A 71,743-nucleotide genomic window follows, 5' to 3' on the forward strand; every position below is an offset into this window, starting at 1 on the left:
CCAGTCCATAAATGGCCATCAACTCTCACACATGATGCAACGTCTTGAATAAGTTGACTCACTCAAACAAGGCTCGCGCCACCACTTTGGAAAGCCTTACAGTATTTCTTTGAAACATATATATGAGCCAGAAATCTCATGCCCACATTGGTGGAACATGTAAACTCCACACAAAAAGGTTTTTTTTTTTTTTTGGTATACGAGTGTAAATCACTGTACAGCATGACTACGATCAGCACGTTCACTCACTAAAACCTAATGTAAGGGTGTCAGTCTTGATAACAATTAGGGGTTATGATTTTAACAGCAAATGCAGACAATAAAGATAAATTATGCTACACAATAGGTATTGTTTTTGTTTTAAGAAAGAAAGTTGATGGGAACAAAAAAAAAAGGATGTCAATAAAACATGAAGAGCCAGTGATTTACATAGCAACAGACCGGTCTGTTTCGTCTCAGTGATAAAACAAAACAAAACCAGATTGAGACATTATGTGATTTTGAAACAAAATATGTTCAAAAATAGAAAATGCTCTTTGATACATTAAACCTAATGGCAAAGTATCAGGATGCCGAGAGAGGACAATTCAGGACAACTACAAATCAGTTTAAAAGACCAACGACAAAACTTTACTGCTTCGGAATTCAGGGTTTTTTGTCGAGAATCCTTTTCTCCTCATTTGTTGCTTCTATGGGTTTTCTTTATTATTTGTGTTTTCTAATAAATCCCACACAATCTGTCGAGGTTAAAGTTAGAAATAACCTGTGCTCCAGCCGGCTCTGGGCGTTTTTGTGCTGTGGTTTCAGCCCCCCCTCCACACCCCCCCCCCCCCCCCCCCCCCCCTCCCCCCCAGCTGTGTTGCTTTTGCTCTCCAGCTGTACATGTCTGATTGCAAACAGAGTCGGAGGATATTTTCTGCTCCCGAGAGGCTGATGCAACCCACCAGGCACGTGACAGCAGCCTCACCTTTCACACACTAACCCAGTGGTGCCTAAAAACACTGTCTGCTCGCAAACCCCCGCCTCCCTGCAATCTCATGTACTGGACATGTGCAGAGCTGATGGGACATGTTGCGTTGCCGCGATCCGCACAGTTTCAGTGAGTCAGAAACAAGTCTGCTGCCTTAATATTTGAAGACAACAAAATACTTTAATTGGTTGTTGTCCTCCAGTGCCGTATACTTTTAAAGATACAGTCTGAACAACACACTTACAACTTTTTTTCTGTTTGTATGGTCTGCACACAGAAATCAACAGTCATTATAGAAAAATGATGCTATATGGAAAGTCAACAAGAACCAATCTGAGGGGGAAATTTGCAGGATGCCCTCAAATGAAATGCATTCCATCGTGGCTAGGCCATACACGTGATGTATTAGAATAACACGTCTGCTGTATGTTTGTGGTTTATCTCACTTGTTCTTCATATGGTTATCTCTTAATAAATCCATTTATCTTTTGTGGGAAACTCAAACATCCATAATGCATCTTCTGTCAAACACAGTGATGTAACTTCAGCTAAACCTAACGACTGATAGCTCAGCTGTAAGTATCACAGCAACGTTAAATAAAATGGCCAAACAGTTACACAAAGTGACACATTAGAGTAAGGCAAGAGTAACATTTGCAAAAACTGTAACTGGTGAAGTAAAGCCACTTCTTTGTAAAAACAACAAGCGTGTCTTTCGGGCCTTTCTGCTGGTAGTTTGCATGTTCTCCCTGTATTAAGCTAAAGCTAATTTGAAGTCTTTCACTTTCCCCCTACATAAAAGACATGCTTTTGAGGTTAGTCTGTGACTTTAAATCGCCCGTAGGCGTGAATATGAGCGTGCCTGTGTTTGTCTGTCTGTCCCTTTGCGGCCCTCGCCAAAAGATAGCTGGGATAAACCGAAGCGCCCTGCGACCCTGAACTGGTTAAAGCAGCACGGAAGATGTATGGTAAACATGGATGTACACATGAGACTCCAACCTGCATTCAAAGCTCGGTATAATGTTTGTAATGGACAACTTAAAATCTCACATGAAGTTTTAGCCCAGAACCAGAACCAAAGGGGTGTTGGCGACAACCCTTATTGTCTTTGTAAACAGGCCAATCACATATTGAAAAGTAAAATAAAAGAGCAGGAAAATATTTTTTTTTATGTTAATGTTTTCATCAGTTTGAGATTTTTTCATCATTTATTTACATTAAAACATTTGTATTGAAGAGCAACTGAATTTCACAGCAGTCTGAATTACAAATCCCCCAAATGGCTTACAAACATTCAATGTAAACATAACTGCACTTTATTTTGAAATTAGACACCTATTCATGACGACATCCTGGCCTGAAGTTCAGTTTCAAGACTCAGATGTAAGAAAATGTTCCACTCCAGGTTTTATCAACTTGTCCAGTCCTGCAGCTCTCTGCATCATAATCTCGCTGTCACGTTCCACACGAGCCCAGCTGTGGGTGCAAGGGAGTCCCTGCACGGAGCTGCTGATGTGTCCGCGCACTTCCCTAGTCTGCAGCCCGGACACGGTGTCCGTCACGGCTGAAGAGTCCCGCACGTAGCAACAATGCCCGGGGCCTCTCGGCGGCTCGCAGGATACGTGCACGGCTGCAGCCTGCAGCAGAGGTACGTGCACTGGGTCAGCAGACATGTTCCCGCCTCGTGCTGCGAGGACAAAAAGAAAGAAAGGAAAAAAAAAAAAAAAAAACAGTGATTCAGGGAAGAGCCCAGTCCTGGTGTGGATACCAGGAAAAATATCTGAACGAACGGCTGGAGTTATTTTTAGGAAGTCAGTTCAAATCAGATGTCCGTGTCCCTGAAAAGTGTCAATATGTTTGCAGTAGCTGTGACACATAGGTTTACTGTCAGCTCAGGTGTTTCTGCTTGTTTTCTGGTCAATAATCAAGTCTGGCTTCACCATTCGAGTCAGAGATCATAAAAAGACCATACTAATATATATTATAACACAGTAGTACCAGAATAAGCTAAAAATAAGCACAGGGAGACACTAAAGACTAAAACCATCAGTGTTCCCTAACATACTTCCAGATAAACCAAACATGTTAAAATCAGAACAAATGGGACCCTAAAAACAACCACTGCAGAATCTCAATAGTGTTTACGAGAAAATACAAATGACCAAAAAATCTGTTATTCCTGATAAGATATTAGATGTACAGCTCAAAAAAGATACTAAATGACCTAGTGATGTGAAATAAGAAAACAATTAAGGACAATAAGAAACACCGAAAGTACTGCAAAACAGCACCAAAGAGATACCAAATGACCAAAATGTAATTGTGAATGAGCAAAATGGGACACAGTATCCATGAAAGTGCAGGAAAGATACAGGGAAAACACATAAAAGAACATGTTTGTACACAGAGAGATTGTGGTTCCCGAAAGAGTTATGTAAGATGTAAACAGACAAACAACAATAAAAGAAAATGAGGAATACCATGCATGAAATGCAGTGGTAGAGATTGAAAATAATATGAGCTGACAATGGTAACAGTTAAAAGATCAGAAAAATGTGATTGAGCTTTGATAACTATTAATCAAAAAATTATAAAAGAGGACAGAATTAATCATAGAACACGATGCAGATAAACAATATATCATCAAAAGTTAACCATGCTGTGTCAATTCTGGAAGTGAAGACAAAACACCAAAAAACAGGTATTTTCTTGCCTGAAGAGTCAATTATAGTCAATAATGTGTATTGTGAAATTGTGTATTTTTATGCCTCAGTCACATAAATAAAATGGACAAAGGTACAAGCCAAAGTCCTGTGAGCCATCATGCAGGGTGAGTGTGTTCTGGTGTGTGTCAGACCACGTGCCTTGTTTCTGCCTGCGTGCCTACGTGTGTGATTGTAGGATTTTGTCATCAGGAATGAGTGAGTAAAACAGCCTGAGGGCTGAACTTTCCCCTACTTCTCACACTGACTCCTCCGACCCTGAATGTTCTCCCACATTCCTGATTCTGGAACCCTTTGGCTTCAATCTCCAGATAAACTGTCAAAATAAAAAATGTATCCATCTTTGTTTTGTCGTCAAAGAAATAAAAAAGTAAATAAATAAATGAAAAATACTGAGGAGCTGCAACCTGGCAGCTATCAATGTAAGTGATCTCTCACTACTGTCTAGCAACCCAGTTTATGATGAAAAAAAACCGATCTTTTAAGGACAAGAAATGAGTCGAAAAACATTAGATGCCGAAGTCTGATCCTCAGTGTGTATTAGATTCATCGATCATTCAGTGAGGTTGTATTTTAAGCCAAATGACCACAGAAAGGTGAGATTAAAGCTGCAACAATCAAATATGTGGTTCTCGACCTGGAGCCCAGGACTATGTTTGGGGTTTGGTGATAATATTTGATCAAACATGAAGGAAAACCACCATAAGAAGGTTTCTAGAATGTAAGGTCGACATAGGTTCTGTTTATTTTGAACATTCCTGTTTTTGTATGTTGGTGTCTTCTACCATTTGTCTTTAGTTTAATGTTTTTAAGAACTGAAGATTAGAGGGGATGTCCAGATCTTCAATTAAAAAAAAACAAAAAATAGTCTCCTCTCAAAAAAAAAAAAAATACTAATAATAAAAAAAAAGAAATCGCGTCACATTCCTGCATTGTCGAGGGTGTAACCTGTAATTGAAAGCTTCCATTGCAGCATGGTGGTGTTCCTTACAGTGAACACTTCCCCCGCCTCCACCCCTCCCTCCCCTCCTCTCCTCTCCCTCCCCTCCCTCCTCCACCTTCCAGCAGCCAATCAGAGGAGGCCTGCGCTGCGGCACTGAGCTATAAGAGCCTCACAATGCCTCCAGCAGCACATAGCAGAGACAGCGAAGCAAGAGGACACTCAGCAGCAACACAGCCACTGATCGATCAAACACTCAGCAGACACACAAAGATGAAGACGCCCCAGCTACTCATCGTCCTTGTGACCATCTTGGTGCACGCGGCTGCCGGCTTCCCCACCGAGAGGCGAGGCCGGGAGAAGCACGCTTCCTGGGATGATGTGAACGTGGTGGCCCACGGCCTCCTGCAGCTCGGCCAGGGCCTGAAGGAGCATGTGGACAAGACCAAGGTCCAGATGAGAGACGTGAACGCCAAGCTGAAAGCCTTCAATGGCTCACTGGTTGAGCTGGAGAGAAGACAGCAGGAACAAGACGAAGCTCTGAAAAGCAGACAGGAGGAGGCAGAGGTGAGGGAGAGGAAGACCTCAGAGCTGGCCGAAGAGGCAATGGTGAAGGTGGAGGCGGTGAAGAAGGAGACGGAGGACATCCATTCCAGGATGGAGAGACTGGAGGAGGTGCTGAAGGGGCCGACACTGGACGACAACGACCACGACCACACAGGAGTCTCATTCATCCAGGTGAGTTAAATATATCTCTCATGAAGACCATCATGCTATTTACGCACATCACATAACCTTTAAACAGATGCTGGATAAGTCACAGCAGCCACCAAATATATTTACACACAGATTGTTTTGTATCTGTAAGTTTCTTGTGCTGAAAGTTTTCAGACAGATGCAGTATGTGAAACAAAGCACACAAACAATATGATATTTCAAAGCTCACGTTTGTCTTTTTTTTCTGTGCATTTTTCTATTTAGTTTGTGGCTGCTCAGAACAAACGCATCGACCAGCTGGTGGAGAAAATCAAGCAGCAACAGGACAAACTGGAGAAACAGAGTGTGCATCTGCAGGCACTGCAGAGCAAGGTGCGTTATTCCCCATCACAGCTCACATCTGCCCCTTTCCTGCTCTTCACCTGAACGAGCCAACTTTAATCTTCTGAATCTGTGTTTCCTGCAGGTTTCTCACAAGAGAGTGAAATCACACCGACGCAGAGACGAAGAGACCGTCCTGAGGGGCGCGGCCGAGCAGACCCCCACTGAAGCAGGTAACTATTATTTTTTACAACTAGAAACTGAAAATAACAGCAAGAGAAGGGTCCAGGAAAAACTTTGTCATATGAGATAAACTGAAACATTCCCAAAGTTAAAGGTGAACTCACATTAGAGCTTATAGCCGCAGTGAGAAACTGTCTGAGGTGAATCACAGGATTACAGATTCCTCCCCCCTGAACTCACATTTACAAGGAAATACTGGTTTTGTTTTTTTTACTGTCAGCTGTGAGTTCACACATGCACAAGCTCACACATGGGCAGAGCAGATTTACCTTTGCACCTCAGTTTACAATGTTTGACATGCTGGCAGAGTCGTTCAGACAAAGTCCAATGATCAGAGGAAAAGAAGGCGGGAGCAGCAGCTGCAGCGTTTCAGACACACCTGCAGTCTACAGTGTTTGTAGGGCGCACAAAACTCCAGCAGCAGATCATGAAACCAGTGTTATGAGGCATGCAGTAAAGGCAATAGTTAGTCCTCATGAATCCTTCAGTAGATATACAGGAGCTCATCCTCAAGCACTTGATTTATTAATCAGGATTTTGCTTTTTTTTTTGTTGCCCCTTCAAGGTTTGGCGAGAGACTGTCATAATCTCTTCGTACAAGGCCAGAAAGTGAGCGGCGTTTACACAATCCAGCCCGAGAACTCGCAACCCTTCAGCGTCTTCTGTGAAATGACCTCAGGTGAGTCAAACAGTACATATTCATCATGCAGCCAGGTTTAAATATCATTTAAAATCACCACAATATCACACAAATTTCTCAGACACACCTTTTTCTCCTACCCATTATTTTGAGTTAAGTTGTAAAATGCCTGTGACTTTCTTCCTGCAGAAGGAGGCTGGACGATCATCCAGAGACGTCATGATGGATCCCAAAGCTTCAACCAACAGTGGGACGACTATAAGAAGGGCTTCGGGAGCCTAAATGGTGAGTCTGCCTTACATCAGTTTGTGTAAACCTGCGATATTGAATCCCCCCCGCCAGAAATTAACCGAACATCTTATCTTCTCACAGGCGAGTTTTGGTTGGGCTTGGACAAAATCCACTCGCTGTCCAAACAAGGCCGCTACGTCCTGCAGGTGGAGCTGTCAGACAATGAGGGACAGCAGCAGGAGGTCCGCTACCAGTTTCACCTGGATGGGGAGCAGGAGAATTTCGCCCTTCACCTGGGGCAGGAGTCGCCGTCCGGGCTTCAGGAGAACATCGCCAGAGGCGTCCCCTTTTCCACTGTCGACAGAGACAACGACCTCGCCGCGGACATCAACTGTGCTGAGCTGCTCTCAGGTGCGTCCACTTCTCTGAAACCCCATTCAAGAGTCCAGTCACCCAGCATTTTTATAATAGACGAAGCTTCGTAGCAGTTGTTCAGATAAGTTCTCTTGTGTTGCAGGTGGTTGGTGGTTCAGCAACTGTGGCGATTCAAACCTCAACGGGAAGTATCCCAGGAGGCCGAGCGTAAACAGGAGACACTTGTTCGGGAAGCAGGCGATGTTCTGGACGAGAAAACAGGGACCAGCCCGCCCGCTCAAGACAACGCTTCTTAAGATCGCACCAGCATCAACACAACAGTGAGCCGTCAGCTGGAAGTCAACACCACTGAAAACCAGAGACGAGTTTTCAAACCGCTGAGAGACTCGAAGCAGGGCGGCCACTGAACGTACCGTCCTGATGCACTGAATGATCACATTTCTATTGTACGCCATAAGGTGTCTTCTGTTCAGTCATATTGACAGCTTTACTTTATTCCCTTTGTGAGGGTTTTGCCTATTTTGTAACGGTGTTTTAATTTGCTTTTAAAATGCACAGTGTCTTCCTTTGTACATTTTCTATTTCATTTATAAGAAGTGACTAAAAATAAAAAACATTGATTTAATGAATCTGTTTATTTGTTGTGAAAATATACATCCGACACTTATTTCTACATTTTACTTGCATAAGGGCACGATAATTACAGGAACAAGAGATTTGTAAAGAAATTAGCTGACCCTAAACAATTATGTAATTTATGAGGAATTTCATTACTGTTACCAATCATTATCAAAGATTGATTGTAGATTATCAACTTTAGATTGTCCATAACATGCTGAATCATTTCTATTGAGCAAAATTATGAAAAACAGATTCATGTTTTAATCTCTTTGCAATGAATTTAGGATTTTTACAAGTAGATGTTGCAGCACAACAGCTGAACAAACAAATGAAAATATACACAGGATTAACACTATTCTCAACAGATGTCAGTGTACTTCTAAAACAAAATATAGTCAAACATTTCCTGAAATCTTTCCAAATATTTAAGGCTTAGAAAATTCAGTTAAACACCTGAACCTTTTTTTTTTTTTTTACAAATAAAGCATTCCAGAAAATACATGTCAGTCTGCTAAAAGCCCAGGAAAAAGTTCCATGAATTTAATGCAAAAGATTTCAAATGCCGGGTAAATGCCCCTTAGGGAACATTGGAGAGGTCCTCTGGGCGGAGCAGCAGGAAGAACGTGAGGGTCGGGACAATGCCTTTTCCAAGCGTTCTTCTTCATAGAAGCTGTAGTTTCTGTGAAAATCAAATCAGACATGGCACACAACGTGGCTAATGGTCTGAGCAGATGTCCAGATGTTATTCAGTTGTCTTCAGCCTCAATCAAGATTGTGGGGTTAGATAGTACAGATTTATCAAAAATGTAAATTTGTAAATTGGTTTTACAATGTAAGACTCCTTGAAGAGTTTTTACATTTTGTAGCAAGAGCTGGTTAATCAATGGTGACAAAACCAAAATTCTGTCATTTGATGTCTGTGCAACCACCACTTAAGATTTGAGCTTATTTAAATAGAATCGTGCATGAAATGTTTGAAAATACACTTCAGAATGAGGGAAAACACTTTGAAAAAAGATTCTTTATCAACTTCTGTTTATTGTTCCTTCAGTATCGGACAACATGAGCCATGGACACATCATTAGATACTGGGTTAAAGGAGGCATTTCTCTGTTGTAGGTCCAGTTGTAGGCTGATTCCCTGAAGTAAACGCAATGAGCAGATGCTCAACTTTTGCAAGGCACCTCAGAATAACAATATGTTTAAAAATCCTTCTATTGGTTGAACTGTTAGCAAGAAAAATGAATCTATAAACAAAGGATAAAAATTTGGCACTTAAGGCTTTTAATTTGTGAATACCTGCTGTAGTTTGATAACATCACAACACACTAAAAACAAAACGCAAAGCAAATAAAAACATAGGGAAGGTTAACCTTAAGCATATATGTAGATGTTGACACTGACAGCCTCAACACTGCATTTAGTTCATTACTCCATATAATCTGATTTTCGCAGGTCAACAAACCTACTCGTTATTTCAATCACACCCTCGATCTTGATCTCAATTATTGATGCTGATCAATTAACAGTTTTTCTCCACCAACCTGTACTGTCTGATCACTTCCTGACATGATTTGAGTTTACATTTACTGGCTTTTAAGCACCTGAGGAAAAAATTTAAATACAGGAGACGTCTGTCAGAGGATGGTGTGACCAAATTCAAGGAAATGATCCCATCAATACTGACTTAATTCCCATCTGTGGACCCAATGGACTGCAGAGTCAGCCCTACTCAGATTGATTTAGTTGTAGATGGAGTGGCAGCTTCACTCTGCTCCACACTTGATTCGACTGCTCCCCTGAAGATAAAATCCACAACACTCATTAAAGAAATCAGCATGAAAACTAGAGAGGAAATGGCATCTATCTCAACTGGAAGTATTTCGTACTGCCTGGAAATAAAGTCTGTTAAGCTATTTAAAAAAAAAAAAAAAAAAACCTACACAAAACTGGAACTGCCTACGATTCCTCCTTAATAGAAGAAAACCAGAACAACCCCAGGTTTCTCTTTAGCACTATAGCCAGGCTGACAAAAAGTCACAGCTTTAACAAACCTCAGATCCCTTTAACCTTAAACAGCAATGATTTTTTTAAAGTTCTTTAACGACAAAATTATAACTATTACAGATAAAATTGAAAGCACTCTCCCCAAAGTGGTCACAGACTGATCAACCACATCTTCGGATCTGTCAGTAGAACCTGACTCACAACTATCCAGATTCCATCCTACTGAACTCTGAGTTATCCTCAATTGTGGCCTCATCTAAACCTACAACTTGCACATTAGATCCAATCCCAACGAGACTGTTCAAAGACATTTGCCCTGATCAGTACATCAATATTAGATTAGATCAACTTATCTAACAGGTTATGTTCACAAGGCCTTTTAGGTTGCTGTTATTAAACCTCTCCTCAAAAAGCCCACCCTTGATCCAGGTGTTCTAACAAGTTAAAGGTTAATATCAAACCTTCCCTTTAAAGCTGTTGAAAGCCTGCTTTGTGACCATTTATATAATAATGATCTATTCGACTCTTTTCAGTCAGGTTTCAGAGCTCATCACAGTACAGAGACAGCTCTGGTAAAAGTCACTAATGATCTTCTCACAGCCTGAGATAAAGGACTGGTCTCTGTTCCGGTCCTGTTAGATCTCAGTGCTGCATTTGATACTGTTGATCATGATATCCTACTACAGAGACTAGAATATATATATATGTTGAAATTAAAGAGACAGCATTAAACCGATTTCAATCATATTTGGCAGACAGGTTCCACTTCGTTAATATTAATGATTCGGCTCAGATCAAAGTTAAACATGGAGTTCCACAGGGTTCTGTCTTAGAACCTATACTCTTCATATTACACGTTTCCTGTAGGGAACATCATCAGGAAACACCATTAACTTCCATTGTTATGCAGATGATACACAGATCTGCTTATCTATGAAGCCAGATGACACTGATCAACTTTCAGATAAAACAGAAGTTATTACATTCGGCTCAAAACACCTGAGAAGTCATCTAAACATATATTGCCTCTTAATGGCGATGCTTTTATTTTCCAGCAACACTGAGGAACCTCTGAACTCCCTCCCTCCTGTAGTTTCTCTCGGATCCAGCTGCAGTGAGTGGAGCAATGCTGTGCTGATGCAGAGAATCAATCTGTCCTTTCCTTTTCTTTCTATTCCCTCAGTCCAACCTGGAATAGCAGAAAGCACCACTTCTGAGACTGGTTCTGCAAAGGTCTATTCATTTTAAAAAAAATTTTTTCCCCCTTTCCAGTCAGTTTTTGCTTGCTTATGTGGAACTGTTGGGTTTTCTCTGGAAAAAGTGCCTTGAAGTGACTGTGCTGTATCTGGCGCTATATAAGTAAAGCTGAATTGAATAAAAAGTTAACCTTTGCTTTTGTACGCTTGGAATTGTTTACATTATCATTGAATCACAGAGGCTGAACTGATGTTCAGTCAGTTTGTTTCCAGAAAACAAAACTAAAGGAATGGCACCTGTAAGAAGTGAAAACAGAACGTGGGAGTTGTTTATTTGGTTATGTTTCAAAACAATGTTTTCACACCTGAAATTGTGACAAAATAAATCTTCACTTTCTGCCATCCTTACAACACAAATAACTCCAGTCATGTTTGTGAATAGCGCCTCCTGGTGTAGGTTTCCTTCACTCTGAAGGTGTTGACTCTCACATTTCTACATGTTTCAGGCCACTAAACACCTGACTATAACGAGCAGCTTGTCATTAAACTTCCTGCAGATCTGCTGCTGCAGGATTGCACCAAAAAATATGACTTTAGAACCATGGTCTGAAATCAGCTCACAGGCTACTGGTGCTGAAATGCTGCATTAACTTAACACTGAGAAGCAGCTCAAAAGGATTCGTACAACTCCATACAGATCAAATAAAATAAGATGTCTTTTTTTTTCAGAAAAAAAAAAGAGGAGGAATGTGAGTGTGTGGCACAAACGGAGGAGGGAGGGAGCGTCGGTGTGTCAAAAGGCTCATCAGAGGTTGTCCTGGAGGAATTGCAGCACCGTGATCTCGTAGTGCTCCCCAGACTGTGGACACCTGATGCTGTGCCGTTCGTTGGGATAAACCTGATACAGTATGAACACAGTCACAGTGTTACAATTTGTAGCAAGTTCAAATCATTTTAGATGTTCCAAGGTCTAATACCAAGAACTACAATCTAACAACTAGAAGCACATTAAAAAAAATAATCTATAAAGTTGCTAGGCCACTGCATTTTAGTACAACACTTACTCTCAGCTGTTGTTTGGGAGTGTGTTTACTTAAATAAAAAACCTTTTATTACCAGCTTACCTGCAGGTTGTACGGCTTTCCTGCTTGGACGAGTTGATACACCAGGTAGTTGGTGTGAAAAAAGTGCACATTTTCATCCAGAAAGCCATGCAGGATCAGCAGTCTGTTTGGCCTGTTTGGAGTACAAAGAACCAAAATATTACACCTACATTTACACAACAGGAAGCCAATCTTGTGATTGGTACAAGGACACTGCCGCCAACTGTTCAAAGCAGCAATAAGTAAAATATAAGCAACATCATACTGCGTTGAAGCTGGTCAGTGCAGTTCTAAAACACCTGAGTATTAACAGGAAGTTTCATCTCCACAGCACTTACTCATTGGGAAGCTTGTCAACATGCAGAGCAACAGAGCAATCGTCGTATCCTTTCTGGTTCTTTTCAGGTGTGTCCAGATACCGCTCTGTGTAGCCAGTGTCGTACGCCCTCCACAGTGTCACTGGAGCTCCAGCAATGGCAACCTGAAGCAATGACAAAACAGTTTTCAGATCATCTCAATAACTGCCATTTCTCAAAACACATGCCAAACACATTTGTCACATGTGCAAAAAAAGTTTGCAATAAGTGCATCTGTGTTTATCTGCTTCCAAATCTGCAAAAATAATCTGTAATTCAAACACGGGAGGTTTCGACCTTAAAGATGTCAGGTCTGTGGATGAGTCCCATGAGGGAGAGAAAGCCTCCATACGACCAGCCGTGGATGGCGACGCGAGTCAGATCCACAAAGTGGTGCTTCTCTGCCACGTAGAGCAAACCCTCTACTTGGTCACTGATCTCCACTTTACCCTGCAGTAGAAGAGCAGATGTTTTACACAGATGCCATGAAAATATATCAACAATATTAAAATAGACTCCAACCAGCCAGTGTGTGACCTGTGCATCTCATATGGAGTTTCTGGGTTCTATCTCCATAATTATTGAAGGTTAAGTGCAATGAGATGACTATGTTGTGAATATCGCTACAAAAGAAACTGGATTCCATGTGACTGGACATGCATGCATATGACGAGGCAGTAAGGAACACAAAAACTTAATATGAACATAAACGAAAATTATTGCACTCCAAATGTTGAATAGATTTCTACCATTTTGTCTTTCACAGCTCCTTCAAACTTGAGTCCTCGCTGGCAGGAACCCCGCCCATCGATGATCAGCACCACATAGCCGAGAGACGCCAAAGTCGTTAACTGCAAATACTTCACTCCTTTGTAAGCGTTGTTTACCAACTGCACCTAGGGGAAAAAAACAAAACAGCGTGCTCTTACCATTTTGTGATCTTGTGACTGATCCCACAACAGATGAATAGACATTACAACCTCAGTACAGTGTGTGGTCACTTGTTCAGCTATCAGGGTTTGTAACTCCCAAAGATTGGAGTTACAAACAAAACCACTCTTTTAAACATAAAACACATAATTGTAATATTTCACTGAGCAATGCAACCGATACCTGCAGTCAGTTGAATGATATTAAAATTCCGAGACTCATCTGATATCAAACAAGTGCTGAGAGCAATCACATTACAGATACTCAAATCAGCAACGTCTGCTTAAACAAATTCAATACAAGTAAAAAACAAAAAGTTAAATACCACACATGAGTTTGTATGAATAATCTAAAAACGGAAGGAAAACTCTTATGTACTGAACTGAACAACTCAGATTCGGTCAATAGAGATGTTGGGAATGAATGTGATTACAAAGCATGAAGGAGTGAACCTGAGGACCACCGTAAACGAAGACCACGGTGGGATGCTTCTTTCCAGGCACCAGATTGTACGGTTTGTACAACATGCCATACAGCTTGAAGCCCGAGGTTCCTGTGAAGCTGAATATCTCCGGATGTGAGACTTCATCCGTTAAATCTGCAATCAAAACAACGAGGTGTTGTCAACAACCATGTCAAAAACAACAGAACTGAGGAAAAAAAAGTATATACATATACATATAAATATATATCTTTTACATCATGTTTTAAATCAAACTGTTTTTTGTGCATTTGTATATATTAGAGCAGCAGAAACTGAAAAATCTAAAATCATTTGGTTTTTCTTGTATTTGTTCTTTGCTTTATTTTAAAAAAGGGAAAGGACTGACAGCCAGACGACTCCAAAACGCTGGCCCAGAACTCGGGCTGCTTGTGGAGCGGGTCGCTGTCCGAGCCGCTCAGCTTGTAGATGTGAACACAAGGCGAAGTGGACAAGCTGCTGTAATTGCTGATCAACACGTCAAAGGTCTGTATGACAGAAAAGAGACAATCCAGTATTACCGTAAATGGCATTTCCAATGAGTTAAAAAACCCAAGCTTATAATATTTCTATACTTTGTGGTGTGTGATGAGTTATGGGTGATTCAATTCTGGGCCATGAGGGCCAGAGTCCGGCAGGTTTTAGGTTCCTCCAAGTTGCAACACACCTGATTTCAATGAGGACTCATTACTGCACTTTTTGGTTTTTTTAAATCAAGGTTGGTTGAGACAGCCACATTAGATTTAGTAGATTTAGGTGTGCTGAAGCAGGGGGAGAGCTAAAGCCTGCAGATCAGGACTGACTAACCCTGAACACTACTTCATTCGCATGAAATGACCTTCAAACTCTCAGACTGAATTATAACACAGTTGTCCTTCTGTACCTTGATTACAATTTTTCTAGGCTCTTTTATAACGCTATCAAATTATGTAATAAAAAAAAAATTAATCACAGACTAAAGATTCACCAGTGACTTCAAAATAAGTTGTATCTTTTAATTAAATTACCTGGCCTGAACAACAGAAACAACTAAGGAATGAGTCAAAATTGGCATGAAAATAAATATTGGTTTTACACAATATTGGTTTTTGGTGCACGGGGAGTCTTCTGTACCTGGCTCAGGGAGCAGTTGTGGGAGAAGCCGGCTTTAGTGAGCCTGACGATTTCACCAGGCGACTCGTAGCTCACCACGTACAGGTGGCGCTCCAGAGGAGAGTCCTTGGTCCCCTGGAAGTAAACCAGCTTGGCTGCTTCATCCACCCAAATCTGAGGACTTGAGGATTGCTGTATGGACATTATGACAAAGACAAGTGGAGATGTTGGGAGATTCAGTTTCAAAATCAGTTAAAAGTCCGTTTCTGTTGTACTTCAGTTACACTGTGCAGAATTCATATCATAATAAATAGCACCAAAGCAATCCTTCACCAGGACAATTTCACAGGAACTTCGATCAATAATTTGAAGGCTGCTGTTTTTTTGTGTGTTGATGGTGTTCATTGGTGTTTGGCCTCACTGTAACCTGAGACTGGACGGGGAGACTTTAGAGATGGACAGTACTGTGGTAAGAGCTCACTTGTATAAAATCTAGATTCAAAAATATCACAAAAATTTTCAGTCTACAAAAAAAAAAAAAAAAAAAGAAAAAAAAAAGGCACTCACTGTGGGAACACAGTATCTCTTCATTACTGATCTGAACTTCGATGAAAAAAAATAGTACTGTTATATATGCTCAATTATCATGATCAATTTATTGCTCAGTGTTTTCATTATGTTGATTTATGAGTTTCTAATCGGTAAAATAATGATCTGGCAGCAGAATATTTAAAGCTTTTACAACACTTGTGGCCGTGTGGGGTTGTTTGGTTGGGGGAGATCACCGGTGCGCTCAATTCATAGATGTCTGTAATCAAACATCACGGTAATTGACCAATAAGTACCTTTGCCCCATTACTGGCCATCACCTCCCACTCGCCACTCGTCAACATCACCTCCTCTTTGACTGAACACCTGAAATCACCTGATAAATGAGTAAAGACGTCAGTGAACATTAAGGAACATTAAGCTTTAATAAAAACTCAAACAACACAAAAAGTAAAGCTAATCTGAGAAAAAGACTAAGAAACACAAGGGACACCGCAACAACAAATCTTGATTTAGAAACAAATTGTTTGTAAAAATGCAAACTTAGAAGTTCAAATTCGGAAAATTAATATACACATGCAAATATATAAATAAAAAGTTTGCTTTAGGTCTGTTAATTTAAGGACTCTAATCTTCTGAACATAAGACGAGACAAAGAGAACCAAAATGACAAAAAATTAAATCGTCTTCAAAAAAAACGACATCAATTTAAATGAAGATCAAAGTATAAACAAGCCAGGTATAGAAAGACACAAATCACCATTCTTCGTATATCTGTTAAAAGATGCACAGTACTGGTATGAAAATTAAGTAGACCCCACAAGTTCCTGACACCAGAAAAAAGGTTAATGGTGGTCATCAGTGAAACAAAACTGTGGCAAGAAGGGCTACATGGACCGACCATGATTACCTTGATAATGGTGCATCCAATTCGAATATTTCAACACAGCAAAGACAGGTAAAGGTACATTTTTTTGGTTTTGTTTGCACTTAGGTTCTCTTATTTTAAAGGTAGCCGGCCGCTATATTTTTTCCAAACAGTTTTACTGCATGTGCACTAATTTTCATTAGATGCTGATCTCTTGTTCGCCATATATGTGGCCCACTGGTTACAAAATGCCCGATGCCAACAGATATGAAGAATTTCTCTGAAGCATTTATGTGAGAAGACAAATTGAGAGGATTTAGAAATAACGATACTCTGTTGTTGTCAGCACTCAACAAGTTGAGACTACAGGCATGTAGGTGAAAGCTCCATGTGGCAAAGAGACCCTTGAATAGCCTTTAAAGACTTGAAATCACCAGAACTGGTTAGCATCTCTCTTCATGAGTTCAGATGTTGGACAGTTATGTTGATGGACGTAGACCACGCTACCACTTTTAAAAACACTAAGCATGCTTTAACAAATAAAGGTATGAACGATTACAATTGTTGGTGTGGTATTAGGAAACACACCATATTAGAAAACACACTATGTGGCTTGGAGGAAAACAGCATCACTACTTACAACCAGATGCAGAGCAAAGAAGAAATTTGAGATTTTTTTTTTCTTGCCATTTTGTTTGCAAGCAGAGGAAGTGACTTTTAAAATTCAAACAGCAGCCTGAGTGTTCCACATTACGTTACCTTCAGTGTGTGTGTAGCCTTTGGCCCACTGATATCTGCTTCGCTCCAGTGCTGAGGTGATCTTATACAGGTGACAGAAGCCAGTTCTCGTCTCATTTACAATAATGAAGGTCATTTCATCCTCACTGGTTTGGACGAAGGGATGAAAGATGTCATGGACCTGGAGACAGACATGAAGTCACACAATTAAAGTTTCAGGAAGTTGCTTTCAAAGAGCACTGTACTGCCAAAAGTAATTGCTCAGCTATCAAAATCACTGAATCCGGCTGATCCAATCAATCACTTCCATGGCCAAAGGTGTATATAAGGAAGTACCTAGGGATGCAGACTATTTCTACAGACATTTGTGAAAAAAGGGGTCGCTCTGAATTCCAGCATGGGACAGTGATAAGATGGCACCTGTGCAGTGAGTCCAGCTGGGAAACATATTACACAATTAACTGACAGTATTACAACAAAGCGGAAGCTATTGATAACACCAACACAAAGTGGTAGACTGCAAAAAGAAACAAATGGCACCTGTCTGACTGCACTGTACCAAGTCTAATGTTTAGTGGAGTGGTGATTATAGTCTGGGTTATTTTTGGGGATTTTGGCTCCGCCCCTTAGTTTCAGTGAAGTCTTCAGCATTCCAAGACATTTTGGACGATTTCATGCTCCAAAGTTTGAAGGGACAGCTTGGAGATCACTCTCATGCATGATTGCACACCAGTGCACAAAGTGAGGTCCATAACGACATGGGAGAGCGAGTTTGGTCTCACAGCGTGGCAGAGAATCTTTGGAATGAATTAGAACGCAGACTGCGAGTCAGTCCTTCTCATCAATGTCTGACCTTACAAATTTCCTTGAGGAGAAATAAAAAATTGCCATAAACACCTATAAACCTTTTCAGAAGAGTTGAAGCTGCAAAGCATGGACCGATATTACATTTTATAAGTTAGGAAAGAGATGTCTCTCAAAAACATGTGCATGAGAAGGAATGCAAATCAACACTTTAGGCAATATAGTTTATAATAAAATTAGGACAGGACTGACACTGCAGCTGTTTGTTGAAAACTTATCCTATGCTGCTCAATGCAGTAAATGATAAATTTTCCAAGTTGGTGATGTTACTCACATTGATCCAAATATCATTGGTTTCTTCATAGATGATGAAGGGCTGGACCGTGTCTCCTAGAGCCTCCAGAGTTGCTTGTCTTTTGTCTTTGTCCAGGTTTGCAGGGATGAAAAGTGCATGAGGGAGCATGACCAGCTGCAGATGCCGCTGCTGTCGGTCCATCATGAATGCGTATGCACTGGCACACAGAGAGAAAAGAGATGAGCGAGGACTCAATCACTCTTGAGTTATATATTTTTTTAAATGTATTTTTTGACCTACGTAAAAAATAAAGTAACTTACTATCGACCATCTTTTGTCCAGCCGACTCTGGTCATGTACTCGACATTGGGAAACAGAGTGGTGAAAGGCACAGGCAGTTCCTTATCCTGTATGCTGACAATCTGTCAAGAAGAAGGAGAACCACACCACAGCAAAAACTACTTCAGTGTGTCGTTTACAACAGAAAAAACCCAAAGGTGACACTGAATGAGTCCTCACTTTGCCAAGGTTGTCTGTCTTGATTTCTGATATTTTGAGAGTGATGCCTGGATTCGTGCTGCCTGGAAACAAATTGAAGTGAGTTTGGTATCAAATTACCAGAAAAAAAAAAAACCTTAAACCCATTTAGTTAACAGATATAAAATCTAAATCAAATTCAATGACAATTAGGAAGGAGCAACAATGAAAGATAAAAATGTGTACAGTGTACGAAGAGACAAGATGTTTCCCTGCTTTCATACCTGCATGTGGGTATCTGTAGATGTCCGTCTTGCGCTCCTCCAGGGTCGAAGATGGGACGTGGACGATCTCCACCTGAGACTCGTCCACCTGTTCGTACAGAATCTGCAGTGTCTTACCGTCACCATTGTCTGGGTCAAAAAGTAATGACAAGAAAACTCAGTAAATATTGCAATTTCAGCTCAGTAATCCTGAACAAAACCTGGAAAACCCACCACTATTAAAATAACTGGTTACTAAAAATGCAATTTCTTCAAAAACAATTAAAAGGGTTTTTTTTTTTAATTAAAAAATTGCTTTGGTAGTTATTCTTTCTGATCTACTTTTTCTGTTTTGCACTAGCTTTAGCTTTATAACTATCACAAAAACACGTAAACATTTTGCCTCAGCTAATAATTAATATTCAGTTTGTTCTTGCATCATTCAGCCTTTTATGTTGATTGTGATCAAAACAATGATTTGAGGACAAACACTGCAAGAATGAAGGAAAAATAAAGATTTTAAATGACTGACAAAGAGCAAAAGTGGCTTTCAAACGCTTGCTGGCATAAAGACGATCGAGTTGGCTCGAATGATTATTGTCACTTACCTCTCTGGACAGATGACGGCACGTCTTTACACTTCAATATGTCATGAAATTTTAAATTACAGTCCATTTAAATCCTCTTCCAAACAAAGGAAATATTAAAAAGAAAAACTGGGTAGAGAAAAGCTGCAACTCTTTGCAACTACTAAAGCTCTTTCTGAAGCTTTGATGAAGTTGAATTACTTATTGCTATTAAAACAGAGCAATTGAAAACAGTTCAATATGATTAATTTTATTATTGTTAATAACTGACCATCACAGGCAGCTGGAGACCACCAGTATCCAGTGAAGCGATTAAACTCCTCTTGTGTGACAAAAGTGGCAACACCTGCAGATATGGGATCTTCTTTTGGGTTACCAACACCTGCAGGGGGAAAAAAAATATAAAAAAGGAGACAACAGCACGAGGACAATAAAGTAAAAATGTTGTATAAATGACCCCTGACCTTTATGACAGAAGGTGAGCCTCCTCTCCTCTCCCGTGACGATACTGGTCACCCAGATGTCGTTATTGTGGATGAAGCTGATGAAGTTGGGGTCCCCAGGGCAGATTTTGGGGTCCATTCGTGCACCTGAGCACTGGCTCTTAATCTCTATTGGCTTTAGGGGAGAAGTCTGAAAAACATTAGTGGAGTAAAGGTTTGGAGCTGCAGAAACTGTAACATCTACTCCTGGGATCAGAATATGTCAAAGAACTCGAAACACTGCCAGTCGCTCTTTTAACATGTTTGTACTGGTGTTACGACGCCGCGCGGCGGGCAGACTGGAACTCGGCCGCGGTTGAACTCACAGTAAAGCGGTTGCTGGCGCCGTCACGGCAGTAGTACAGACTGCTGTTGGCCTGAAATAGGAAGAGGCCGCTGCCTCGGTGGTGGTCATACGAGGTGATGCCAAACACCCCCATACGCTTTCTCTCTCGCAGCAGCTCCTCCTCCAGAGAGAAGACACCATGGTGAGGGTTGGCCTGAGGTCAGAGGTCACAGTACACAGAAAGTGTCAAGGCCGGGCCTGACCCACAGGGAGATTTTGTTCAAGCATGAAAACAAGCAAATAGTTTTTAAATAAAATGCTGCAAGTCGTTACTGAAAGGATCAAATAAGACAGCAAACTGGTTACTACTTCTCTGAGAGTACTGAATGAAATCAGCAGTTAAAAGAAAACGAAGACTCCAACAGCTTAGAGCTCCAAATATTTGCACAGGGGATATATTTCACACATTTTCTGATGTACATTGCCATGAAAAAATATTATTGCTTTGGTACAATCTGAGAGCATCGTGTGGGTCGAGTCTCTGCTTACTCTCAGCCATGAAGAGGTCAATTCAGCTCAGTCTACTCAAGCATCAGAACCTTGAGCGTTCTAGAATGTGCCACAGTTTGAAAGCTTTGATACTGTGCTGGGCAAAATCAAAATGATTGATATCTTGATATTTTCTTAAAAATTTGATTTTGAAAAATACAATGTTTATATCAATACAGCATTTTGTGCTAAAATATTAGTTTCAAGTCAACATTTCCCTATTTATTGTCTGCCTGCAGCCTTTCTCAGCATGGCCCCGCCCTTCCCTGATTGCACAGCAGCATAGCGATAAACAAAAACAACAAAAAGCTTTAAGAGGAGGTGTCTGGTGATCTTGGGTGATGGGCGCGATCTACCAATTATATTTACCAATATTTACCAATAATTACAAATGATGCAAATCACCCAAAAGGGCTTTGCAGAGGAAATGAGGATTTCACCAATCCAACGCTGAACAGAAAGACACAATCTGCAAACAATGAAAAAACATGTTCCGACCAAATGCGGAGCTGTGCCCCTGACGGGAAAGAGAGCTTCCTCAGGTTTTCTGTTATTGTGGTCAAACATATGGTCCGTGGACCAAACCAGGGACACCAGTCAAGGTTTTCTGTTTGTTCAACATGTTTCAAATACAAATCTGTCATTTTAAAATGTTACAACACAGAACGAGGCCTGATCATCATTCTCACCTGAAAGTGGGACAGCATTGGTTTCCAACTCAGAGTCAGCAGGGCGTCTTTGCAGATCTTCTTGGGGATGTCTGAGTAGAATAGCATGTTTTCAATGCTGCTGAAAGTCATTCCTGTGAGGGCGCACACACACACACACACACACACACACACACACACACACGATAAAGCTAATCTGACATGTCACACTACACATGAGTCAAGGTGCCACCTGTGTTGAGAGTGGTGTACAGGCGAGCTTTGAGGAACAGACTACATTTAATGGCTAACGGTGACGCAGTTCTGCTTTCTGGACTGCAGATGTCAGGGTAGTCCATTGAAGATAATGATCTCAGACTTCAGGAGGTAGTAACAGCTGAAGGCAGCATAGTGGTGAAGGTCAATCGATGACTTTGAGAAAAGCGTTTGATCGTTGTCTGAAAATGGTCTCCTGTCTTGCAGATATCAAACCTTTACATAAAAAAAGTTTTTCCTAGTTTAATTTTAGTACAAGGGTTTATAGAGGTAATGCGATTTGTGCCCTTCTCACAGTCTTTTTTTATTACAGCTTGTGGAGTTTTATCAGGATGACGAACAAATTACTTCTGTTGCATTCTGGTGCATACGACACCCCCCAAAAATAAATATTAGATCATTTTAAGTGTTTTTTCCAAGCATGGCAAGTTTTCATTTTCATTGTGCAGCTTTGTTTTCATTATATTTGGAATAAAACGGATTCCCTCACATTACATTCACTCCAATAAGGTAGATAGCACAATGCGTCTTCTTCTGCTCCTTTAGGAAGTTTTTCATGCAGCAGACATTGACTTCTGCTTTAAAGACAAAGTGCTTCATGTTCAGATCGTTTTAATTTTTGCTTTGTCCACATATGCCGTATTTAGTCCTTGGGTCTGAACAGGGTCTGCATGTATTTTAATATAACAACTTATGAAAAGTGAAGCCAGTTCAAAGGACTCTAAAATGTCTGATTTGACATTCAGCACAGCTGCTCAAAATTCTACGGTATAGATAATCCATTTAATAATTAAAAGCTACATTATTGACTAACGTTCTTGTGGGTTCAGATAGAACCTGTCCTGTCTCTACAGCTCCAAATATGAACAGGACACAGTGATAATGCACCAGTGTTTTTACTCATGTATTAAATCTTCTACACTTGCTACGCCCATATTACGTTCAAGATGCAGGAGTCAGGCCTGGCCGACAGCGGCACACCCACACGCAGTTCAAAAGAAGATGAAAAATATTAAAGTGAAGTAATTTTAAAAGCCTTCTGCTGTTTTATAATCATTATTTTCTCTGGAAAATTCAGGTCCCATTTTGATCAAAACCAATTGCAGCAATTACAATACTTGTCTACAAGTGTCTAAATGTGTCTACAAATGAATATACTTAAAAAAAAAAAAAAAAAGTAAAGTGAAGCTACAAAGCTGCCACCTGCTGTGTCAGGCTATGCTTGAACCAAGGCATAAATACCGAATAGTCCTGGACTATATATTTATACAGTCTCATCAAGCTTTGGTGGGGGGCCGAATTTGACATAACACTGTTTGCTTGATGCAATGTGGTCAACAAAAACACACAAGTCATTTAGAAGAGTTTCTGAGCTCTACAACCACAGACTAAAGCAGGAAGATGTCCACAAGCCATGGTGATGATCCTGGTTGAGTAAGTTTTACACTTTCTCCAACACACACTGACAAACGCCAGCAAAATCAGGAAGTCAGATGAGAATGACACAGATCCAGGCTGGAAACTCTGACTCAACTGCAGCCACAGTGTTCTCACACAGACATGCCACTTTTCAAAAGAGACTGAAAGAGAGTGACTGAATATCCGTAAAGCAAATAATCACAACCTGCTCAAAGCTTTATAACTAAACTGCTGGTAATTCACTTTAGATTGTTTTCATTTAAAAACAAGATTTGGCAAGGTTGTTTAATCTCAGACTTTGTTTCAAATCACTATATACGACATATTTGTATATAAGACTCAGGTTTGCGTTTTCTCTGCTCACCCAGATAGTAGATGCGGTGAGAGTGCCGACTGGCCTCGTCTTTCTGAACAAACTGGAAGTCATGCGGTGCCTTGAGAGCCACCAGAGAAGCGTTTCTGTGGGTTTTATGGACGATTTTCCGCAGGCCGTCCCACGTGTGCTTTTCCACCTGGAACTGGGTGGAATTCACGTCCTCCATTTCCACCACCTCTGTGCTGTCCGAGAGCTCCTCCACGACCCTCGTGCCAGCTGGGGCCCCTCCGGTGCTGTCAGTGGAAAGACTGAGGGGTGAAAAACTAACGAATCAAAATGTTCCGTTATGAAATATCTTTAAAAGTAAAAAAAAAAAAAAAAAGTCTTTAAATGTTACTTTCTCCAAGCAAAGACAAAGCAACTGTTTCCTAATTCCATGATGGGTCTACTGCTTTGAGACTGAAAAATAACAACCACCACTTGAGAGATCAGAACAAAATTTTTGTACAAAAAAAGACTTTGATGACATTTAATCTTTTTTTTTTTATATATATATGTTAAATCAGACTTTATTGACCTTTGAAACCTATCCTAACATTTACCTTTTAATAATGGCCTTTACTCTGCTTGTTCATTTTTAAAGAGGATCTATTTTTGTACTTTCAGATGGACACTTCTACAAAAGGTTCTGCATAAAATAAATGCATCATTTGAGGGTATTTAAAAAACACACAAAAAGGAGACAAAAAATTCATTTGTTCAAAATAAATGTCATTCTAAGGTAATTATTACTGTCCAAGTTATATTTTTAAGTTTTCCTACCTTTTCTTGCAGTCTTCTGTTTTGTCTTCGATTTTCAGTCTTTTTCGTCTGCGCACTAAGTACTCAACAAGCCTGAACCAGGCCTCACATCCTGCAAAACAACAGTTAAAATCTACATCATTTACAGCAATGTTTAAACCAACTGACTGTCAAAAAACTAAAAAATTAAAACAGGACACTAGCGAGAGGAAAAATTATTTGACACTCTCTGTTAAGCTCTTAACACGACAAACAGAAAAATTGGTTACTGAGGTTTCGGCCTTGGTCCTGGCAGACGTCTCCGTCCTGCTTCATTGAGGAGCTGCTGTTGTCCGGCTGACCGCCGGCTACGCTTCCTGCTGTGTGAAGCTCAGGCTCACAGAGCGAGACTCAGCTGCATGACTGCGACACTTCAACGTCTGTGCCATTACCGTGGCAAATATCGCACTGATAATCCACATTTTTTCACTGGAGGTAGAGGCCTCAGCAAACTAAGAAGTCAACAGAAGTTCATTTAAAGTAAACTCAAAAGCAGCTGCCTTCACCACTTACTTTTTTTCTTTTGTTAGAGCTGTCACAGTATAGCTTGCTTTGGTGTCAATACAAAATTTTTGAGTGAGTTTGAATCATAAAAGATATCTTATTCAATCTATGTTTGAGCTGCAAGTCTCAGACTAATGAAAATACGAGTCAGCGAGTTTTACAGTTGTTTAAACAGAGACCAAAAAAATTGAGCAAAACAAAAAAAGAAATGTGCACAGACAATAACAGGTTATTTTTTCTGTAAACAAGTTTGTCAAAAAGACGGGTATATTTTTGAGGTACTGAGTGTAAAGCAGCTTCAATTGTTTTCCATAACTCACACTGCTGTATTTTCTTACATTTTAACAATTGAATTGCTTTATTTCAAAAACACACTTTGACCTCACATAAAAACAATTGCAAGGTGAATGAATAATAAAAATAACATAATTCAATATCAAAAGTTCAGCTGCATTTTCATTAGAGTACACACATGCTCATCTGTTGGCCCCGTTCCTTAAGATGCAAAAACCTACAGAACAATATTCCTGTTGAGCATCTGAGGAGGATTAGTCTGCATAAAAAACTCCAAAGTCCAACAAACTTTTTGCTTATATTTAACCGTTACCAAATATTCAGGATCATTAATGCAGTCTCTTAATTACTTTTGTCAAAAGCAGTATCATTATTTGTATCCATTTCCCCAGATTCATTTCAAAACATTTCTAGATCTGTTCCACAAACTGAAAACATCTGTAGCTTTGTTTGAGGCCAAACAAACCTCTGTATTTGAATGATTTCATTTTAAACAGTAAATAAACGCTGAAAAGACTAAAGATATTAAACTACTTTATTTGAATACCACTGTTGGAAGTTAATCACTGGGGGAGAGGGGGTAGTATTGCTCCTCTTCTTGTCCATGCATTTCCAGGAGACACAGAAGACACCGGCATCACTTCAGCAAGTGAGTGAACATATTAGGGACATAATTAAAATTGCTGCAAGTTGTGATCAGTCTAGCTTTTTCAGTAAAGTCAGAAGTTTCCCTCTGCACTGCAGCTCATGTCACCCGAGATGATGACTGACAAACTCCACTGGTCTGGATCCCTGCAGTTTCAAAGTGTCCTCACTTCAACACACCTGACAGCAATGATTGGCTGTGATGAGGCTTTCTACTGAGCCTCATGATACATTCAGTAAAGTCAACTGTGTTAAGAGCTTAACACTGAACACATCCAGGACAAGGCCATGGAGGACTGGGACTGGCAGGGAGGCTGAATTCTTACTGAAATGTGCAAAACTGTACAAAATCATATTTTCACCCAAAAAAAAAAAAAAAATCTATGTAGGTTGTAAACTTCAATTAGAGATCCATTGCAGTTATTAGTGTAGCTTTTCTGTATTTCACCCAGTAGTTTCAGTCAAATGAGTTTAGGTTTGAAGACAAATAACTTGAAATGATTGCATCGAATAATTTTTCATTACCTTGACTAACCACATACTTAAATGTGTTCAACGGTCTGCATTAACTTAATTCTACAGAGAAAAAAAGAAAAAGACCACAGCGTGCTGAAAACTAAGTGCACACGGTTTGTGGGGCGCAGCTTGAAGCAGGTGTGAGAGATAAAACAGTAATTAATGAAGTCTCCCACGAGGTCAGGTGAGGACACGGAGTATCACAGTATCATGGCTGTACAGCCTGTGGAGGTGAAACACCTGGGACCGCGATGAGACAGGCGTCAAAGCTGCTGAAACAGGCGAAAGCCTTCCGAGAGAGGGGGAAAGAGAGAGAGGGAGAGAGGGAGGGAGGGAGGCAGGGAGAGAGAGAGGGCGGGAGGATGAAGCATGTTTGGGTCTGAAAACCAGACAGCCGGGAAACAGGAACTAGCTAGCTAGCGCGAAAACTAAGCAGCACATTCAAAACGATAATGAAAATCATCGGGGGTGTTTTGGTCGCGTCGGGTTTTCAACTTACTTTCTCTCTCCGGCCGGAGAGCATGCAGATGGGACTCCTGCTGCCGTCGAGCGGCCGTCGGGGCTGAATCGCGGCGGCTGGTCGGAGGCGTTAATTACAGCAGGGTCCAATGAGCGGAGCCGCTCGCGACGCGGAAACAGGTAGCGGAATCAAAAGAAGGCACAATCGCACCTTTAACCCGGATATCACCCGCTCGCCCTTTGTAAATGGCCTAATTATACACATTCCACCCTGACTGAAGTTTTAACCTGCCTAAAGGAGCGCGCTTTCCGTTTTAATAACGGGGGCAGGTCATTGAGCAGCTGGGGGTCGGACCATCAGAAGCATGTAATCTGTCCTGGTGAACTACAAAATACTGTAATCTCAAATAGGACCATTAAGTCCTCACAGCAGCCCCATGTTACACAAATAAAACAACAATATCAAACGAATTATACTTTATTAATCTGCTTGTCTATAAGCCACTACAGCCCCCAAAATATAATGTAAGAAAAATACTATTTATGGTACTGGTTCATGACCCTCTTGTGGGCACAAGAGATTACAGGAAGTCTGTTTTCACTGAGTTAATATTAGGACCTGTTCTTTCTTAAGCTTTTGTTAAAATATGTCTTTAATAAAGCTTACATTCAGGTTGACTCAGATCACTCTGTTCAGATGGCTGGGAGACCGCCTTTAATGTCCTTCTCTCAAAACTCGAAGCATTCAAATGTCATCATATGTCAACACATTTTCTCATTAGTGCAGATAGGAGACGTCTCAGAGTAAATTGAATCAGGTCAAGCGGTTCAGCTGAACTGATTCAATTCACTTTGGGATGTCACCATATGCATTCCATTAACCTTGCTTTGTCTCGACTCTCTTGTCGTTATACTCTCCTTCAGGACCTTTTCCTGTGGAACTGCAAGTTCATGACCTTGTTCCTCTCAGCAAGTCTGCATCGAGTGGACTGGCTTGCTGTCTGTTAACTTGTTTGTTGGGCTTTGTCCCATTTTTCTCTCCCTGAAACCTCAACCAGTCCGGCAGAAACCTTCTGAACCCAAGTCTGCAGAAGGTCTTTTAAAAAAACAGTATTGAATGTTTGACTTCAGGACAGGAATAGTCAGGGAATTTCTCTTGAAACTAAAATGAATATTTGAATATGAATATTTCAGTCACGATCTTTCTCTTGTACAATCAACCAGGCAAAATTTTAAGGTTTCTAAATGTTTGTAATTAGAGTCCATGCTCTTGTTAGATATGTGGATTTTTATTTTAGCACATTTTATATGAAAATAGTGTCGGAGACATATATAACATTCTTTTATGCTGTGCAAATGACAGACAGTTGGGTGAATTATATCTCACAAAAAAATGAAGCAGCATAAGTCAGAAATGTTCGTCAGATGTAAAGCATTAAGTCAGAGAGGCACACCTCCACAAACTGCATGTCTGCAGTCAGCAATGCAATTTGATAAAATAAAGTAACATTTGGTTACGATGATAAATCTGAATATAGTAGTTATATTTAGATAGAACATGGATAACTGAAAAACTAACAATAGTAGAAGGCAAAAACCTGCTTGTATCAATATTAAGATTTCATAAATGACAGACACACCTGTGAACACGCCACTAGAGTTCAACTTTTTCTTAAATGAGCAAACAGCTATTCCACACACCAAAGACTTTGTGCTTTTCACACTTCTGATTGGAAAAAATGACAGGACAATACAGAGAATCCTTTTTTTTCTTCAAAACAACACAAGTATGTACAAAAAAAAACAACTGCCACCATTTACAAACCAGAATACTCTCAAGTGAACCAATGCTACATTAAAAATAAAAATAGACAATTTTTGCGCTCTTGCAGTTGAAGTCCAATACATAAAAGACCAAAAACAAAACAATGAAATGAGAAAAAAGAAATCAAGTTGATTAAAATCTGTATTCATATAGTGTACAGTGAATAAGCCTGGTTTATGTTAGATAAAAAAAAAATGCATGAATGTAGTTGCTCATTTATTAAAATCTACATTTTTCCCTCCTGCAGGATTGTATTGTTTGACAAAGTTCAAAAAAGATGGCGTAAGAAAACAAAAGGCTTAACACAAAATTGTGGTACCGGACTGAGCTGCAGCGTTTTACGAGCATCGCCTCAATGGAACTTGCCTATTTCAAGATGTGAGAAAAATGCTTCAGTATCACAAAATGTGTGTTTGTGAAATAAACTGAGTGGAGAGTAGCTGTAGTGGATCTAAATCGTGCCCAAAATTTCAGTGATGCTACCCCATGCCATAGAAATCATTGTAAGACACACCCTCACAAACATACAGGCAAATTTACATTGTGCAGAGTTCAAGAGGAATTCAACCAAAAAGCTCATTTTTAGGGTTTTGACCTACTGATCCACTCAGAACTGATATCTACTATTGTACATTCTAAACACTCAAAAGGAGATGAACACACCCATGGGAACTTAAAGTGATCACGATGTAGGAGTAAAAAGATGTTATTATCTCAAAGCTGAATAATAAATTTCAAGTGTTAATATGTTTTTTTTTATGTCAGAACAAGTAGGAAAAGAACTTAAAAACTCTTTTTTAGTGAAACTCCTCTCCAGCGTCTCATACAGTCACATCAGTGCTTTACTACAGGTCAGTTTAAGACAGTCCCTTTTATTAAAATTACTTACAGACTTTAATACAAAGCACCCAACTGAACTCGTTGTCATTTTTCTATTCATACCCCATACACAGAGAGCTCTCATGCTGCGTGGTCGCTCCATTTAACATCAATGCCCTTTCAATGAAGAGGTGTTTAAAGTTACCTGCAATTCATCACTTGCCTGCCGAGTGAAAACCTGTATAAAGATGAGAGTTGTAACCTGCAACTCTACACCTGAAAACACTTTGTTCACAAGAGGAGATGTAAAACTCCCCTTCAGCTCTGATAACACTATTTCAGTGAGGGTTGTGTGGTCATTTTGTTGCTAACTGGATTAGATGTGTGAGCAACACGAGACATAGTCAAATGTTTGCTGCTGTTATTTTTTTTTTTTTTTGCCTCCGGGTTTGATTTTCTCTCTAATTGAAAACATGTTTCATAATGCCATGTTGCTTTGTTGCTTGTCTGCTGCTCAAAGCCCAGCATGAGCAGCTAAAGGTCGGGGAAGCGACTGGGATCCTCTTTGTAGTCGTTGGGAATGGTAAAAATCGATTCGTCAAACTCATCATAGCGAAACTCCTGAAACGTCACTGTGGCTGTGATCGTAGGAAAGACGGGGATATCTGCAGAAAAACAGTAAAGAGGAAGCCTTACTTTCAGTGACCATGAAACGGACAGCCAGATTATTTTTAAAAGATGTGTCGACAACTTGTAACCAAATGCCATAATGTCAAATCTTTATCAGCTTCTAAAAGTCAACTTACCAAGTTTGACGGGAAAACCAGGAGGGAGCTTCATCTGAACAAACTCCCTGAGTTTATTAAAGTGCTTGAATGGTGCAATCACCTCCAGAACATTCAGTAACCTAAGGCATAAGATATAAAACTTAACCATAAGCCAAGAAAATAAACCACAATTATGCCTTTAACATCAGATATTACAAAAAAAAAATCATAAAAATAAAGCTAATGATCTCTATTAGAGTAATCAAATAAAGAACCATAAATACAGCATAATGGTAATTCCTGTCCAAACATGAACTTGGAAAAGAGAACTGTGAAGCTTAAAAACTTACGATTCAATCCCGAGAGGGAATTCTTGACTCATGGCTATCGTGGCTTTGAAGTTTTTCTTGTTTTCTTTGCAGACCAGCTCTCTTCCAAGATGAGGTGCCCTGAGTGAAGAGACAGTCTAAATTTAATCTGAGCACGAAAGCCGCTTAAAGAGAAAGTGTTTACATCTTGTCCTTAATGCAGACCTCTGTTGCATCTCTGATCTTATGCTACGTCGTTTCATGAAAATACATACATATCCAATACACCAATATCACTATTTGATAACAAAACCTCTGCTTGTTGTGTGGATGGCATGCTTGTGAAAAAGGTCAGAGAGTATAAAACCTTTGGAAACTGACAATAATAGTAATCATCTTCTTTCAAGTGCACAGTGGCACTGTCCAAACAAGAATGAAAACAATAAAACAGCCGATATAAGCTTACTCAGTATGCATTCTGGAACAGGTGAGTTCTGAGTCTGGATTTGAACTGGCTAAGTGAACACATTCAACTGTCACCATGTGGATCATGTAGCTGAAGGTGTGGGACCTCCATCTGTAGTGGCGCTCATCAGCTCAAATTACTAACAGGCTGAAAAACGTCTTTACGGTGCAGTTTGCTGTTCCAGCTCTCTTCATGATACAAACCGATATGGTTGTGTCTGATTTTTTACTCAACATAGTTTTAGTTATCTTTTAATGCTTTTTATATTACCTGTGTTTTTATTCTTTTGATTTGTTTCACCTACATTTCTTTTGTTTTTGTTTTTTTCTGTATCTTTTTTCTGTTTCATAATGTGTGAATCTGTGCATTTGCAATTCCAAAAGGTTGTAATACTTTTTCTTGCCACTTTTTATCACTGCAAGATTTAAGAAAGTTTGTTTTGGAAGTTTAATTTCATAAACTGATCTTCCCAGATCTCCCCATGACAGTATTTTGCTCAGGCAGAGTGTGTGCTTGTCTTCAAAACTACCCTTACTTTCCATTGTCAGCAGTTATGTACTCCTCCCAGGATATAGTGTTTGGTGAAGGTGGAGTGAGGGACTGCCTCCTTGCCGGCTGAAGAAAGAGGAAAAAAACATACATGAAGAGCAAACAAAAACATTAAGCAGCGCAAGCTCACACTTGAAAGAGCAATTCATAGTAGCCTTAGGAAAAAAAAAAATCATCACAACAGAAAATAGTTGAGCTGCATAGTTCCTCACACAGAGCAGTGCAATGCTCAACAGCAGCCAGTAGAGGGCCTCAATAAGTCACTAAACTACCACAACTGTTGACCTCCAGGGTCAAACACATTATGCAACTGCAGCCAGAAACCCGAGAAAATAAAACCTGGTGCTGTTTCAAAGTGAGGACTTCAGTTTAGCTTTTCACACACTTCCATTGTACACATGGTTATTTCAGCTCGCGTGTGATATACAGATTAAAAAAGTCATCAAGTAATCAAAGCGGTTAACACCACCCACGCTGTTGTGTGGCTCAAAACGACTGTTTGCTGGAATGAAATGTGAAGGATTGAAATGGAGAGAAAGAAAACCACCTGTTGGTAAAATTGAAATGTGTTGCTGCGGTGGTTGAGCCAACGTTCATTTCAACCAACACGTCATGGAAGAGAATTAACAAAAAAAAAAAAAAAAAAAAAAAGTCGACCTTTGTCCAAGAACAGGAAAGTCTGGACCTGCAGATGAAACTGGCCTCTGCTCTTCAATGCCAGTTTACTTACTCATTACATTACCACAATCTCTTTAAAATACTCAAGCTTGACAAGAGAACACTTCTTTCATGAGAACTTCTATTTTGAACTGCAAACAAGGATGCTGAAAAATGTGGGTCTCACAGTGCTTAAACAGCTGAATCAGCTAAGGGGGAAATACTGTTCATATTCACACATGAAGTCATAATTTCTGGTGCTTTTCTCTCCGCAGCACTGTGGTCGCTCTCGTACTCTGCATCCGGCCCAAAGTGTTGTTGTGATGAGGACAGAGGCTGTGAAGACCAAGGACTGCTGGTATGTTAGTAACGCAGCCCCATCATTCCACAGCACTGGGGATTTTAGGTTTCATCCATGTGATCAATGGAGCTTGTATCCACAAACCAACCTGGTTTTCACTGATGTAGCAAACAGTCATTATATCGCAGCGGCTGCTGATCAATGCACATTAATGTCCACTCACACGCTAAAAGTAAGAACCTCTAAAGTGTGACTTCTTTCTGCTTGAATAGGAACAAGCACTAATTCAAAACAGTAAAAAAGGAATGGAGTACAGAGGACCCACTAAGAATACAAAGCACACCACAGAACAAAGAGGACTCCACAAAAAACAAGTGGGCATTTAAAAGGCATTCATTGAGTGATGAGAGGCTTTGTCTTCACTATGCTAGGCTTTATGCTTGGTGTTCACACAAGGGCTTGCTAAGCAAGCTCTGGAACATACTGTAGTGAGGATACAGAGGTGGGTGGGAGAGGTGTAGCCGTGAAAGAGCCATGTGGCTTTCACCACTGGGTGGTGATGCAGGGACTCAAATCCATGCACTAGGTAAAAAAGGAGGCTGTGGTTGTGTGAGCTTGTCATTCTGTATCCATATCCAAAACACATAAAACATCAAAGAAACATGAGCAGGGACCCAGACAGGAATTTTTCAATAAACCGTGAAGAGGTGCTCGAAAGAGGGCCATGCTGTTTCTACTGGATTTATGTTTCAGCCGGTGCAGCGGTGAAATACTATGAAGTTTATTCTGCCTGAGACACTCAGATCCTACCCCGAGGTTCCAGCGGGACAGGACAGTTTCAGGATTGGACTGGTGGTTTCGCTGCAGGCATAAGTGAACAACATCGGAATCAGTTGATTGCAAAGTGTTTCAACTGGTTCTTATTCTTCGCTGAGAAAGTTTCCACTGATGTACACATAAGCTAATATTCTGTCTCTTCGTTGTAACAATACAGCTGTCTAGTCAGTCTTGTTAATGAGAAAAAAAGAAACAAAAGTATAACCCTCACACTGACTTGCTCCATTACTTCATTAGCAAATGACATCTCAAAAGTTAAATTAATACAAAAACAAAAAGAGAGTGGTCTATTTTCATGTCTACATTAAACAGCAGAAAACTACATGTTATATGTACAAAATAGAGAAAAATGGCAAGAGAAAGGCTGAAGTGACTGATTTCACTTACTTGATAATCAAAACTGAATTACGGTATTTAAATAAACAACATATAAAGCACCGAAGACCCCTCCAGATGGGACTTAGAGCAGTTATAACAGATACAAACTCATCAGTGAGTTATGTATCAGGATTTAGAAAGGGACAATAAGAGCACTCGACTGGCTTCACTTCCTGAAACAAAGCTACATGAAGCTACAAAGAGTGGATTCAGCAAAGTTTTAGTGTTTCTTCTTTCAAAGTAGATGTTAGTTTTTGCGGCTCGTATGACAACAGTGCACATGTTTATAGACGCATCTACGTAATCTAGTTAAGTTGTCATGGCAGTGTTCAGGTGTCCAGGTGACCAGTCCGAGTTTAATGTCCAACTCACCTCAAAATTCTGCTCTATAAGGTTCCCTCCTTTGCTCAGACTCTCCATGATGGCTTTGTTCCTCAAGATGTCCTCTTCGCTCAGATGCTCTCGCCTCTTCCTGGATTCGAGCACCAGGCCATTCACGGAGTAGAAATCTGCAAGGAAGTTTCCCACGCGTTCCTTGAGATAAAAGAAAACAGATAAGTATCCGCCACTGAGTCACCAATTTCCGTTTTAAAGAAGTGTCAGAAGGACAGAAAGCAATACTCGCATATCTCATTCACCGCCTTCCGGCCCCGTCTATGTTGTTTTTAACCTCAAGCCTATCACCTGTGGTTCCTTTATGGAGCTATCATTGAACTTTCTCTGCTTATTTGCCGTCTTTCCGGCGACCCAGTGTGGAGGATGGAAGAGAAAATATCATCATGAAAGTTGTGGGAGTCTAATACACAGAATAGCAGAAACTCTCGGTCCCCGACCCAAGTCACATGGCAACCGAGGCAAGTTTCAATTGTGAGATTACCAGAGAATCCCAAGCAACAACATTCATAAGTCTGACTAATAACACACATTGGCCACAGAGCTTATTTGCGACAATACTAATAACGCTTTCAATATTCAGTGCGTGTGTGCGTAATGACTGTTGTGTAAAATGTCATTTCAGTTTCCTGTTTTAGTAACCTTCACAATCCCAACTTTCTCTGTCGGGAGAAAACCACTCAAAATTCCGTAAATTCCAGGACCAGGTGGACTCCTGTGACCAAGAGTCGTGTTTCTGAAACCTGAGATTGTGTAAGTAACAGACTCATGTTTGAAAAATGAAACCAACCGTCTTGTCCTCTCTGAAGAGCCAGCCAGTCTGTGCTCGGGAAAAGGTGATGGACTTTGTGGACAGTGTCGCAGAGTAAACGTCACTGCTCATCAGAATGTCCACCTCCTCTTCTGTCTCCATCTCTGACTCCTGAATGTAGAGTACATGACATGAGATTTAAAAAAAAAAAAGGGGGCTTTCGATCTACTTCCACATCAAGCAATGATAATAATCAACAAAAATACCAAAGACAAATAAATATCAATAAGTTTTATTTGAATAAAATGCTTTTTCCGAAAAAAAAAAAGTGATTACAGCATCCTTTGGGTGAATGAAATGAACATTTATGTTTATAAACAACAAAAATCTTTTACATATTTCCTGTTGCACTGAATACGTTATCAAGTCCATCGTTTGCAAAACTCTTTTGTGAGTGTGATATTTACACTACTGTGCACTGATACTTGAAGAACAGTTTGCACACTTAACTAAACAAGGCTATAAAACAGACTTTTGTCCATGCAAGGTGACGATGCATCCCAAACAGCCTTGAAATTCTTATTCAGTCACTTTCTAGCAAATGCACAACTTGCAAGATCTGGTCACATAAAACTTCACAAATCACATGTGGGGTATTAAATTCTGTATTCTGCATAAGAACTTTTATTTTACAAATCTGCTGAGTCTGTCTTAAACATAAACAGAACCAGAAATCGGAATGCATCACCTCTACAACGAATATTTAATATTGCTGTCAAACCTCTGAAAATAAAATGGCAGCTTTTATGAAGCTTAACTTTATGATGTCAGTGTATTAAACCAAAGTAATAAGGCCAGTAAGGAGTAGTCTTCCCATCAGTCCTCTTTTACATTTCAGTTTCACACACCTCATGATGTATCCGCTGGTAAACCTTCTGTTCGTTGTCCAGCACAACAAATGACTCCGAGGGAATGGCGTTGCCATTGAAGATGAAACTGAGATCGCCACGCTGACATTTCATATCCATGAAGTCTATCAGCGTTGTGTCCAACCTGCACACAGAAAATATGAAGACATTCAAAAAAAAAAAAAAAAAAAATAACAGGTTTACTTTAAGATTTTCTTGCAAGAGAAATCAATGTTGACAACCATAGAGCTGAATTAACTTTCAGCCAATTTCAGGTAAGACTGTGACAATAGCAGTGACAGTGTGCAATACTAGTCACTGTCAATAGAAACGACATCTCAAGAAGCTTCTCTGGCTATTTTACTAGGAAGCCCTGAAGTGCAACAGCAAAGAGAATAACTGATCTACTCTCAGGCACCAAGTGGCTCTATGTGTCAGTATGACCATGCTAACATGCCATAGCACGTGAATGTAAATGAACTTACTGTGACGGTTTTTTTTTTTTTTTTTTGTCTTTGTCTTTTTTTTTTCTTTCCTCTCATGACATTAGGATAATAGGAAGGCAGTTTGAATACCAAATTAGACAGCCAGAAGCTGTTTCTGAGAATAACGACAAGCTCCACATCACAGTTTCCCCTCATAAGGAAGAAGTACGCTGAGACGAAAATACAGTTTTATGAACTACATTCAACTGTCAAACACAGTGAACCAGCGTGGATGCCAAATGTAAAAGAGTATAACTGTGTATCGGCTGGAAGAAGGAGTGCCCTGCTCTGTCATATATGTTTGTAAAAACCTTTCACGATTGTGTGACTGGATGTGTAGATAAACCCCAAGACTCCTGAAAACTGCATCATTTGACCTGCTGCATTTCACCCACAAGGCACTGAAGCACAGTCACATGGATTCTCCCTGTTGTTTCACTGTTTTGACTGCCACTCTGTGTACTACTGTCACAACCTTTACGCTGGTGTTTTCTGTAGTCAGCACAGTAAATTGAAGAGTAATTCTCCATCCATGGTACTTTAAAATGAAACGCAGAAGTAACAGTTGAAGAAGTAACAGACTGTGCACAGTGGCTGACGTTCAGCTTCCTCATGCTACAAGCACTGATTTCACACTCCAGTTAACAAAACTAAGCAAGTGTGGAACTGCATTTGTGCCACAATCCTGAGCACGCAGTGTGAAATTCTGAGCACAAAAAAAAAAAAATTACTTGAGCAAAGAAAAACTTAATGTGAGCAAACTATCCTGTACTCAAAAAATATATTTGTATCTATCTAAATACACACATAAAAATACATTTTTGGATTAGTGGTGGATGACAAACACCTATGCTTTAACATAAACAAAGCATCTCAATGAAGGGTTATATCAAAGTACTACTGTAGTGCTTTTGCCTAGTGCGACAGGAGACCAGAACATACAGTATATTGCTGTTTCAATACAGCTTTAGAGTCGCCTTTCTCTGTGTTTGAAGTATTTATTAGAATAAAAACATTTAGAGACAGTGCTTACCTGATGTTGATGCCTTGCTTGTAGATTTTACATGCGTCTGAAGGTAAGATTCTTGAGAGCAAAGGCACTGCAACATGAAAGCATAGAGTGAAGACATGCAAAACATCCTGAAAGGGGCCTAAATTTAGAAGGTTGCATAAAAATAAAGTCCAATATTCCCTTTAAAACTTCAGAGGCATATAACCCTGTGGACTAGAGTGCCATATACCAGCAATAACATGTAGTTCTGCAGATAAATATTTAATGAGTAACTGAAGGCAGGAAACACTCATTCCGATTCCATCATTGAGCAGAAATGCAGATATACTTGGGCAATTCAAAATGACTGTAACAATCACCATTGAAAATACCTATCAGTCAATTAAAGAGCTCTTTTACTCAAACAGTGTGCCTTATACAGCTTTAACAATCCAAAAAGGGCACTGGAGAAATATTTACTGATGACTGTCCCCTTTACTGTTGCACCATCAACATTTACAAATGCACTGGTATCTCTTTTACAGTTTGCTGCTATCATACAGGCATTGTGAAATCTTTCCCAATTTGGTAATTATTCACAAAGAAGGAGAAGCACAAGGTAACCAATGCTGGCTCGCTCTCTGGGGTCAATCTGATGCACAGTAAGCAAATACTGATCAACCAGTTCTAGTGGAAAGTTGTTGTCTGTACTGCTACATATTAGGTTGAAACTCTATCATATCTCAGATCATGCATTTCTTCCTTTTAGTTTTACAACCTATGTCCATAAAAAAAAACCCTCTGAAGTTCTGGTATCAGCTGCCCTTTGGTTCTAAAAGGTGAGACATCAACACTAAAGGAAGGTGTGTGCAATGACGTTCTGTTGCAAGCGTAAATATCTGCAGAGGAACAATAAAGGTCTCTAATTACATAAGTTAGGCACTCAAGCAAACACCTAATTTTAATCACATTTTCTGTCATTTATATGAATGTATGAGTAATATATATACTAAGACGGTGATCTGGGCTGATGATATTTCATTGTATATTTATTATGCACATGTGTTAGTCAACTCAGCCAATCTAACACAGTCAACAGTGGAGCTTGACTCACCCCAACTTTGGAAGTCCCAGTGAAGCTCCAGGTAAAAGTCCCCAAGCTGTCAATGAGATGTGGAAACAAATTAATACAATTGTGTGCACTTTATTGGCAAGTGTTGTTCTCTTTGAGGCTGAACTTTTTGCCATAGCTGATGTGCAGTTATAATAAAGCAAAGTCTTTCTTACCCCATCTATGAAATTTAACAAACAAATATAAAAAACAAAAGGTCAATTTGAAAAACTGATTATGTGCACATTTTTTTCTCTCAGAATGTTATCCTTTGTACTAATACACATTTACAGAGGTCACTGCACCAGGATATTGATATGAAATTGAGTCAAAAAGAACCATGACCTTTCAATAATGAAGCCATGAGTCACCCAGTTCAACCATGAGGATCATTGTTTTGTTTTTCTGGACAACCACAGAGCTTTAAGGCACAGAGGAACAAGCAAAACCAGAATATAGGTATACAAGCCATTTGTCTATGCATGTATTTCTGTTCCTTTACTGATTTTGATGAGATTTCATGAGCATAACAAATATACAAACATCACCTGTATCATCTTGCACCATAAAAAACTGTGATAACAAAATTGATGGTTTAGATCCCATTGTTTCAATTGAAATCAGAATGAATTCCACAGTCAAACATTTTGCATGGGAAAGGACAAAAAAAATAGCCTTTTTGTCAAATCACACCTGGCTGACACAACTCAAGACGACCTTATTAAGATGTAAGGCGGGATGTATTGATCTAATCGTCAGCGGTGGTCTCAATCCATCTCCAGCTAATCACAACGCACCGGTGGGCTCATCAATTTCTCCAAGTTTTCTGATTTTTATTAGATGGCCTCTGCCTCATCACCCAGAAAGGATCTTATTATATCATATACAGCTCATGTTTCAGACACCGTCAATCAATTAATAACATCATTATTAATATTAGACATTGAAATGTGTTAGATGTGAAATCTAAGGATATTTTTTAAATGTGCCTTAAAAAAATCAAGTTGAATAATTTGATTCTGTATGTATTCAATCTCAACACGTGCGTGTCCCTGTGCATGTGTGCGCGCACGTGCATGTGTGCTCGCGTGAAGCAGAGTGTCATTGAACACAGGCACATCACGCAGCCTTACGGCATGTACTCAATAATTTCCCTGTATCCGTTTTGTTTTGACTGCAGTAATGTGAAAGTGTTAAACCTGGCTGCAGTCTAAAGGGGATGTGACTTTATTTCCTACTAAAAATAGGAGTAGGAGTACAACCAACAAAAAAATAAATAAATCTGACAAACAGAAGATCTATATCAACAGCTACAGGACTAAAGTAAGGACGATGTACCTCTTTTAGAGCTTTCAGGAGTTTGGGCCTTTTGTCCTCCACGCTCTCTCTGGACTGCTGCTTCAACTTCCTCAGCAGTGCTGTGACTGAAGAAGAGAGAAACAGATCAAGAGCAGATGTGAGACAAAATCACTGCCGAGTATACATTGCCATTCCGGTGTAAAAGTTCTACTGTTTTTTCCACTTACAGAACAGTGAAGCAATGAAAAATGCATTGGATGATATGTAATGTTCCCCAAACAGCTATTTTCTAAATAACACCTTGTTTCATTAAATCAGCAGAGGATTTATTGAATTATTAAAAGAACAAAAACACGGCTGTTGTCTGTGTAAAAAAAAAAACAACTGTTCTTCTCCATATGGTCCAGAATTCAGTTCTAGTTACAAAAGAAAGATATTATGATATATTTTCATTTTTTCAAAAGTCCTGAAACCTATCTTGACTTCAGAAAAATGCCAAACTTCAGTTTCATAGAGACACAGTAAAACGTATCCCTTCCTTTTTGCCCTGTGCTGACATCCGCTTTTACACTGCCAGCTTGTTAAGAGGTTGGTGCATTTTTATTCTGCCACATCATTTGTATAAATAACATGGATGTGCAAAAGGGAAGTGGATGCTAAAGTGTCTGCATTTGGTCACTGGGGTTGGCGACAAAGGTTAAACAGCATCAGGATAAATGGGTGAGATGGCACTGTAGAACACGACAAAGTTAGCCAGCTGGTTAAAATGGTACAGAGGGGCAATTCATGCTGTCTATGCTTATCTCTGGGTGAACACAAAAACCTGGTGTCATCTTGGTACTCTTGTGGAATCATTGTGCATGAAGAAGATAATATGACATGAGTAGTAAGGAATTTAGATTTCAAACACCTAAATTCACAGCAGGTGTTTTTGCTGTACTAAATGCAAGCAAAACATTAAGAGGTGTCATATTACGTTCCGGTGTATCACACTATGTTATGATCTACCACTGAGGAAAGTTAAAAAATGTTCCTTCTATCCTGCAATAACAGGACATTACTGAAAAGATTGAATAGAAGAAGGAGAAAAGGACAGAAGTATACTTTATGGATCCCCTTGGGAAAGATATTTCTCTGTATTTAACCCATCCTGTTCAGAGTTATTAATAATTACACATCCTGGGAGCAGAGGGCTGCTGCAGTGCAGTTCCCGAGAGCGGCTGGGGGTCAAAAGCCTTGATGAGGAAGCCTGTCGGCAGTGGGATTAAAACCTGCAGACCCCAGAACCTAAGCCCATTCCTTTAACCTCTTCACCATTGCCCCTTAAGTAATGAACAGTTCTTATCAACTTAATCCTCCATTGCCTTAATAGTCTCTTTTTGCAAACTTGCCTACAGTGAAAAGTGCTAAAGGCAAAGGGCATGCAGTTTACAATCACACCGAATTTAGTTTAGAAAAGCGCCACTTCCTTGAGTCATATAAACACTCCCAACATCATTCAGCCTATTACAGTGCACTCCCTGTATGGGTTCTAACAGTTTCAAGATACTCAAAACAAACAAGCCTCGCAGATAAGAAGCTGCTAGTTAATGATGTGTGCCTTTCACCTCTATAAGGACCTGCACAACAGGCATGTTCACAGGAGACCTTTAAACCCAAAAAGGTTAAAACGCACACACTGGTCTATATCGCCCGGCTGTTATTGACTTGTTAGTACATGTAAAAAAAAAAAAAAAAAAAAAATCCCAAATGAAAAATAACCCAAAATCCATATCCAACTATTGGGGTTATTTTAAAGGGTATTTGGAGTATCATAAGGAGTTGAGCAATGAGTTACTTTTTAGTGTTAACAATATTTTGACAATTTGATGACAACTACAAGGGAAGAAATGATCACATGAATGGGCAATTGATACATTTTTTTGTAGATGGTTATTTTGAAAACTGAAAATATTTGACATGTGAAAATCTGGAAGACCAACATTCGAACAGCAATGCAGAACAGGGCAGAACCATTCATCTGACTGCCGCTTGCACTCCTCTATGTCTATGTGGCAGGTCAGCAAACAAATATGTTGCTCATAATGTCTGACTTGTGCAGCTAATGTAGTGGCACAGAAGGTGCACAGGGCTCACTGGTATAAGTAGGCCAACACACACACACACACACAGACACACACAGACACACACAGACACACACAGACACACACACCATTACACAGGCCAACTGACTCAGACACAACTACCAGATGAGGTTGTTGTTGTCGTGTCCTGGCTCTCTAATGATTGTGGACAGGCTCAGGACGGGGCTCGTTCCTGATCTTCACCACCTCCCAGCAGGACAAGGAAAGGAGCACAACGTCACCATCTGGGACCACCCAGCCAACATCGGCTGACAAATATTCACCGACCATTTTAACACTAAGCCAAAGTGACTTCTCACGCTGGCATTTATTTACACCGACACTGATAAAGGCACTACCCCAGCATTAATCGGGTGGCTAATCTCTTTACACACAAGTGATAGGACACGTCACCATAAACTGTAAATATTGACAATTAGTCCCTGGATCAAATTAGACAACCGCTGTTGGCAGCTCTCTAAAAACCTGAAAACAATCAATATTGACACAGGTATACCTTGGAGTAGCTGTATAAGCCTCCAGGTCAGTCTGCCTGGAGATAGTAAACCACATGTCGCATCAGGAGCTCATAATATTTGTCATTACAAGCTGAATATCAACTTCACCAAGGTTTAGCATGGGCAATTTGGTCCTTTCATCTTCTTTCCCCATTTAATCCTTATGAAGAAATGGGGAAATGAGGTTGTCTTAATATTTGAACAAGTTGAATAAACTCAAAACAACAACCCAAATTGGAAATGTTTTATGAATGACACTATTTTTCATTATTAGAGTGAGGCCAATAAACTTCCAATACCTTTCAACTTCAATATTAAAAAGGAGAGCTTTGTCGAAGTCCGATTGATTATTAAACTACTGGTATCTTTATTCTCTAGCACCCGCTTTTAAATTCTGTTTGTTTCCATTGACTAACATCCAACAGGACTGGCTTTGAATGGGTTCTTGAGGCTCACAAAATAGTTTTATTGGTCAAAGATGATTGAGGCCAAAAATAACTCTATTTGAACAAAACATACACAAAGGAAGTCTATTTCTGGGCATTGCCCTCATTGCTTCAATTAATAATTTAAAAGTGACACAACAAATGGTATAAATGCAAACAACCTGTTTTAATTCGCAGAGGGAAACTGCTGAGTGATGGAGCTGTAAAACACATCTTTCATGTAGATACACTGTTTCTCATCATCCATTTGTATCAAACTGAAACAAAGCTACAAAGTCTCCACTTCCTTCACAAAGTCCTGTCAATTGCTGAGTCAACTGTAATGTTACACTGCAAGGCAGAACCCTGTTAGTTTGCAAAGACTCCGTGTTTATTCTACTGAGATGAGAAAACAGCCACTGTTTCCTCCGGTTATCATTCAACTTTATTATCATCATGGCAGCCACTTCTACTCACATAAATGGACAGCGCAGTGTGAATGTGTCTGAGTGTGAAACCTCTGCCATTTGCAGCCGAGCTGTCACTAAAGTGGTCTGTGTTGTATTTTGCTGTGCCATTAAAGATCACAAGTAGAGTTAAACAATAGTGATCCTTCTCTGGAATGAATTCGTACCTGTGTACAACAAAGGCTAAAGCGTGTTCTGTGTCTCAGCAGCCACCAGCTGATTCAGGTGTTTAACAGACTGTCTTACAGCAACCATAAGTCAGCTGGGTGAGGTTGTATCTCTACTGAGTGCAAAGAATCAGCCCTGGTGACTCACCCATGACTGACAAAAGACAAAATCAAAACAATTCCTTCTGTCCACTGAAATACAATGGCGTGACCACCAAGCCTTATGTCATTTGGTGTCAGTCAGACAAGGCACTTGTCACACTTATTCTGAAAAAGCTTTGCTCCCCATAAAAGACAGGACAAAAATATATATATATAGTGGAAATGCAGCCTGTCCAAAAGAAACTGAAAATCCATTTGAGGCATGGCAAAATGTTCATTCAGAGTTCATTAGAGGATTTAGTCAATAAAGACAATTGAATCTCCTGATCTGGCTGGGTAAAGGGTATTAAAGAGTTAATTAGAGGTGGCAGTCAACAGAGGCACTTTAAAATACTTAAATGACTGCTCAAAAGTTTTGAAAACTGGCTAGGGACACAAATTAATTCTCTGATTGACAAAAAAACCGGCATTTGTTGTTTTCAATCAGTAAGCAGCTATTTTAATATGTCCATGTTTACCAATAAACACAAAACAAATAATTTACAACATTTTAAGTTCTGTCCTCACTTGAGCTGTAGGTGGAAAATGGGTGAGATAAGTCCTTGAAAATAAACAGCCTATGTGCAGTGAGAGAAATATCTAATGAATTGCCTTTTCATTGGGGTACAAAAGCCAGAGGGCCTTGAGGAATGTCCCCTCTCTCTGAGGAACAAAGAAGGCAAGCCAGCATCACAGCCTCACTGAAAGGCAGCAGTGTGGAAAAATGTGAAGAGCCATTTGTTGAATTGGTTGTGTTGATCATAACTTAATTCTCCCCCCTCTCTGTTTTAACATATGAAATCTCTAATGCCAACACCCTTGAAAACACTATCATTTTAGAGTATATGGGCTGGCTGGCCAATGTAAATAACCCAGTTGCAGAAGCTGTAAGGTTTCAAAGCAGTCTCCATCAGTCACAGATACCCACTCATCTGACGGTCTCCATAGCTGATGGCCTCAGCAAGTGGACTCCATCCCTGGGCATTCTTCACCTTCACTGGTGCATTGTGGGCTAGCAACAGATGGGCACACTCTGCAAGGACAGTAAGACAAGCACATGGTCACTTAATATTCAAACACCGAATGAAGTGCAACCTGAAATTCTCCTCAAAATGGTGTTTGAAAACATTCAAGGATCAATTGGTGTTAGGATATTCAGACCAAATTCGCAAAAAGATACTGTTATGTTTAAATGAAACTGAATATTCAAAACATATCAAATGTTGGAAAATAAAAAAATGGTTGAAAATATTAGGCCATTTTAAATTTCGCAAGACATTTTAGAAAAGGCTGGATCAGAGGACTTGTGTGGCACCTCTTTTTCTTTTCACAGGACTCAGCAAATGTCTGAGAATTGAAAGACCAGATGTTGACATTTTGGCAGAAAACGTTGTCCCATTGTTGTATGATGAAACATCACAACTGTTCAACAACCCTGGGCCTTTGTTTCCTGATTTCTTATTTTGTGAGGCCCAAATGTTTTCTGTAATCAGAGGCAGTGAGCTGTTAAAAGTATTTCTGAACTCGATTCAGTGATATCCAGTAGATAACCGTGCCTGCATTTTACTGCAGCTCCACCGGTTGGCCTGAAACTCCTCGCCTCATCCTTTGCACAGAGACCTGGTTCACTGAGTCTTTTGATGATATGATACACAGTTGAAGGCTGCATACAGGTAGGGGTTGAGGTTGTTCCACATGTTTTAGATGTGGTTTGTAACAGACTGCTGAACCTCCACCCCTCATTACATCTGAGAAGCTCTGCCCCTCGGAAATGTTCCCTTCTTTACTCAGTCATAATACCAACCTGCTGCCAATTAACCTAATTAGTTGTCAAATGCTTCTACACTTCTTTTTTTTATGCATTCCTGTCAATTACTCTTCCGACCTTTTCTTATCTCCGTTTCCAACTTTCAAAATGCAACCATCCAAGCATCCACCTTTTATACATCTTAACCCCACTGTAAACATACATCCACATGACAGACAAGTTTTTCATATTGTCCATGAACCTCCTTGCAAGCATAATTCCTATCGCTCTGGTGAATTAAACACTGAGCAGGAGAGAACTCTTATTTTCCCTAAAACTTGCCTTCCACAGGGGAACCACCCAAAATGAGTGCTACTTAAATGCTTTACTCTGATTTTCTGTTATTCTTCAAATGCCGCCACACTCTGCTTTTATCAGGAATATATTTGACCAGATACCAGTGCATTCAGATGCAGGTGAAAGCAGCTACCTATAACATGTCTGATGCAAACTGGAGCAGTTTCCTGTAGCATGAAATCAGTGATTTGAAAATAATCCTGGTTTTACAGAGAGACGGATTGAGATAACAGTTGACCCATTAACAAGCAAGCCATATGGGATCTAGAGTTACACAAGTCTCAGCATCCTTTTAGAGTGTCTTTTGCTACAACATGAGGACAGATTCCCTGGAATTTAATGACAAACTCCCCATAAAGACATCTAGTGATGCTGTTGAGAGTAACCCTCAGAGCCGTGCCTGTATTTCAACAACTGGAAAACAGCCAGAGAGCTTTATCCCTTTTCAATGGCAAGATCAGCAGTAAGAGCACCACAAAATCCCTCCACTCTCCGGACAGATTGTCAACAAACTGTAGCCGGCCAAAAATGAAGCCTGTTGTTCCGGCTCAGCTGTCAGTTTTGCTGTGGCATCATTCATTATAACACTGGCATCTGTACAGCTCGGCCGCAGCACTGGGCAGCTCCTATGAGCAGGACGTAGCAAAAATGCAAGGCAAAGGTTAAGTGCTAGAAGTTTACAGTTAAGTGGATACGCCAAGCTCTCACTGGATGGGTGTGGAATTTTATTACATTTGTTTTACTTCACTATTTAGTGATCATTTTGCTCGTAGCTTCTTCCAAGCAGCCCAGCTTTCAGAGCAAGCTTTAGAGTTAACCTTGTGAGTCATTTAAACTTCTTCCTGTTGTCCTGTTCAGACTTGTTTTTGTGCTTGTGAATACAGGCAATTCAAAAACTAACCTCATGTGGTGTATTCACAGAATCAAAAAACAATACAAACATCCGCCTCTTGAAGTGAAAGTGTAGCACACTGTCACAATTTCACATCAACTACTGCATACCCACTATGTTTTATTGATGAGAAATAGGCCAGGGTCTCATGCATTCTTAATGACAGAAAGGAATATTCGACCTAATTAAACATATTATCCCTACAACAAAGAGAAGCGTGTTTATCCCCGGAGTACAGTTACATAAAAAACAAGTGGACATGTTTCGACACCGACACAGGTATTTAAGGCTACATTCCTATCAATAACAATTATTGGCCACGTTACTCCAGTAATGTACAGATTACATGAAGCTTCAAGCATGAAAGTGAAAATTTACATAAATCAAAACTTGGCTCTGGGAAGCTCACACCAGTGAGGAATCTGAGATTCAAAGACTTGGCTCACAACTCATTTTGAATGCCATTGCTTGTTAAATTTATGTCCAACTATGCTTAACACACAATTTAAATGATGTTACATACTGTCCAAATGCCATACAAACAAGAGTGGCTGATTTGTTTTATAGTGAATCCTATAATTAAGTAAATAAGTTGTGCTGGCACTGGACAGTCAGCTTTTTGAGTGCCTCACAACCAATGTGACATATGCAAACATTGTGTTTCTGCATTCGTCTAACCAATGACTGCAATTGAAAATGAAGCAGCTGAGAAGAGAGGTCAATATTGAGAAAATGCAGACGGTCAACTGTACGAGCACTCACTTTGTGACGTAAGCCCTCCCCCAAGCATTTGGCCGACATACATAGCTGTTAAATCCAATGATTGTGTAACAATAATGACAACATTTAGCAGATATATGTTACATAACAATAAAGACAAAAGCTGTGCCATGTGTCCCGAGCTGCACAACTGCAACCTCCTGGTCTGGATTTTCTAGTATATCAGGTATGATGAGCAAACTTTATCATGCATAGTGAATGAATGGATGGTGATTTGAGTCACTGTCCAGCATTAACACTGGGTTTCTATAGGAAGTGAGGTTAAGGATTTGCCCTGACTCTTGGAAACCATCCGCTATTCAGATCGGGCCTCTAACAGATTCAATTATACTACCTGCACAGCAAAATAGGCCACATAGGAATTGGTGAGAAACTAGCTCAATGTTACACGTTTGTCATCTCTCCATTTGAAGGTTACGGGTTAAATTTCACATCTTCCCCTTTCCCTATATCAAATCAAGCAAAAATGCAAATTGCTCCCAATGTATGTTTGATAGTTTCAGAATGTGTGAGAGCATTAAAACATTCAGAGCACAACACTGACTTTTTGGATTCAAGCGGGATTACTCTTGCAACAACACATCATCAGTAGGGTAAAACTAACCTGTCTCACGACGGCCTAAACCCAGCTCACGTTCCCTACTGGTGGGTGAACAATCCAACGCTTGGTGAATTCTGCTTCATAATGATAGGAAGAGCCGACGTCCAAGGATCAAAAAGCGACGTCGCTATGAACGCTATGAATGATAAGAGGCTTTCCTTCCTTTTCGTTTAACACTTGGAATTTTTTTTAACCTGTTCATTGTCCAGATGTTTTCAAAACTCACAGGTAAGAGAATACTAACATGTATAAAACAACACACAAAGAAAACCTTGTCCTCAGCATCCCATCAGTGCAGCCACACCCAGGCTGATCTCATGCAGTAGCCTTCAGCCTGTCTGGTCTGAGCATCCCTGGAGGACAGGGCCGCAGCTCAGACAAGATAGGCAAACTCATTAGCACAATCAATTCCATGGTGTCCCATCTGCACTTTGACACGCCACTCTCAGAATTACCAATAGGTAGTGGCAAAGCCTTCACTTTAGTGGCAGGAAATGAACTCTGTGAATGTGAAATCAATTGAAACCTTTGTTCCAGTGACAGAGTAAAAAGATGAGAATGTTAAATGCAAACAATCCTATGCCTGAATTGTTTACCAAGAGCCTGCTGCAAAATAGAATGAATTTTTCAAAAGCATGTTCTGAAGCATCCTTCTGAAACTGAATGGAAGTACCCAGTCACAAAGGGACTGTTCCTTAAAGTTTTATGAGCAACCTTTCAGCCAAGACTGAAAAAAAACTAAACAAAATGGTGTAACAATTTACACAAATGGTTGAAGCACCAGAGCGTATTCATTGCATACCCCAAACCTGAACATTTTCCTCACTTTAATTCCCATTTTGTAACGAGATTTCAGTTTGTTTCAGGGAAGCATAAAGAGCTGCAGCATCCGTAGCAAAATTTATAAAAAAGAATATTGTGATAATTCTTTTTTTTACAAAAGTTTTCAAATACAACTTAAAAAGGAAAAAAGAAGACAACATCGTCAGCTGGAGAGGTACAAGTGGAAACCTTTTAAGAGTTGACTAAGCAAATATTATTGGAGCAGAAAGTGCCATCTCCTATCTGAAGCAATAACCTCTCTACCAGCTTCAGTTGTTGAACTAACAATGTAACATCCATCAGAACAAGAGACCTAACCTACAACAATTATCCTGTTTCTTGCAGGCGAATTGTTATTCATTGCCCATTGATCCTATGTAATTTAATATCTGCTGACATTCAATCAATCCATTTTAGATAATGCACAACCATTAAGAGGACATAAAAGTTTTTTGTAGAATTGTGATTTTGTGATATGGAGAAACTCGTTCACACAGCTTCTTTACTCATTCATGACCTTCTTATCTCTAAGAATTGACTCAGTGCACTGTCACAAGGTCTTGTGATGCTTAACAAAACAAATGTGCACACAAAAACAGGAAAATCAACTGAGCTCAGCAGCAACAAAAGACATATGAGCCCACAGATGATTTCATTTGAAAGAGTAAGACAGATAAATAGATAAAAATAATCCAAATGTCAGCTGCATTGCTCACCTTTGTGTCCCATCATGACAGCGAGGTGCAGTGGTGTGTTTCCTGTTGGAGGGGAGAAAAAAAAATTGTTTACTGCCTTTGATAATACCAGCAAAGTGATGAGATGCTGTGACAAGCCGTTTGCCTTCAGGAATGTCATAGTTACCATGTACTGGGGATTCAAGTTGAAAGGCGGAATTCATTAAACACCAAATGATATGAGAAGTGTAAGTGTATACCTATTGTGTATTCTCTCCCATGTCAGCCTGTCTTACCAACTATTAAGCAGCTGCATATCGGAACAAGCTGGAGGATGGGACATGGCTTGTTAATAGGCAAGGTGCAAACACTGCACCACAACAGTGGCACTGTAAAAACACACTCTGGCATCTGTGTCAGATGAGGGAAAAGCCGAAGTTTATTTCCAGGACATAAAATAAGCCCCATAAGCAGCAGAGGTGAATTTCTTAAGAGGAACTTGAAGTGCATGATTGGGCCCTTCTTGTTGTGTAAAAGCAGTGAGTGAGCATTACTGCAGGAGGCATATAAACAGTGAAAATACAATCCAGGGCTCTGCTGCCACCCTCACTGTGTTAATCTGCCTGGACAGAGCGCGGGCACAAGAGAAGGTGTTTTGATGAGATACGAGCATTTTAATGGCCTTGACCCCAACCTTTACCCTATGGTAATGTTACATAAGGGATCATTTGAACACATTAACAGAAAATGGTTTCATCTACTTCAGAGGATATCTTGTCATACCGACAGCTAGAGTGTCTATGGACTGTTTTTAAATATCTGTCGATGGCATTTCTACCATCGGTCTAATTTAATTTATATTGAACAATATTTTAAATTTAATTAACAGAAATTTTTGTGCATATGTATAATTTCCAGAATCAGTAGTGGTCTTGGTAATTCAAAGGAGTCTAGAGTCAGGTGGGTGAGGTTTTTCAGGAGAATATGGAATGATGTGCCAATTGTCCGTAACACTGATTTAAAATTTTAATTAATAATGGCTTTCACTCATTGTCGAAGAAACACTGACAACAGCAGAACTTGTGTAAACTGGACAACAAGCAACTTCATAATATACCTTGAAATATTTTGATAATGCTAAAGTTGGCATAATTATCAATAGTAACTATCTGATGCAGCCTCATGGTGTTGGAATTCAGTGAAACTCAAGATTGGAATAAACACCAAGTTTCACATAAAAATACAAAAGCAGGAAAATGTGTTTTTAGGCTCTCAGTGAATCTCATGAATACATGCTGGCATTCCTCCTAACTAATACACTGAACATGATCTGTATAGGGTAATATATTAAAAGCAGATTGTTGAGGATACAAAGGATTCATTTCTTTCCTCTAATTGTATTGGCATGCAAATATCTCAAAACAGCAACAATCCTAATCCTTGAGCCTGTATCTGTCATAATGACAGTCAATACACATATTCTCTTCAGGAAAAACAGCGCTTTGATAGGAAGAGGTTTCACTACCACTACATAAATGTTCAAGTAACGCTTGACTTCTTGTTAAATTACTTTATGTCAGTGTTTTAATGACGACCAAATGTCTCTAAGTAATGCAGTAGTCATGGCTGTCTCTACATGTAAACAGCAACAAATCAAGTTTGTTTACAAAGTTCAGGAGAGGGTTATTTGGACACTTCACTGCAAAGTGTGTCTATCAGCCTGGGAATCTCACAGTTTCACATAGGAAAGGAAACTTTAATGCATCTCCTCCTCCAGACTGTGGACTCCAGTGTTTACACCAGATGATTGATCCCAGATGATCTACTTGACTATAACTAACACTCAGGACATTTCAGCACTGCTACAGGCTGAGAAGCCACCGTGCCCTGCAGGTGCAAACAACACACAACACAGCCCTCACACTTTGCGTTGTGCTGACATGAAGGAACTAGCTTCGGAGAAATTACAGGGTAAGAAGGATCCCTGCTCCTCTTCCATCCAGGCCTTTGGCAGGAACAAGCCTCGCCTACTTTCAAATGATGCTGAAGACTGATGGCCTATTAGCTGAAAACTAAGCTTCACTGGACCTTGAAATTAGTAGATAGTGTATGGTTGTTAGGGTCCTGATGATACGATAAGCAGCTGGTAAACTCACCGTGGATATCTTTCTGGGCGATATTCTGCGTCCGTATAAGCGAAGAGAGGCGTCGGACATCTCCCTTAAACACACACTCGTGCACCGGGAAGTCCTGCCCTGCTCGTATGATGGGGTTTTTGTTGTTGTCATCAATAACATCCGATGTTGAGAGTGTGTTGGTATTGGCATTATTTTGCGACTGTTGGTTCTGCTGCTGCTGCTGCTGTTGTTGTTGTTGTTGTTGTGTGGATGATGACTTGATTAACTTGTGATTGCTGAAGATTTTACTGGCTCTGCTCTTGTTGTTCGTTTTGGGGGCGGTGAACGTCCCGGTCGCAGCCTCTTCGTCCGGCTCCAGTAAATCGTCGTCCTTGCTCGGCCTGTGGTCCTTGCGCAGTGAGCGTATCTTCTCTCCGGTCATCTTCTAAACGTCTGACACGAGCGGGGCGGAGGAGGGTGTCGACCCTCCGGGCGAACTGATGCGACTCGCCCGCTGGAAGTCTTCGCGCAAACGCTGGAAATCGCACAACATGAAAACACTAAATCCTTCACCGGGCGCCCAAAACAAAGACAGTGTGGCAGTTGAGAGGGGAAAAAAACGAAGAACTACCAGCTTTCGTTCACCTGTTTAACGTAAAAACAAACAGCTCACTCTCCCTCTATCGTCCAAAACTGTCGCCAGTCGCTGCGCTGCACGAGCGGCTCTGTCGGCTCGTATGAAGACTATGCCGACGTCTTCCGCCCAGAAGTATCGCGAGACTTCCCGGAAAGGTTACTATCGGTCGCTTTTTAAAGCGGTACAGTAATCTCACTTTGAATCAATTTCAGAGAGAAAAACAAACCAAGTGCGGTGACATCTTGTGCAAAAAAGTAAATCTGAATGCAGCAATTAATCGTTTACTTAAAAAAGCCATTTATTGAAACGTGAAATGCAAGGAATTGTCTAAAAACCCATCTATCTGCTTTGTCCAGTTTAGGGTTGTATGGTGCTGCAGCCAAGCCGGGGGAAAAATTACCAAGGTACTTCCTGGACAGCTAACTAGTCCATCACAGGTCAGACATATACTCATAATCCCACCGACAATGTTCAGCCAATGACTCACCCCAACTGCATGTTTATGAATTGTGCTATGAAACTGACCCGTGAATGCACCAGGAGAACATGCAGACTGAGTGCAGAACGACCAGAATTCAGATTCCTGTTGGGGTTATTCTCACTGTGGAGCAGGAACACAAACCGAGGCATCCAGTAATCTCTTTAAGGAAAAAGAAGAAGAACACGTATTGGATGAGTACAATAATTTAATTAAATTCCACTTTATTTATATAGTGCAAATTACAACATAGTCATTTCTAGACACTTTTACTGAGGAAACCCAACAGTTCCACATGAGCAAGCATAAGCGACTGTGGAAAGTAAAAAAATGACTCCACTCCAGGATAATATAACCTTGTTTGAACCAGGAATCTAATGTGGTGAAGAAATTCCACAGAGAGGGATTCACTGGAGAGGACTTGCTATCCCAGTTCTGAGGAGCTGACCCTCAGGGAATGTACTCATGAAGTGGCCCAAAGTATATGAAATTAGCAGAATTTAGATAAGGATGTGTATGGGTGCAGATGCTTTGTCTCAATTAGGACAGTGAAATGTCTTTAGGGATAGAGTTGATGACCTTCAGACTGTATGATTCCTGTCAGTGTCAGTAAAGTGAAGCCAACTGTCTTCCATGTGATAATGTATAGGTGCAAGGGCTGAAAATGTAGACCAGAGGTCAGATCAAGTTGCAAGGGATGATAAGAGTCTATATGGAAAAGGTAGAAGGCAGTTTTTCCTGATCATGACCAGTTTGACCGGATATTTCCTACATCATGATATCCGGGCTGTTAATTAGGTGAAATAATGATCTTTAACAGCACTGTTAGAATAGAACAAAGCCTTTATAGCAAAGATTTTTAAAAAGTATATGATTGAGGATGGATGGTGATATACCAGTAAATTCAGAACCCACAACATCCTCAAAATGTGGCAAGATTGCAAAGCACTATGATACTGTACTGGGAATTTCTGGCACTGCAAATGAATCTTAAATGCAAGGCAGGGACTATTCTGTGTTAGTAGATCATTATGAATCTGAGCTTATGAAAATCACTTGTGGGGTTCCTCAAGGCTCCCTTCTTGAGCCACTTTTTTAAAATCTACATGCTCCTTCTTGCTCACATCATTAACATTATCATTATCATGGAACACATCTCTATATGTCAGTGTTAATGGATGACCCGAGGCCCTTACAGCTGTTGAGCATCAATGAAATTAATGAATGGATGTGTCAGAATTTTTTACAAGTTAAACCACAAAAAAACAGGGACTCCAAAGAGGAAAGGAAATGGACACAAAATTCATCAACCACATTAACACAACAAAAAACTCAGCTTGCTACCATCTGGAATATATATATATATATATATATATATATATATATATATATATATATATATATATATATATATATATATATATATATATATATATATATATATATATATATATATATATATATATACATATATATAATAAGAGTTAAAGAATTTCTGGCCGAACAAGATTCAAAGCAGATTGTTCAAGCATTTATTTTCGGTTGGCCGAATTATCATTGTGGTATATTCACAAATCTTAGTTTGAAAAAAAAAAGTCTGTCGGACAGCTGCAGCTTATCCAGAACGCTGCAGTCAGAGTCCTCACCAACACAGAGATGGTGGGGCATATCAGACCAGGCTTCAATTGCTGTCCTGCCTGCCTGTGTGTCAAAGGCTAGACTACAGAATGGTACTTCTTGTCTATAAAGCTTTAAATGGTTTTGGCCTTAAATATACCTTATATTTACAGTAGATGATATTATATTGCCTTTATCCTAATAGAACATTTACTTTATTCAATATGCCATTCTTAATTATGGAAGTAAAATTACATTCATGTGAAAAAATAAAGAATCCGCCTTTAACTGAATAATCTTCTCAAGAAACGACTTTATAGCCCTATGGTTATCCTAACCCTAACTTCAAATATATTACCGTCATTTATCGGAACTAAAAAAAAAAAAAAAAAAAAAAAAAAAAAAATCCTAACCAAACACGTGTTTGTCAGAATGTGTTGAAAAAGGTCAAACTAAAGCATCAGTCTGATGAGGATCGAGACAACATCATTCACAGGTTCAAGGGTCATCCTCTACCATATCTGATAGAGCTAGATTAAATGATTTGGTTAAATGTTAGATTAAATTGTTTCTGGCTCCAGCCATCAACAGGACGCGTTGCGCACCAGCAGTGGACGAACCGCCGAGCCGCGTCGGTGCCAGCCGAGCGGTTCGTGAGCGAATAAAAAGACAACAACGTTTCAGTTTCTCTTCTGTGGCTCCGGCGCACGTTCACGCTCTCAAACAGTGCCTCAAACAACGCGCAGCGTCACCGGGTGGACGCGCCCTCCGCCAGAGCCAATCCGCGCCGCGCAAAGCCTGTTTGTGAGCGCCGGTTGGCTCGGAGGGACGAAAATGGGGCGTAGCTCCATTAAATGACTCTTCCCTCTTCCGTGTGGTGGTAAAGCTTTCTATCCCCGGCCCGTGCCGCGTCCGGCTCAGATCGCGTTTGGCTCTCAGCTCCCTGCCATGGATCCCAACGCGCACAAACAGTCCGAGCAGAACGACCTGTACTCCGGCTTCCGCACGGCTTTCAAGTCCTTCGCCACAGAGGCCATTCACGTCGGCCAGGAGCCGGAGCAATGGAAATCAATGGCTGTGGTGCCACCGATTTCTCTTTCCACCACGTTCAAGCAGAACGCGCCGGGAAACCACGCCGTAAGTACCCAGACCTGGCTGGGTTATTTAAGGCTGGGGGCAAGTAAGGAGGGGAGACGGGATGATGAAACTGAGCCGGTGGTTTGCACGTGCGAGGGCAGCAATTTTTTTGTATATATATTTATTTTTTAATTTCTTATTTAAAACACATGACTAGTAAAGCCACCGTAGACAGTCTCCTAAAGTATGCGATACCTGACGTATCACCAGCTTAAACTTTTCTGTTGTACGTGCCTGGGTAAGTCTTAGAACACCGTCTCCCTCATCCTGAGGAGGACATGTCCCGCTTCATACATGTTTCATCATACATCAAAACAACCCAAATAAAACAGTATGTTATTTAATAACCAGTGGTTCATCTAGACTCTGTTCTTAGTTTCATTAACAGGGTTAATATTCAATGTGTTGATGACACTGGAAATAACTAAGCTGACTTGGCACAGAAACGCACACATACGTGTTGTTTTATCAAATATTTGACAGAAATATAATGTGATAACTAATACACAACTATGTGCCTGCAATATTCACAAGAATGATGAGTGTAAGTGTTCAGTCACTTCATTCAAAATGTTCTCATAAAAAGTGAAGAAAAGAAAAGTTACTCAATATAATTTAACCATTCTTCAAGGAGTCTGGCTTCAGTTTTAACTGTACAACTTTTTTTTGGCTTTTTTCTTTGTTCTTGACTATGTGAGCCTCTTATCATGCCCTTTCCACGGTTAAGATTGTAATCCTTTGATAAACTTTGGTGTATCAATGGTTATACAATGTTTTTTCCTCCTGGCAATCAGTTGTTAAGATTGTGAGTCTTGATCTACACATCATATCAAACTAAATGTAGAGCCAGACATTTTGAGGTTATCTCATATCTAGTTTTGACAGAAAATATTTTATTTATGCTGCATTGCTAATCTTCAGGTATATGTGCCAACTAAAATGATGTTCTCTATTAAATAATGACTTTCAAACAAATATAAGTCCTGTGCAACTACAGGTCTCCTGAACACTGGTTCTTGTTTTCCAGACAAAATGTACTCTGTACACAGCCCCCACCATATTCTGCTAGAGCTCATAATCCCTGTTTAATATGGGACACAAGAGTAGACTGAACAAAATTTGGATAAAGAAAAAAACTCCCTCAGGAAAGTAAACTGGAATTGAACTTACTTGTTTGGACTGATTTACAAGGAACCGCTTTGGTGTTTTTTTTGTTTTGTTTTGTTTTGTTTTGTTTTTAATGCATTTCCCAACAGATTCAGATAGTCTTTTTGAACTAGTAAATGATTGGCTCAGACCAAACAGAGTCCTGTAGTTCAAGGGGATCAACAAGGGGCAAGTCATCCTATAGGACAGATCGTTCAACAGCAATTTCATATTACATGTGCTGTTTTTTCACACAATAAAGGCCTTTAGTAAAAGCCAGTCAGGTAATATTCCTTGCATATTTATTGCTGTAGACAAATATATGTGGTATTTATACAAATATATGTCTGATTTTAATTTCGTTTTGTTGTGAAGTGTGTTTAAGGAAAGGAGAGACTGCAAATTAAACTTGGTAAATTTGCTAGATAACAATGATTTTTTTCAAAAATGTGCTAAATACAAAAACTCTTCTGTGCTATGTTCAGTCTTACTTGTCAAATGCTTTTCACATTTGTGATCCCAACTGACACCATTGACATCTTTATAGCACAGAGATGTGGTTAAACATTTGTGTTATAAAGAATAAAACTTAAAAAAATAAAAAGTGAACCAGTTTGACTGATTCTGTTCATTAGCAGTTTGTAAAATACAGAGTCAGGTTCATTTTTACATTCTCTTTTGCTCTGTTCTTTTGAATAACTCACTAACTTTGAACTATTGTTCTTGTGCGCACTCGGAGAACCTTTAAAACTGATGAGGTGAAGTGATTATTGGGTGACAGACAGTACATTTTTTTGTGTTTTCAAAAATTTAATTCCCCTGGGAATCAAAACCAAAAACTGAAATATACCATGTTGTCTTTGGACATCCAGCCAGCTTAATACCCACTTTCTTTCTTTTGTTGCCTGCAGTAATTTTTTATGTCGTTTTAACATTTTATTTCAGTGACTTGAAATCATTTTTTCTTACAGGGTTTTGAGTACAGCCGCAGTGGTAATCCCACAAGAAACTGCCTTGAGAAAGCAGTGGCAGCGCTGGATGGAGCCAAGTATTGTAAGTCGGCATATTTGTTTTAAGATTAATAGAGAGAGCTAGTGTATATTTTATTTACACTGTGAGCAAATTAATATTCCTTATTTGAATAACTAGTGTAAAAACAGATGGTAAAAAAAAAAAACCAGGCTTTTGGTGTCGGTGATTATGGTTTCCTCTCCCTCCTTGCAGGTTTGGCTCTCGCCTCTGGGCTGGCAGCCACAGTGACGATCACGCACATGCTCAAATCAGGTGATGGGATTGTCTGCATGGATGATGTTTACGGAGGTGAGGAACCCCTTTGTACTTCAGACTTGACTGTTAATCTTCAAGCAGCCATGAGATTAGAAATTCTTACACAATGACCTGGTGATGAGTTTGTAAAAATGGCGTCAACCAATTTTTTAATTTTTTTCATAAATGCAAGGAACAAACCGCTACTTCCAAAGGATTGCAGCTGAAGTCGGTCTGGATGTGTCTTTTGCTGATTGCACTCAACCAGAACTACTTAAGGCTGCTCTAAAGGCCAATACTAAAGTAAGGAAAGAAAACATATGTTTGCAGAATAATGTACCCTGTGGTTTTCTTAGTGTTTTTGAGCTTATAGCTTGCTGTTGTGTGTATAAAGCATCATGCTTGTATAAACGTGTTATAAAATGGGGCGTGTCCATTTCTGTGTAGTCATAGAGAATCAGCACCTTGTGCAATGGCTTCACTCATCTCGTTCAACATGTGCAGCTGAATCACCCACAGATTTTCTCATGCCTCCACAATATCCTGAGTACAATGTGTTCCTATCTTTACCGGTGCAGCTCGTATGGATTGAAACGCCCACCAATCCCACCATGAAAGTTGTGGACATCAAAGCCTGCTCGGATCTGGTGCATGAACACAACAAAGACATAGTGGTGGTTGTGGACAACACTTTCATGTCTGCTTATTTCCAGGTGAGACTTTGTGCTTTTGAATTTAAAGTTACATTTGTAAGTTTTCTGCAGTCCTATTCCAGTTCACGAGGGAACAAATCATGGAATGATTAACTTGTGTGTTTGTTCTGTGCACCCTCAGCGCCCCTTGGCTTTGGGAGCTGACATCTGCATGTATTCAGCCACCAAATACATGAATGGTAGGTAATGTGAATTTTAGCAATTCCATTCATATTCTATTCTATTTTTTTCAGAATGAATGGCCTCTTTTTGAAGTAAAGAGTGAAATTTAAGTATCTAACTTCTCCGCAGTCTGCATGACTGAAAGGGAGGATCTGCTTTTACTGAAGTCAGCGTCGCATTATTGTAGGTTTTGTAACACTGTGATTATTCTGGTTTCAAACCCTCCCATTATTGGTATGAGATGTTCCAAGTTGTATCCAAACGTGTTCAGACTGCCATGCTTTTCACACAAGAACAAAGATAGGCGTCCAAATCTTTTCCTGCTCAAAATACCTTGACTCATGATGTAGCCGATTCTTCAATACAGGTCACAGTGATGTTGTGATGGGCCTCGTCTCCGTGAACAGAGAAGATCTCTATGAGCGACTGAAGTTTCTGCAAAATGGTGGGTGAATTAATGAATTTGTCTTGTACATAGACAAACAAACAGTTCAGTGTCACAAAAGTACAGTACTGAAGTCCTGATGGGACAAAAGTGAAAGCTAAATGTTTTTCTGACTTCTTGTTTTAAATCTTTTAAGTTAAATCACCATTCTTAACCCTCGGTATTTAGGGAAATGGTCAGTCTTCAAAATTGAACAACATGCACTTCTGCACAATCAAAATTTGATCCTAAGGCCAACATTGAGTTCTTTTGAAAACTTTTTTTTTTTTTTTTAGGATATGATTGTTTATTTGCTTGATCTGGACTTCAGGAGGGCTTGTTAAAACCCTCTATCTGTTTTTTTTATTATTTGTTTTTCCATCATGTGATCTTGTTTTGGTTTCTTCAGCGCTCGGCGGTGTACCATCTCCCTTTGACTGCTACCTGTGTAACCGAGGCCTTAAGACGCTTCATCTTCGCATGGAGCGGCACTATAAGAATGCTATGGCTGCAGCCAAGTTTCTGGAAGCCGATCCCAGGGTGGAGCGTGTCATTTTTCCAGGTAACTATTTCACATGAAGATCAATTATGTTACCATTATGAAAACGTCAGTATATTTCATTTGTTAGTTTAGTTTTCTTAAACAAGCCTTTGATTCAGCTCCATTCCAAACTAACTAAAACTATTACTCGTAGAACATTTCATTCTCTACAAGGCATACTTTAGTACGGTAATTAGTGATCTTCTCTTCATTGAGTCTTTCATGTAAATGGCAGAAAAACAGTGGCCACTCTCTTCAGCACACCTACTCTGTGTCTTGCCTGCTGCTCCCCAACGGGGCGTGTCCCGGGCATTTTCGTGTACGGCACAGTCTTGTGCAGCACGGCACATCTACGACTCCACGCCTCCGCCCCTCCCACCGGTAGAAGTGGCAAACATTGAGAAGAGAAGGGGAGAGTGGGTTTAACCGAGCTGAATATAATGTTGACCAATCAAATGAACGCCTCTCCTCGCCTTTAAATGCGCTGCAGCAAAGCGTTGCTAATTAAACAAGAATAAATAGTTTATATTTGGTCTGTTTTGCCCTGAATGACCTGCTCTGCCACAGCTCACAGAGATGAATTAAGCTCATTTCTGAGTTTCTTTGTGCTTTTCCATGATTCTTGGTTAAGTTTCCCAGTTTTTATCTTATCTTGTGAGGTTTAGTAATAATCTCTTTTGGCAACTGTCACATATGAAATTACCATTCTTGTTCCACTCTTGCCACATGCACTTTTCACTGTTACCTGTTGTTGCATCATCTGTGAACTCCAAGATCAAACAGAGTGGAGGTAAAAATAGATTACTCTTAGTAGGTTGGGAGTAACTTACTCTAATCACACATTTCAGTAAACACCATCCATCTCACCCCTAACAGTGTAACCACTGGCAGGAGAAATGAATTACACTCATCTCTTTTCCATATTTGCTCTGAGTGATTGTTTTATATCGCCAAGCAAGCAAAAGTTTTGTCCTTAAAGTTGATATTTTAGAAGCAACAAGGAAAAATGGGCAAACGTAAGACTTTCAGCAAGTTTATGGGGTTTTGATGTCCAGACAGCTGAGTGAGGACGTCTCCAAGACTGCAACTCTTTTGAGGTGATCCCTATCTGTAGTATCAACCAAAAGTAGTCCAGGCCAGGGAAGTCAAAGCAGAGTCCTGGTGACTGGTCACCGGTGGGTAAACTTCATTGATCCACGTTGGGAGTGAAGACCAGCTGGTGTGTTGTGATCTAACCGTGAAGTGCAAATTGATTCAGATGTTACTGTTGGTTCTGATACATATCAGGTTTTTTTTCTGATGGGGCAGAAAAGGGGACGTAGACCGGTGACCATAAGTTGTAGCCGATCGGTGTAGGAATGAAACCCAAATATTTCAAAAGAGTGTGTGTACATAGTCAACGTGAGGCACAGTCTAGTTGGGTCGTGCTTTAGGAAAAAGGAGGTGCTAAGTTGGAGACTGGTTTTTCATGTTTTTCATCTCTGCTGTTCCTCTCTCTGTAGGCCTGCCATCACACCCTCACTATGATGTGATGAGGAAACAATGCACTGGCTGCCCAGGGATGATCACCTTCTACATTAAGGGAAAACTTGAGCATGCCACCACCTTCCTCAGTAACCTTAAAGTAATTTACCTTTAATTGTTTTGTTTTCAATGGGGACTATTTTATTTTAATGTTTAACAAATTTTTAAAGTCGCATTGGAGGGATTGTTGTAACCAGATAATATGTCCACACCACCGTAATACACAAAGAACACAAAGCACCTCAATGCCAAAACTGCAAGTACACCTATACTGAACTTGCCTCACTACACATTCTTTGCTTTATTTTATTTTTGTTTCAGCTGTTTGCGGTAGCTGAGAGTCTTGGTGGATATGAAAGCTTAGCTGAGCATCCGTAAGTACTGCGGCAGAAACAACATTCGGACATTTTATTGTCATTGTATATTAATATAGTAATGTGTTATATAATTATCCAGGTTGAAATAATTTGTTACAGTGTTGCTGGTTTTTGGCATGAACAGCACATAATGCACTGAGAAAACTAAGGGAACCTGAGCTGTAATTCAACATGTGCCACCACAAGGGGGAAGTAGAGGACTTTCCTCAAGAGATGGAGAAAACCTCCATAGCTTAATCAAAGTTTGAGACACTTTGTTTCCATTATGAAATCTATGCATCTCCTTTATTAAATCCTCAGGATGTTTTTCTGTACAGAGCTTTCATTGAAGTCCTCCATTATAATTTAGGGCGATTATGACCCATGCATCAGTGCCAGAAAATGAGAGGCGTGTGCTGGGAATCAGTGATACACTCATCCGACTCTCTGTGGGATTGGAGGACGAGGCAGACATCATCGAGGACCTGGAGCAGGCACTTGCTGCCACTGTAAGTACCCATAATCACTGGCACCATCAGTTTCTGTCAAGTCAACAGCTGCTGTTACAGCGGCGTTTGTGGCAGACTACAGTCCTCAAGAGCCAAAACATTTTTTTTCCTATCAAAACGTAACAAGAAATCAGCTGGTATGGGAAAGTCAGGACGTTGCACAGTAACTGGACACAGATTAACATAAATTAGATGTTCTGAAAATAGGTTGAGATAACGTGGAATGTAATCTAAACCCTCGAAACAATCCATTGTAGATACATTTGTCGTTTAAAGTTCAAAGATTATTCAAAGTAGTTTTTTTGTGAGACAGCACAATATACCTCACATTTACAGTCATAGTAATGACAATTTTTCATAGCCTTGCATGTGTGAATAGGAGACAACAGGTTATCTGCATAGACTCTTTTTGAAATTTCTGTTTATCTTCATATATGTATTAAGTGCTTCCAGTTTCTCCTTCTCTATGTGAAACTATAGGTTAGTGTTTTCGTCTATCAACGCGTGCTATACTGAACTAGCCGGCTTCCAACAGTTTGTAAATGATGAATCTATTGATTGGCAAACTACAGTTATTACACACTCTGCCTCCTGGTTGCTGCTACAGCCTCACTTGATTACATGACTCGACGGGGAGGATAAAACGCAAACGGATGGAAGCAAAGTCTTGCAGACAAAAGGTCATTTAGACATTTACTGGCTGAGGATGGAAATAAAGCTGATGGTTTAAGCACCAGCAATGTGAATCAAAGAACATAACCCAGCAAGGACATAGCATGGTTACTTGCTGTTTTGAATGCATCCTCTCAGTGTGGGAATTGCTCTGTCTTTTGGACTAAAAGCTGACTAACAGAAATAAAATAGCAGTTTTATAGTTTTATTAAGTTAAAAGAGCAAGAAGTCATTTACACGTATCTTGTGTCTGTACATTGTGGATCGGCACATGTGTTACTCCCTGTAGAAAAACAAAAATGAAATATCCACGACCCTATTTTTGAAGCTGGGACCAAATGAGCAATTCTAGTTAACCAGCCGTTCAAGCCCCTGGTCAAGGGTTATTTCAACTGTACGGTGGGAAATGGGGCTTGTGAGTGAAAATGAAGACAGAGTCAGACCTGAAGCAGTGGTGGTAATATCTTGGGAACATTTACAGCGAGCCAGGCCAGGAAGGGTTGCAGACCAGTATTGAGTTATGCGCTTAGTGGTTGCACAGTGCACACAATCATACATCACAAAAAGCACCCCACAAAATCTCTGCTGCATGGTCGCATTCAACATGCGCTGAGAAATGTCTGTGTCTGTGCTGCAGCCTGCTATAAATTCAGACTGCAGCACAGATGCATACATTTTAGTTCACTGCCTATATCCCTATGTGTTTGCACTTGCTCAGGAAATCCGTTTATCCTATTAATACGTACTCTTTCCAGTTCATTCTTGGTTTTATTTACAGTACTGTAACTTGGAGAATATGTTACGAAATTTTCATTTACAATTGTGAGAACTTTATTTACCAGCCTTATGTCTTGTTTTGGACTCATGCTGGGGAAAAAGATTTAAAGTTAGCTCGTGACATCAACACATGGCTCATGTGGAAAAATACTGACATTTCTTCAGAATGAATTTCAGCATCAGTTCTCAGTTTCAGCTTCCTTCACCTCTGCGCAGGCCTGCATGCTGATGCTTCGAGATCTGGGAGGCCTTGTCCAGACATCTGCATTTTTATCACATGTCTTCCTCTGGCTGTCATTCTCATTGAAGGCTTTACTACAGCTCACTCTCTTTCTCTCTGCCCTGGCATGACGGCTGACATTAGCGTTTCTTCCTGTGAGTGCAGAGGGTTTATGGATGGAAATTTCTGTGTATTCCATGCAGTCCATAGATGTGTAAGGAGATGAAACAGAATTTGTTAAAACTGATGGTTTGCAGGACATTTGACCTCCAGTTGAGCTCTCTTTGATTCACCACCATTTCCCTGCTACTGGCTGCGGTGCCGTCAGCAGGGGTTTGAACATCCTAAATCCCTTCTTGCCGCCTCATTCAGCCGTGTCCTGCAAAGCAGCCTGCACTTCCTCCCTGCGTTCAGATAATGTTGTTGTTTCTCTCCACCACCCATTTGGAGCAAATGGAAAATAAACAGAGCGAAATATTTCAAATGACGTCTTTGGTTCCAGGAAAAAAATCACCTTTGATGAGTTACATTTTTCATTGACAGGGTGGCAGGTCAGATTGTTCTGGCCAAGTCACTTCATTGAAGAGTTAATTTGAAAAGAAAAATAATCTCTTTCAGGAGCACAGAAATTTACAGTGCTGCTATAAAATTCTGGATCTATTTTTTCTATTCATTCAGTGTTTTTGCTGTGATGGGTTTTCTTGCTAATCTGCTTCTGACTTTTAAGAAGGACAACTTGGCATCTTGCCTGTTTAAAGAGAAGACAATATTTCTTTGCAATTTCTGTTCTGCTCCAGGCAAATTCTCTTTGTTACAAGATGTTGCTTTTAGCTGCAGCCTCATGTCTGCTTGTTCCTGGATGTGTCTTGCACAGAATATTGATTGCACTTTTTTCTTCTTCCCCCATCATCTGTTGAATAGCATCCAAAGAAGAAATGAGAGGCCTTCAGTCCATCCTCAAGGCTGAGGTTAAATCAGTCAAAGTCGGAATGAGCACCTGTGGTACCTGAAGTTTGGTTCTGAGCAGATCGATGCGAGTTACTTCACATCAGTGGAAATCAACCATCAGGGAGCAACTTGTTCTTGGAAAAATCTAATCATGATGTTTGTGAACAATTCGCACAATTTATAAATGAAAACCTCCTTAATTCCTTTGTTAGACCACAATTATATTCTTTTCTATCTTAAACCGGCTTTGCTTTGTTTATATTTATTTGTGATGAGTTTTTTTTTTTTTTTTTTGGGGAAGGGTTTATTAAGGTTAAGTTCTTTCAGTCATATTTCATTATGACTTTCTGGAAAACTTCCAAATACCATATTTTCTGAATGCACTTGCTGTAATAGCTGTTCTTAAGGCTGTCTGTAGAATTAGTTATGTCTGCAGAAGTCCACGCTTAAGTTTCATACCACTGTAAGAACATCTGCAACTGAATTCCTAAATTTAGACAATTTCCTCTTTATATATAATCTAATTAGGACTAGCCAAACTTGAATTGGGTCATTGTGGGGTTTTTTTTCCTTTTAAGATTTTCTGCCATCGAGAGCAAATGTTAGTCAGCATGAATTTAAAGGAAGTTTATTTGCCATTTAAAAAAACAAACTGAAAAAACCTTACTTACATCGAGACAAGATGAGTCATGTCCAACTAAACTTGAGAGTGGTGTTAATGTTGCTGGAGGCTTTCGAATTTGCCCCGTTTGCAGCAGAATATCTCGGCAGTGACGAAGGAGATGGTTGTTATGATCTGAGTTCTTGCGGGAACATTTGAGGATAGTGTTTGATGAAATGATAGCATTTGTTCTTGAAGCCAAATCAAAACATTTCGGTATATTTGAAGAATAGTAATTAAAAAAAAAAAAAAAAAAAAAGGTCCAGATTTCAAGATGTTTCTATCTGTGCCCGGTGTCAGAAACTCCCAATATCTGATCTGCTTTGTAGTCACAACAGTTCAACGCTCGTTGACATGATTATTGTCATGAAAAAAATACAATAAAATCAGCTTGCAGTATGAGTCTCTACATTTTTTTGCCACTTTCCCTCATCCATCCAAGCGTTCATGACTGTGACTTCAATATTAGTAACCGCAGCAAGTCAAGATGCCACATTCAGTTTGGGTGAGTATCATGGGGGTGAATACGTGGGTTTCAGCCGGGTTTCATGGCTCCAGTGTGCGTGTTGCTTTCCTGATTATCAAACCGTCAAGTGACAGTCTTCCAGTTGTATGTCAGCTATGTTTGAGGTACTGACTCAATTAAATTTTATTTTTCTCTAGCCTCATAACGGTTTTCAAACCTCCAGTGTGTTGGTAGTTTAGTTTTGTCAGTGCTTCTACCTCAGATTTCTAATGGGATTAACTTGTAAAGTGATCATAATTAATCCCCAAATACCAATTTGACAGCAAAGACAGAGGAAATGGGGAAAAAGAGGACAGGAAAAAGGCTTGGATAAACAGTGTTCAACCCCTCCCCCTCATTTCATTTTTTTTTTTTTTTTGTTTTTAATAATAAACATTCCCATCTGGCAGAGCCTACCTTGCTTATTGTGGCACCTTCAGTGAGATTTTTTTATGGCACAACTCTTCATCTGTGAATTACATAAGCTTACAAACAAAATGAAATAGTATAAATCCCAAAAAGAAAAAAAATATCCTTATTACAAAACATAAAACCCTTGCAAATAAGTGAGGGGATAATAGTAATAGATTCCAACTTTAAAAATCAATGTTTACTCAATGTTTAATATCAACTTTTTAATGATATTAATTGGCCATTATTGTACATTTGAATCAATGTGAGCTTTCCAATTTATATTGAAATTAACCCCCCACCCACCCAAAGGCTCAGCCGTATGATTAGTCTCAAAAATGAATGAAAATCTGTGGACGGCAGAATGACAGTATTCTGTATGACTGCAGAATTGCATTCCCTCTTTGGTGATATCAGCTTTAAAGTAACTGTAATTTAAATGATCCTACTATAAACAGAGTGGCTGTTAAGACTCTTCATGGTTTCCAGTGTTTCACTGCCAATACTCCTCAAAAGGTGGTCTGCTGTCCATTGCAGCTGAAGTCAACAACTGCATTCATGTACACAAATCTGCAGTTTAAAGAGTGACTTTTGGGGCGACTTTTGTGCAACCTTCCAAATATAGCAGAGATTTCAAATACTGGCTCCACTTCCCAGAGATCAAGTGTAAACATCTCAGAACCATAAGTCAGTTTTGATAGTCTGTGGGTGCTGAATAACCGAAATGCGCAGGTTGGAGAGAACACATGCAAGAGTGCTGAGCTTGTAAATTTCCTCTCAGAAGTGATAACTTTCAGCATGTTAAATGACTTAAATTTTCCTTTGAAGCTGATTTCACTTGAAAAAGAAATGGCGTCCCCTGGCCCCCTGGCACTTAAACCATGACAAGTACCTCGTTTCGTGATTTTGATAATATAATTATCTTTTAGCCAGGAGCAGCAGTTTCCTGAAGTTTATTCAGCAGAAGTATTACCCAGACGGAGCAAGAAACAATTAAGTATTTACTGAAATGCTAATTTTTTTTTTGTGTGTGTGTGTGTGTGTGTCTCCAACCATTGCTTTAACCCACCTCAGGGTCATGGGGTAAGGGACGTATTTTTTCCTGAGTGTGGCTGAATATTTTTTTTCGTTTTGGTTACATGCCACTTCTGTTATAAGACAAATTAATGGTTTTCATTAAATTTGAATCACAATACTTTATGCAACCAAGTCCTGTTTGTTTAGGAACCCTCTGTGTTTTAGTCTTGATATATTGATGCATATTGAGCCTTATACATATTAAATATGTAAATTTGTTTGATTATTAGATTTCAATCAACGTCTAAGCTGATCTAATAGATTACTAATTATTTATATTTGTAACTCATCACTCAATAGATCAATAAATTTTCTATTGGAAATTTATCTCAGGAAGCTGACTAAACACTGGTGCATAGTAACTCTGATGATTTGACATGTTTGCTTTGTGTTTACGGTCCATTTATATTACTAGGTGCAAATGAAAAGGTTAACTAAATGCTGTGTTCAATACCAGTAAAGAGCAGCAATGATGAATAACTTCTGTCATAATCTCTACATAAATGGGAAACATATTGAGACAAAACATCTTGCCATAGTCGACAGTTGACCTTCGGTGTATTCAGTTTACCTATTCTGCAGTGTTGTGACATGTTATGTATGTTCCAGTTGGTGTCATGTTTGTCCCTCGACCCCCGCTGGTTACAAATGATCCTGAAGCCATGGCAGCTTACACAGCGAAACGCTGCTACTGCTGAGTGTAATCTCACACTTGACATACTTTCTTGAAGAGACACATGATTTTACCCATGAGTAGTTTGAAGCAGGGTAATGTTCCCGCGGCTGCAGAAGGCTTGTATAAGTAGTGATTCAGAGATCCATTAATGACATGGGGGAAATTAGGAGTCCATGTTTTTAACTGGAGGGAACATAATAATGTGACGACTTGCTCCTTTCATTGGGAACACATCTATTTTTGGATCTGAAGCAACACAGAGGCTTCACTGAAGTAATATCCAAGGTGTCAGGCATATACAAGACGATAATTACACGTCTGAGGAGCTTATTCATCATTGTTCTCTTGATCACCACTCTGGTTGGCAGTGAAAGAACATTTTGATTCATGTCAATTATGCTGCTGTTCTGGGAAAACCAGAAGCAGCAGGTGATTCTGCGTAGGTGCTGAGGCATAATGAATCCCATTTACACCAACAGGTGAACTGCAGCTGAGCAACAGGTATCGTTTTGCCATTCTAGCTTTCTCACTGAACAGGACTCAAAGTCAGAGCGATCGAGTTATTTGTACTCACTCGTTAGCTAAAATGAATATGTAAAGTGCTATATAAATAAAGTTAAGTTGAGAGAACAAAGTTGAGTCAGTGTTGATCACTTCATGTTTTTATGGTTATGTAAACTAACAGTGGCATAGAGGTGGGTTGAGATGGGTTCAAGGGATCCTAATTAAATTATTTGATTGCCTAGCAGCTGTTTTATACTGAAATGGGCTGTTTGTCTTCAGTGACATTTTTATCAAACTGGATCGGTCCAGGAGAGAGTGTCCGGGAACATCCAATGACCTATTCTCTGTGATTACACAGGCTCCAGTGCAGAAAGGGAAAATCCATTTCTGACTGAGGTTCAGCCATGGTTTCTGTCTCCTAGCTGCAGCACGACACTTATATTGAAAAGAGTTTGGTTTTTTTTAAATGTGTTTTATATGATCTACTGGTGAAAAACATTAATCCTCATGAAACGAAGATATGCTTTGTCCTCTCTGAAAATTCAGGAGTAGGAAGGATATACAGACCAGTGCAGGGGAAAATAGTTTTAATCCTCCTTGGAAAGGAGACAAAACAGCAAATATAAACATGTCTTTGTACACAAAGGCAAGCGCTGTGTACCCAATTCATTTGTGCACAAGAGTTTCCTGCTGTTGTACACAAAGAGACATTGTACAATCTGACAGGTGAGTGAAAAATAATCTAATTACTACAAACTGCATGGAAAACACTTTTACTGAAACAACTTCTGATTGTTGGTCACTAATTTAAATTTAGGGTTGGTTTAATTTGTGTGAGATGCCTGAATGCTCTCTTGGCTCATGGGTTTTCATAAAATATTACTTGGTTTAACCCGGTGGCTAAGTAGTTGTTTGCTACATTAGGAAAATGGGTTGCAGTGTTTCTTGTCCTCGAATGGCAGAGAAAATGTTACATGTGAAACAGAACAGCGCAGTCTTTGTTCTGATGCTGGACTTGTTCTTTTTGATGTTGTTGTTGTTGCTGTTGAGAAAAAACAGTCAACCTCATGAAGACAACAGGATGTGCGACTGCAGCGTTTTCATTTAAACAAGACTGCCATGATATTCCTTGTGCCCAATTCTTAAAATGCATAAAATGGCCTGTCAATAAAAGAATATATTGTGCATTAGTGTGACGTAACCATACGCTACATAGCACACAGTGTAGATCAACTTTTGACCTTTGACCTGACAGCAGCATGCCACTAGAGTTCTGTGTTTCCATAATGGAATTTCACTAAAGTGGGCGTCGACTGCGCGATTGAGTTGAACAGACTGAAAAACTCCCAAAGGTGCAAAAAGAGAAAAACTGAGGGTCAAAAAAGACAATATTTGTCTTCCGTATAGATGAAGTGTCACTGATTTAAAAAAAAACCAAAGAAACAAAAAACGATGGGCAACATTTACAGTATTTGAATTCTTAGTCTTATCAATGCTAAAGCTGATCACTCATCAGTAAGAAATGTGAGGTTGCAGAGGTTGTCTGTCTAGCAATACAGATGAGGCTAAATGTCAGATTTACACTTGGCAGACAGTAAAATGAGGTAAAAATAGAGTGAAAAGAGATGCCTGTCAAAAAAAAAAAAAAAAAACAACAAACAAAAGAAAAAAACCCCTGTGTGTTAATGAAGCACAGCTCAACAACATTTAGACACTGAAACATGTCATGAGAGCATTATGGACTGATTCAGTTCTCAATCACGATGAGCATAAACTCACTTAGGAATTATAACATTTCTTGTAAACATCATGAAACCACAGGAGTGAGAACTCTACACACAAAATAACAATAAGTCTCAAATTTTCATTACAAGATGAGCAGTTCATAGACTGAATAGAGCCATAAAACGCTGAGCAAACTTGTTTAGAAAAAGAAAATAATTTCATGTTAGGGAATAGAGAGAACAGCAGTATGGGGGAGCAGTGCTTGGCCTGCTTAACTCAAAGCATATAGAGGATCACACTGGCTTGTTCCATTTTGTTTCAGTACAGAGTCTGTGTGCTGTCCTTGAGCGTTTTAGGGATTCGTTTATTCTCAAAATTCAAAAATATGTTTTTTACATTGAATTATGACTGTAAATTAGATACGTGTGTGATCTGTGTGTAAACCACTCACCAGCCTCTGGGGTTACCCTGCCTTTTCCCCAAAGTGAACTAGGCTTGCCTCCTTTAAAGCTCGTCCCCATAAAGTTGAAAGTGATATTAATACTTTTTTTTCCATACAACCATTTAGAACCAAGACTGCAAATACTTTAGAATAATTTAAAAAAATAATGAACAAAATTGACAGAAAAAAAACCTCATCATGAAGAATTGCAAACAGAGTCAGTGCAAGACATACACTTTAAGGTACCAGCAGAGATTTTGGAGGGAAAATAAATATGAATTGATAAAAAGACACACAAGAAGCATTTCTGCAGTCGTACGGAGAGCACACACGTCCTGGCTCATGTCCATATGTATTCCATTGATGTGAACACTTTAAATAGGTGGGGACGCTTCGGAGAGATTGCACTGTGACGCAGAGGAATCACTGTGCTAATGAAAGGTCAATAAATGTGCCCTAAGTTATTTATTTTACTTGAGGCTAAAGCATGTACCAGCACAGCATGACATGCTGTCATCTGCATACATACAGGGGAATAGATCAAGCAGAAAATTGACTCTTGCTTTTCATTACCCTCCATCTGTGTGCTGTAAAGGTTCGGTGCTTTTCCCCAAGGAGTCATCATAGTCTTGATGTTTGAGCTGCTTTCCAGAACAGAACTGGACCCAACAGGATGTCTTCACACCAGAAAAAAAAACTCCCGAAGATCAAAAAGTTGTCAGCATGTGGGAGACGAATATGTACTCAGATCATGCTGTAGGGAATACCTTCCTTGCTCCCGACCCTGACTTGTAGCAGGATTGCATTAGTTATTTACATTCAGAGGTGTGTTGTTGAGCAAATGGATGGAGCTGCTTCTTTTCTGCGGTACCGGCTCAGTCTGACGTTTCACTTGTTTCCCAGAAGTCATTCTCTTTATAGCAACAAATGGATCACCCCATAAATAGAAAAAGATCTCACCCACATCCCACACAGGCCCTCTCTGTTCTCTGGTCCTTGGATTTCCAGACTGTGTGGCTCATATAGTGTGAACACTAAGGCCGAAAACACAAATATCGTGGCCAAAGACGTCACTCGAGAGAGTCTTCAAAATAAACCATTTGCAAATTTGGATTATTGGTTAATATAGTTGGAAATTCTGTATAAACTGTTTTATCATCAATATAATGTGACTAACAG

General features: G+C 39.8%; 4 protein-coding genes across 6 annotated transcripts; 2 read left to right on the plus strand and 2 right to left on the minus strand.

The window, feature by feature from the left end:
- The first annotated feature begins 4,836 nt into the window (after positions 1–4,836).
- LOC115381349 (angiopoietin-related protein 4-like) lies at positions 4,837–7,785 on the plus strand. The gene is made up of 7 exons (XM_030082648.1): positions 4,837–5,371; positions 5,615–5,722; positions 5,817–5,904; positions 6,480–6,593; positions 6,744–6,839; positions 6,927–7,196; positions 7,303–7,785. Exons 1-7 carry the CDS (start codon positions 4,907–4,909, stop codon positions 7,482–7,484), a joined length of 1,323 nt encoding a protein of 440 aa, XP_029938508.1. The 5' UTR covers positions 4,837–4,906; the 3' UTR covers positions 7,485–7,785.
- A 1,944-nt stretch (positions 7,786–9,729) lies between these two features.
- Positions 9,730–26,894, minus strand: LOC115382035 (dipeptidyl peptidase 9-like; the record flags this gene model as incomplete). The annotated part of the gene is made up of 21 exons (XM_030083679.1): positions 9,730–11,882; positions 12,109–12,220; positions 12,426–12,568; positions 12,741–12,893; positions 13,193–13,339; positions 13,826–13,971; positions 14,204–14,342; positions 14,968–15,138; positions 15,792–15,871; positions 17,123–17,282; positions 18,240–18,417; positions 18,522–18,622; positions 18,720–18,781; positions 18,962–19,090; positions 19,799–19,909; positions 19,992–20,160; positions 20,336–20,509; positions 21,534–21,646; positions 23,551–23,795; positions 24,325–24,415; positions 26,801–26,894. Coding segments are annotated over 21 exons (2,811 nt in total), but the record flags the coding sequence as incomplete, so codon positions are not given.
- A 2,448-nt stretch (positions 26,895–29,342) lies between these two features.
- Positions 29,343–52,173, minus strand: ankrd13c (ankyrin repeat domain 13C). 3 transcript variants are annotated; one of them, XM_030082646.1, is made up of 15 exons: positions 52,082–52,153; positions 51,476–51,971; positions 49,362–49,403; positions 44,375–44,479; positions 39,645–39,730; positions 38,310–38,355; positions 37,238–37,304; positions 35,720–35,864; positions 34,851–34,982; positions 34,040–34,201; positions 33,263–33,313; positions 31,481–31,560; positions 30,522–30,620; positions 30,211–30,311; positions 29,343–30,069 (listed from the first exon to the last, which is right to left on the minus strand). In XM_030082646.1, exons 2-15 carry the CDS (start codon positions 51,876–51,878, stop codon positions 29,939–29,941), a joined length of 1,650 nt encoding a protein of 549 aa, XP_029938506.1. In that variant the 5' UTR covers positions 51,879–51,971; positions 52,082–52,153; the 3' UTR covers positions 29,343–29,938. The 3 variants fall into 3 exon arrangements, with proteins under 3 accessions (XP_029938506.1, XP_029938505.1, XP_029938507.1); XM_030082645.1 differs by having other exon boundaries at positions 51,476–52,173; XM_030082647.1 differs by lacking the exon at positions 33,263–33,313 and having other exon boundaries at positions 51,476–52,173.
- A 2,895-nt stretch (positions 52,174–55,068) lies between these two features.
- Positions 55,069–65,509, plus strand: LOC115381350 (cystathionine gamma-lyase). The gene is made up of 12 exons (XM_030082650.1): positions 55,069–55,305; positions 57,423–57,504; positions 57,676–57,771; positions 57,911–58,020; positions 58,296–58,430; positions 58,552–58,609; positions 58,960–59,037; positions 59,426–59,578; positions 61,060–61,181; positions 61,403–61,455; positions 61,808–61,946; positions 64,537–65,509. The coding sequence occupies exons 1-12, from the start codon at positions 55,117–55,119 to the stop codon at positions 64,552–64,554; spliced, it is 1,233 nt and encodes a 410-aa protein (XP_029938510.1). The 5' UTR covers positions 55,069–55,116; the 3' UTR covers positions 64,555–65,509.
- The last annotated feature ends 6,234 nt before the right edge of the window (positions 65,510–71,743 follow it).

This window comes from Salarias fasciatus, chromosome 23, assembly GCF_902148845.1.
Source record: "Salarias fasciatus chromosome 23, fSalaFa1.1, whole genome shotgun sequence".
Classification (NCBI taxonomy): domain Eukaryota; kingdom Metazoa; phylum Chordata; class Actinopteri; order Blenniiformes; family Blenniidae; genus Salarias; species Salarias fasciatus.

Bases quoted from the DNA above. Each gene is read 5' to 3' on its own strand.
- LOC115381349 (XM_030082648.1), top strand. From the start codon at position 4,907: ATGAAGACGCCCCAGCTACTCATCGTCCTTGTGACCATCTTGGTGCAC. The intron at 5,372-5,614 runs GTGAGTTAAATA...TTTTCTATTTAG, and splicing joins CAGGAGTCTCATTCATCCAG to TTTGTGGCTGCTCAGAACAA. The intron at 6,594-6,743 runs GTGAGTCAAACA...TTCTTCCTGCAG, and splicing joins CTTCTGTGAAATGACCTCAG to AAGGAGGCTGGACGATCATC.
- ankrd13c (XM_030082645.1), bottom strand. From the start codon at position 51,878: ATGACCGGAGAGAAGATACGCTCACTGCGCAAGGACCACAGGCCGAGC. The intron at 44,480-49,361 runs GTGAGCAATGCA...CTGTCCTTGCAG, and splicing joins TGTCATGATGGGACACAAAG to AGTGTGCCCATCTGTTGCTA. The intron at 38,356-39,644 runs GTACATCGTCCT...TCTCATTGACAG, and splicing joins TCCTGAAAGCTCTAAAAGAG to CTTGGGGACTTTTACCTGGA.
- LOC115381350 (XM_030082650.1), top strand. From the start codon at position 55,117: ATGGATCCCAACGCGCACAAACAGTCCGAGCAGAACGACCTGTACTCC. The intron at 55,306-57,422 runs GTAAGTACCCAG...TTTTTCTTACAG, and splicing joins ACGCGCCGGGAAACCACGCC to GGTTTTGAGTACAGCCGCAG. The intron at 58,431-58,551 runs GTGAGACTTTGT...GTGCACCCTCAG, and splicing joins TCATGTCTGCTTATTTCCAG to CGCCCCTTGGCTTTGGGAGC.